Below are 72,089 nucleotides of genomic sequence, written 5' to 3' on the forward strand. Positions count from 1 at the left end.
GGATGTGAGGGAAAAGAGGAAGCCAATAAGGGTATATTAATGAGCAAATCCCCATGGTGGGCAGCTGGGGCTCGGTCCTGCTGGGGACCTCTGGGAAACTGTAGATCACACCTCAGACTCTTCCGACCACAGGATGAGGAAGTGGGGATGTCTATCGCTCGACTTCCATTCCCATTGGTTGAGGCTTGTCCCTAGGGGTGTTTTTTCCTGGCACTTATGGGTTATGTCTCCTGCTTCTGGATGATATGCAGAGCCCCAGTGTAGAGAAAAAGAGAGAGGTGTGAAGCTGACAGTGTACTGGAAGCTGCCTACAGCTACAGAACTCAGGTGGACAAAAGTGATACTGAGAAAGACATTGACCGTCTGCCACACCCCTCCTGGCTTAAATTAGTTCCCTTTGGGTTACTGTGACTTATGACCAACAGAGCCCTGGTTATGCATCTCACCTTAGTTTTTCCCACAGAGGCAGCCACACTCATATTGGGCCAGCCCTGTGTACAAGGCATTTCTGCCAGGAGCAGTTTCCTCAATGTATACACCATCAGTGGCTACTGAGAGGCCACTGGGGCAAAAGGACTGTGGCAAAATGCATGGGCTAACTTCAGCACAAGGGGCCAAAAATGGCTCATTGTTGGTCCATGGAGTGATGCCATCATTTGTCTGGTGAAGAGCTCTGAACACACAGAAGTAGCGAAACACTTGGAGAAATATTAAGGTGCTCACTATATTCTCTTCTCCAGTGTATAAATAACTCACTTTTGGCACCATGTGATCTCAAAGGATGATGTCTAAACTGAATTTTAAAGATACAATTCTTTTGAACAGCACATGAACAGAACTTAATGGTGAACCCCAATCTAAAATGAACCAAAATTATCTGTTGACCTCCTAAACTCCCAGAAAGTTGGTTTTCCTTTTACAGTTCTGAAAAAAGCCAACTACTTCCATCTGGAATGCATTCAGCTACAGGGAACAGAAGCCTGATGTCTAGGGTTCCTACAAATTGGAGCTTTTTTTCCTCATGTAACCAGAAGACTGGTAAGCAATGATTGCTGGTAATATAGTTCAGTGGCTTGACCATACTGTCAAGAACTCAGACATGGAGCTCACTTCCACAGTGGATGGATTTTAAGTCTCTCCACTCTGTTTAATGCTTCTACTGAAGTACAACTCTATGTAAAGGTAATTTCAGAGACTGGAGAGGTTAAAAAAAATTAAAAGTAGTGTTAAAAATAATGAGCATATATCTTAGGATTTGGAAGTTTTCTCTTTAAAAAATGTTTTGCCTTGTACCTGCTCCTGGCCCTTGTCATATTTAAAATAGACATTTCTTCTTTGTTCTGTTGTCTCATGTGCTCTAGGGTCAAAATCTTTGTCACTAGTAGAGGCAGTAGAGCAGAGTGGGCAGGGCTCTGGGCCCTGGAAGCTCACCAGCCTGTCGGTCTTGGACCATTTTTGACCTACAAAAAGGGCAATGTCATATAGTTCAACTTAATAGGATAATTATCATTATTTGGTGACTATTTGTTGAGTACTTATTATTAAGTAACTTTAACAGCTCCCAAGTGACCAAGCTAGGATTCAAGCCCTGTTTAATGTCAGTACCCCTGCTGAGAGGCATGGTGCCATGCTGACACCCCCGCCCCCCCACAATTTTTATTGAATGCTCATCTTCTGGCATCCAGGTAATAAAGCTAAAGATAGACTTTTCCTACTTTTTGAACTTTGCTATACCCCCTCAGAATATATGAGAAAATGCAGCCAGCATCTTCTGGAAGATTAGGAGGGCACGTAAGATACCATAGCCACCTCCTGGCTGACATTTGAGCCCTGCTTTCCGCACGGTCAAGCCTTTTGGAGGCAGCCAGCGTATGGCTTGTATCAAACTCTATATTTAGGAAGAACAACTGTGAGCTATGACAGGAATTCTCTTTAACACTTAGCCTTAACGGTTTAAGTTCCCCTCCAGCCCCGAGCCAGGAACAGCTCTCAATACTGGGAGAGGCACAGAGCACTTGAGCTATTTCAGCCACATGAAAAGCATCGGAATTGAGATCGCAGCTCAGAGGACACCGGGCACCCCTTCCACCTTCCAAGGAGCTTTATATTCTTGCATCTGGCTGCCTGGGACTTTCCTTAGGCAGTAAACAAATACATAAAGCAGGTAAGCAGAAGGACCCAGCTCCCAGCAACTGGGTTTTCTAAAGGAAATTTCCTTGATACCTAACTTGAAGTGACTACTTTTAACTTTGTAGGCTTGTAACCACTGAGTACAGCTTCCTTGTAAATTCATTTTTCATTGGTGGTATTGCTGATTCTGTTTATAAATTGTGAGGGGTGAGGGTGCTGAAAGAATATTGAACTAGGCAAATACTGAAGGGCAGTTTTCATCGATAGTGGCAATAATAAAATGTCCACAGTCTAGAAATTATAACTGTGACCTTGAAGCTGTGCTGGCCAGGATTAGTCGGTCAGCTGCAGATTGATTGAAGCCCCAAGCCAAGAAATCATCAGAATTTGGGCCAGAGAAAAGCTATAATGCTAATTCTTTGATTCACCAAAATGCAAATTATTGCCAGAGTTTTTATACAGTACAAGTTTAAAAGGATTTTCTCCTTTCCCTAAGCACCAGGCTTGGTCTTAATGATAAAGTTCTATCAATGATAGAACCATCTTTTAAAATCTTCACTTCGGTCACAGTATTCCCATACTCAGCAGGGTAGAGGGCAGCACTCACTGTCCCTTTCTATGTGGGCACCAGGTTCTGAAGCATGAGAACACTAAGAGTACCTCTTTCCTCTCAGCATATTTAAAGCAGAGTGAATAAGGAGTTAGTCAGTTCAGACAGCTGAACATCTTTCTACACCCTTCTCAGGAATTATTTTTAGCTACAGGACAGAAGATAATTCCCTTTGAGATGGAGCTTTACCCACTTATTCGACCTTTAAAAAGAACAAACAAAGCTCTTATCTCTGAATAGTGATTGATTTTCCTCTGAATCCCTTCTTATTAAATGAGTGATATTACTATTGACAAATTTTTAGTAAGTCAAAGAGTTCTATTTAGAAGTCAGATATTAGGTGCTACCCAATCAAAGACAAGTAGGGATATATCAGGTGTCTCAGCATACAGACCATTAATGGTCCCCACCGACTTAAAGAACTGCCAGGAAAACTCAGCGGTGCTCAGCTGGCAAGCGTTTTCATTATATTATAGGCTTTGTAAAAGTCAGTATATGCCTTGTCAAACTTTCCATGTTTCAAAACTTTAGCCAGAATCAGGAGACATAGTAATTGAGTGCTGTAAAGAGTACCTCTTTGGATGAAAAGCGGTGGCCCTCATGGGAGTGGAGTGTGTATCTAAGGCATAGTTTTCTTTTCTTGGTCCGGGGACGAAGCATGCAGATGAAGAAGGAACGTGTGTTCCACACTCTACATCCCTGATAGAGGTGACTGCATGGCCAGGGAAACAGGGAACACTGTCTATTTTTATTCATCAGTATGCTTTGCCCTGATTTCTCTGAAAATAATGAGGACAGCAGGAAATGCTGCTGAACTGATTTACACAAATGTTATCCAGCCTGTTTGTGAGGTATGAGAGTTGGGATCTGACCAGCTTTTTATAGATGTCTCTTTCAAAGATTGACATGCATGTTAAGAGATTTGTATGCAAATTAGAATATACCAAAATTGTACAGGAGACAAGGCCCACCCATTCTTGAGGTTCAGAGGTTCACACAAAAGCAGCAATCCAGTAGTAAGTTAAATCAGTCCATTGAAAATATAAAATTGATTTTTTAAAAAAATACAGTATAACATTCACTGACTAATTTTAAAAAATATTTCAACTTGCTATTGTCATAACATAAAGAAATTTTCTAATCCCTGTTTCAAATTGATGTACTATAACTTTTTGGACAAGTTCCCAAGTGATATTAGTTAAACTTAATTGTACACACACAGAGAATACCATATGCTAAGATATTTAAAGTTCTGTGAAAATTATTGCTTTGTATGACTTCTAACAGCTTTTAAGGAATAAAAACATTAAAAATTAAGCCACCAAGCTTTTCTTTTTGGAATTAAGCTGTGTGTCCTAGATCCACAAATTAAAAATCCTTCATTTCTTTATGACGCTGCAGGAAAGACAGCAATCTATTTGAAGCATATCATAGAGAAAAATGTATCCTTGACTGTTCCATTTGTTGTTGCTTTTTAATTTTGTAACCATATTAAAAATAATTCTACCTAGACCCTTATGTGTGGAGGCTAAATCTATATGTTACAAAGACATTCAGGTGAAACTTTTAAAAAAGAGTCCTATTGTTTTCATGTATGTGGCTCCAAAAACTATATATTTGGATACCCTGAGTATAGAGGTTTTTAAAAAATATGGAATTGTTTAACTTCACATAATACAGCCTAAGACTTTGGAGATTTCAAAAAACTTTTTTTCACAGAGTTCTTTTCAGATCTTTTATCTCTACAGGTGTTGGGGAACATACCTATAAAAATTATTACTCTGAACTTAAAGCTGGAGATGAGTACAGCACTCCAAAGTCATTAGCTATGGATGATGGTAATAAACAATAAACATTTGCATCATGCTTTACAGTTCACAAGGCCTTTTCAGGAGCATGTATGTCATATGGATTCTTACCACAACCTGTGAAGCAGGTAAAATTTAAAGAAGAGGAAATGGGCTTAGAAATATTGAGTGACATTGCCCAGGTTACACAAGATGTGTGGCAAATGCCAACACTGCTTTTTGCATTCTTTTACTCACCAGTGAACACATCACTTACACCAGTCGATAGACCTCGATCAACCTGTTTTACAGTTTGGGTTTAAAACACAGCATGCTTTGAATTCAATGAATTTTTAATTTTTCAGTTGGTCCTGCTGACATTTAATAGGCCAAGCTACAAAAACAGGCCAGAGCTGGGCCATTCCCTTCTCCCCTATCTCCAGTAAGTTGCATCCCACATCCCCTAATGTGCTGTAGTCACTGTGCTCTAAATCAGGTCTCACATGCTTAAAGAAAGCAAAAGTCCTTTGGGAAGGAAGCACTTCTACATCTTGAGGATTTGATATGGTCATGTGTAAGTCTTCCTTGCCTCCTAGAAAGAAAAGTTTACAGGTGAGGCTTGCTGTCTGCCTGTTTACAGAGCCTGGGCTCTGTATGAGGCACCTGGTTGAAAGCATAGGGTAGGGGCATACACAGCAGGAGATGGGACCTACGTCCTCAGAGCATCTCCTAGGTTGCTGGGCAGAACAGATACTGCACAGCAAGTAGAGAGCATTGCAGCAGTTAAGGAAGTGGTACAGGCCATTTCTTTTTGGGTGTTCAACAAAGAGGAGGCACTCCCAATGAACTATAGCAGCCCTGGCAATTATGAATTCAGATTAAAAGTTCAGTTTCAAGCCAAGAACTTCAGAGGCCCGGAACAAAGGTGTTTTATTCCCACAATCTCTTTGCTTTGCTGCTCTTGGCAGAAGGTCAGGAGGGCAGGGAAGGAGATGATAGCACCTTTCAAGTTTCTGATTGTATATCATTAGCATCAGGGGCGAGGCGTCTCACCATTTCTCCTCCTGAATGATTTATCCTGGCGCTCTAGTGTTCCCTCACCCGAGGCATTAGGAAGGAGAGTCTCTTAGTAACTTTGGAAACTGAGACTGAAAGAATATATGGCCAGTGAAAGGGGTGACTGCCCAGTTGAATCATGAGTTAAATTCTAATTTATCAAGACTGAGAATCTGAATGCTGCCACCTCTAACAGTTTCTTACTTGTTTTTTTAGGGATAAGACTGCATGAATATGTCGAAACAGCCAGTTTCCAATGTTAGAGCCATCCAGGTAAGTAGGTATATTTGTATTTTAATAACAGCTCTGCAACTTCTTGCCTGATTGCTTAGTAAGTCATATTTCTGGTGATTGTTCACTCCTAGCTCATGATGAACTTCAAGAAGAAAATAAAGTTCTTCATAAGATTTGTACGGTACAATTGAGAAAGGATATAAAACCAGTTAGGTACAACTGAGACAGGAGAAGTAAGCTATTTTTGTTTAATTGTTCTGAATTATAAGACAATCAGTTTATAAGTGAGAATTAAATCTTCTAAAAAATGTAGTGTGTATGTTTTTTGATATGTTTTTGATGTGTTCATTGATAGAGGATATATTCAATTTTATTTTTAATTTCCAATTGATATGTGCACAAACAGATGAGTCACAGTTTGTTGACTCATCTGTTTGAAATATATCTTTCTTTAAATAATATCCTTTTGTAGTTAAGTGTTCTTCCCAGGGCTTGGGTATTTATCTTTTAAAATTCACATGTTATTCATTCTCCACATGCCCTCCCAGCAAACAAATTCCTTGGTTGTTTAAACTGACTTAAGTGTCACCCACAAAAAGGGAAGAAGGAAGCAGGCATTTGGAACAAAAATACAATTATGAAAATAACTTTCAGTATTTGTTTTTACTCAATACTTAATTTGTTATTTCTCTTAAGGGCTCTGTATTTGACTCTCAATGGGCTTCCACCCTGAAACTCTGGGCACAATGCTTTATTGTAAAATTCCATCTTTCCATCAACATGGAGCCTGTCTGTGCTTTCTCCAAAGGAACTTTTTCCTTGGACTTTTCTGAATACTGCAGGTCATGTGGCAGTTCCTGAATATTTTAGGCTTGATGTACTATCACAACAGAAACACAATCATAAATGGTTGACTGTATTGTGGAGGGCTGTGCTTGTGGCCAGGTTGTAAACACGTCATCAAGGGGTTTAGAAATCCTAGCAAACACCACTGATAGAGGTAGGTGGAAGGACAGATCTTTACTTGTCACGATTCATACAGATCCTTAAATTGAAGAGGTTCTTAAGTGGCAGGATGTACAACAACCTCTGGAAACATGTCATTGAACAAACCACCAAGGAAGGGCCTATGCATTTGGCAAGATTCCACTTTGCATTGTCACATCCAGCCCTCTGGTGTCTACCTAGTGAGCCTCTGACTTCCCTGACAGTGGTAGTGGAATTATATTTTGTCTCCCAGACCTGTGGACATCCTTGAGCCTTTGAATCTTCTCTTTTACCCAGTGTAGAAGCAGTTAGTAGCATGGGCTCTGAAACTATATTACTAGGGTCCTTAATCCATCCTGGACTGGTGTAAGATCATGGGAAAATTACTCTCCCTAATTGACCTCTCTGCACCTCTATTTCCACATCTGTAAAATGGAGATAAAATAATAGTATTCACTTCCTAGGGCTACATGTATAAAATGCTTAAAACAGCATAGTAGGCCGGGCGCAGTGGTTCATGCCTGTAATCCCAGCACTTTGGGAGGCTGAGGTGGGCGGATCATGAGGTCAGGAGATCAAGACCATCCTGGCTAACACAGTGAAACCCTGTCTCTACTAAAAATACAAAAAATTAGCCAGGCATTGTGACACACACCTGTAGTCCCAGCTACTCAGGAGGCTGAGGCAGGAGAATCGCTTGAACCTGGGAGGCAGAGGTTGCTGTGAGCCGAGATTGTGCCACTGCACTCCAGCCTGGGCAACAGAGTGAGACTCCATCTAAAAAAGAAAAAAACAAAAAAACAAACAAAAAACAAACAGCATAGTAAGCACACATTGAGTGTCAACCATTATTAGAATTATTATCATCATTCAGGAATACTTTATGTTAAAGTTGTGAGAAGTAATATCTTTTAATCACTGAATTTGAACCTCTGGAAGTGCTAAACATAAAAATTCCTTTTTATTTTTTCAGGACACAAAAACAGTCTTCTCTCGGGCTGCCTTTTTTCCCTCTTACTTTTAAAACGGAAAGTGTGTTGGTTTTTCTTCCTTAATGGTCCCTGGTCTCCCTCAAATCCACACTGAAAATTCACTAGCATTTTATTTACTAATTTTGACCTTGATATATTTTTAGATTTGTAATATTTTAAAAGCTGCGACTGACTGTTCTCAGTAGCCATTATTATATCGCATTACAAAAGATCCATCCATTCTGCCAACAAAGGCAATACAGCGGTTCCTTATAGATGTGGTATTGCCTCTCTCGATATATTTTATGCCACACAAAAGGCCCAATTTAATGCACCTTCAAATGAAATATTATTTCTTGTGGGTAAATAGGATCAGCACTATCTGATATTTTCCTATTATCTTTGCATTAACCTTAAGTAGGGTACATGAAATAAAATATGAACATGGTTACACCATACACAATGGTTTATAGTAGGGACATTATCTAGATTAGTCTTGTCTGGAACAAATAGAAGCCCTGATTAATAAGGGACTCTCCTCACTGTAAATACCATTTAAAGCTCTGAAATGTTCTACTCTATACCTTCTAGTCACTTATTTTTATTAGGATTTTATCTCCAATTCAGTTCATTTGTTATTTCCTGAGTGCATAATATGTGCCAGGCACTGTGCTAAGTGTAGGGTATACACAAAGATGAATTGATCTCTGATCCATGTGTTTGAGGCGCTCAAGGTCTCCAGTACTTACTAGCTGCAAGACTTTGGGAAAGTTATTTAGCCTCTTTGTGCCTCAGTTTCCTCATCTATCAAGAGAAGAATTAGTAACAGTCTTTATCTCATAGGATTACTATGAAGTTTAAATGAATTTAATGCTTGTCAATACTCAGCTCAGTGCCTGGCTCACCGTAATTGCTTAATAAATATTAGCTATTATCATCATTCACCACCATCATCTACTTCAACAGCTCCCAAAGTGTGTTCCTTGGCATACTAGTTTTATGGGATGCTGTTATAGATTAGAGGCTAATATGGTTTAATGTTTGAAAATTTTTCTCAGAGTCCATAACTTGCGAATGGCATCAAGTTATTTCTAAGAGGGCAGAAACATATGCAATGTTTTCTAAACATATGGGACCTTTTCAGTGACTATCTTACAAGATAGTGTTTTGCAGTGCAAACTTCTGGAAACAATTACTTAGATTTCTAGTGTGTCTGGCTTGGGTGAATTTAAGTTACTTTTGACCATAGTTTGAACAGTCAGGCATTTCAGGAGTTGAATTAATGCACCTCCAGACAACATGGAGTCAAATAGTTACAAATCTTTGCAATGTTAGTTCACCTTTAGTCCACCTTTCTGTAAAATGGGGGCAATCATACTACTTAATAGGGTTATTATAATGAATAGACAAAATAATCTATGGCAAGTGCCTGATTTATTGTATACAAATTCCTTCAGAGATGGGCCTTCTAACTATCCAAATAATGCATGGAATGGCCTTGGCTTTGTCTTCAACTTATTCTATCTCCTCCGTACACCAGAATAAGAGGGAGGCCAGAACCAGAACCACCCTTACAGGAGGTAGACAGTAGTCTTTCACATCCACACTGAAGAAGAGATGACTTTTGAATTGTAAAGGGATTCTAAGCCTACACTTCTCTTTAATTGTATTAGTTAAATCTCTGCCAGGGGCATAAAAATATCCTGAAAGAATCAGTTGATTCTTTCTTAGCCTGGAGAGGGCCTTTGTCCCCTAAGCAGCTGATAAAGTTCTATGCCAGAGGTTGACAAATCTTTTACATAAAGGACCAGATAATAAATATTTTAGGCTTTGTGAGTTGTTTGGTCTGTTCCCGCTACTGAGCTCTGCTGTTGTACCACAAAAGCAGCCATAGGCAGTATGTAAATGAATGACTGTGGCTATGTCCCAGTGAAACTTTATTTACAAAATCAGGTGGTGGACTGGATTTGGCCTGTGGGCTCTAGATTGCCAACTCCGGTTCTGGTCTCTCCAGGCTGATTCTTACAACCCCACTGTTGGTGGGAATTGAGCTGCAACCAAGGTAACAACAGCACACTCTGCATATTGGGTCCTCTCCTTCAAATGAAAGAATTTGACATGACAGGTGGTGGGGAAAGCTAGAACTGCTGGAACCTAATCCCATCAGCGATCTGTTTGGTGACTCTCTCTAATGAGACCAAGTGACACCAGCCACTGGCAGCACCTGCCTGTCCTTTCTGCTGAACACACCCACTTTGGGAACCACCACAGGCCTCCTTAGGGCCCCAATTCACACAGAGCCAATCTTCTCTGGATTGTCACTGATCCTTTCTCTCCACCGTTAATGAAAGTAAGCTGAGTATTATTTGTCCTCTTCCATGAGATCTGAGAACTTCATGGCTAACCAGAAAGAGTCCTGTGCCCCAGTCTTAGCTCTACTGTGTAAATTCACACCCCTGGTCCTTGTGATCTTCAAAGGGAGAGGCTTCAGTTAAATGACTTCTAATCTCTGTCCAGCTTGTAAGTCTGTGAACTTCTTGAGAATAACTTCTAAGGTTTATTATCAGGATGACAATAACAGTTTCAGTTTATTCAAGGTTTACCATATACCTGGCCCAGTGCAGTGGGATTTCCATGGATCATAATGTCAGGTCTAGAAAAGGGAAGTAACTCCCCCAGGATTATACAATTTGCAAGTAGGATAGTTAAGCCCTAACATCAATTATTCAGTCTGATCCCAAAGCTTGTGTTTGGAACCACTCTGCAATGCTGTCTTTACTTACTGTCCCCACCATTGCCACAGAGAGTAAGGCTGGAGGAGTGGGTATGGACCATCTTAAGGATAATCATAAGCAGCAAGGCTACTTGAGAGGCAATTACCGTTTTATGGATGCTGGGTGCCTCCCTTTTAAAGAACTCAATATTTAGAAACAGTGTCGGCATATAAGTGAAGAAGATAGTCTATACTGATTAAAGTCACCTTAAGAGTAAGTTGCCTTGGAGTTAAAAGTACAGAGACTCAATGATAAACATGGTCCTGAAATTCAAACAACCATGGCTAAATCAACGTAAGGCATTTGTAAAACTAAATCTAACTTATCATACATTTGAAAAAAATTATATGAGTCCTGCATCATTAGTGAGTGTGTGGCTTCTTTGCATGGGAAGTTTTCTGTTGCTACCCAATCTATGTGTAGAAGAGAAAGAGAATATTCTGACGCTCCATGTTTCAGTACTTCTTTCCTTTCCCCACTAGTTGTCATTGTTCTTCCACTCTCCTTTATCTAGGGCATAATGTGGAAGAAGAAAGCAGTTTCCATGGAAGATGAAAATATTTACAGATAGGCATTAAAGACTCTAAGTGTTTCCTGTGTAGGATTTCCAGTTTAAAAATGATTCCAAATATATGACAATCATTGGTATAGAGGAATAGACTATCACCATCCATTGTTAATCTGATAGATTAAAGCTAAAAATCATAATGATCATACATGCCTTCTTTCAATATTTTATATAAATTTAAAACATTAAAAATTAACTTTCATTTGCCATTTGTTTTAATGTAGAGACACGGCCTTTGATCATAGATCTACTGTTTCTTACATAAACCACTATAATACATTGTTTATGATTTCCAATGCTGGTTTCTTTTAAGTGTATTAAGAACTGGAATGTAGGAGTCTTACTCTCAAGTGGGTTCAGTATTACCTCCAGCTAATGACCATTGCGGCTCTGCCTAGCTCTACATTTGTGATATGAGGCAAAGCAGTCATACACTTGCAAAAAGATGTCATGTTTTTTTATGTTGACATCCAAAAGCACTTCAGAAATACAACCTACCCCCGACCAATTGTGCACATTATCTTAATAGCTGTACAGTATATTCTTGAAATCTGCCTTTCCCTGGATGATGAGATTACAGTTGAGTCATTCAGGAAATTATTGAAGAGAACAAAAAAGTGTTGAGAACAGAGCAAAAATAAAAACATTTTCAATGTGAAACATCATGGGTGAAGAACAATGGCAAAGTAGAAGTTTCTCAAAATTGTGTTGTGTGGGAAAGTTTTCCGTGTTTTGAATCTACTCCACATTTCAAGAATCCCTAAGCAGTTATGCATTCCAGTGATATAGAATTTTATTTTAAAATAAGTTGACTATATTTTAGTAGGTAGATATGTATGTGTCTCTCATTTTCTGTTAATATATCAAACAAGAATCTCATTTTCTAATCCGTTATGAAAAAACAAACCTCTTTCTGAAGTCTTCTGTAAAGATGCTATAAATCTCAAAATGTCATATCTTGCTCCGTTCAGAGAACAACTGAGAATAGGAAAGAGCAGAAAGAAATAATGCAAAATGCAACCCCGTAGAATTTCCTCTGCCCATACTACAGAAGAATGGCATGGGGGAGGCTATAGATTCTGGCAGGAGCTGCTGGAATCCTTTGAAAAGTAAAGATCGAATCAGTATGGGGTCATCTGAAACAAATAATGCATTGGGAGGAAACTCCAGAAGCCTCTGAACTGTTCAGAAAACTCACAGTGGGTTCAGAAAAGGAGAGACAGAGTGGGGACAAAAAGGGAGGGGGAGATAAGAGAACAATGGCTGTGGAAAGCAAAGTTCAATAGGAATTGTCAGTACCCAGCCGGCTGGCAGCTATCAGAATCCAACCCACTGGGGAAAGAAGATGTCATTCCATTGTAAGCTACACAGAAAGGGGTGTGGAGGAAATATTGTTTCCAGAATCCTCTGGGCTTAAAGCCCGGAGCCAAGCAAAGAGAACAATACAAATAATTAAGGGAGTAGTGGAATTAACTTACAGGGAATTCTTTCTACTTTTCTTCACCTAGTGAGATCAAGTGTAGTATTAATTTCACATCAGATAGGTCTTCTATCAGAGAACTGTATCCTATTCTGGCAAAAGATGATCTAGTGGATTTTTTTTTCCATTCCCAACTTGGAGGATGTAACAAATTATATATAGCTTGGGAAAGTGATGCACCAGGTCTGCTGCATCAGGGGCATATTTTTAAATCTCTAAAATGAATAAACCTCAAGGAGGGAAAAGAAATACAAAGGATTGCATTACAAAAGGAAAAAAAGAGACTGCTTCCTTTGCATTTACATAGAATCTGTGGGGAGAAGGAAGCCTAACCTAATATCAACTCTAGGTCATTGATGTTAAACATTTTCTGTTTGTTTATTCTTTCATAAAAGTTTAGCTTGTATTTTAAGCCTATTTTGAGTAGCAAATACCATACTCAATTTGTAGGTAGAAAAATTAGTCGCTGAGAAAGTATTTCATTTGTGTTTAAACACAGAATAAGTCAGTGAAAGAGACAAAATATGACCCAATTTTCTGGCCAATGGAATAAAAACCGAGAGCTACAGATCTACATATTTTTATCAAATTCAAATTATAAGGAATTTTTCTTATGGCTATAATTTATTCTATGACTTGTCACTCAAAGATTACTGCCCTACAATTATACTAATGAAACATCTCTAATCGTCTTGTTAATAGTATAATGCATGCCTCAATTGACAAAGCACGCCTCTTATACTCCCTTATTGGTGCACATTATGATTCAATGTTCGACATATTTTCAGGCTGCTTTGGTTCCTGTCAATATCTGCTGTCAAAAAAAAAAAAAAACTCCATTTAGGTTTTTCTGATTTCTTGAGTGATGCTTTTAAAGAAGAAAAAGTGTCAAGTCGGTGAGTTAATGGCTCATTTTTCAATGTGGCTTTTCTTTGGTATCTATTACGAAATTATCCATTTTATGTGCCCCTTTTCAAAGGCCACTCTCAAAGTGTAAGTCTCCAATATCAGAGCTGCTTTAGAGAATTTTAGAGCTGGTGAGAGCTATTTTTGGCCACGTGAAAAGAGCTCTTTAGAGACGGGTTTGAGAGAGTGAGAAGGTCTGTCCCTAAAGTCAGGCAGCTTCAATTTGGAATCTTGCCTTTTCCTGGAACTATATGTATGACCTTGAGAGAATTAGCCTCTCCGAGGATTCATTTCTTCATCAGTAAAATGAAGATGATAACACTAACCTCAAAAGTTTGTTGTGAGGATGCAGGTATTTAAACCCTCCACCTCTGCCTGCTTTGCACTGTATATATTCCTACAGTACTTCATTTGAAGGAAGGAAGGGTTCCCTGGTTAAGACATTTGAAAACCATTGACACAGCCTAACATTCATATTACAAATGGGGACAATGAGACCCAGAGCAGTTGTTACTTTTTCAAGCACAGATAACTTGTGGCAACTGCTAGCATTAGGCTCTTTTCACTACTGTAAGCCACCCATGAAACATGGAGAGGCCACATGGGGGCGCATCACTAAAATTAATCTCCAAACAGGAAAAGTAGTCATCTCATAACATGCCCTTCACAATATTATATTATTCTGGATGACCTTTACATGTCCCCTTACTAAAAACTACAATCTACTATAGAGCATACATACTTGATTAAATGAGTTAATTTAGCAATCAAGTCTTTCAGAAACAATATGATAACTTGAGCTCACCATTAGGAAGATGCCCCCTGTAGATGCTTAATAAATGGGTTAGGGTAGGGACAATTTAACTAAACTTTTAACTGGTTAACTTTTTCCCCAAATAATCCCTATATTGATTTTTCCCCTCTTTCATCCAAACTGTAGTGATGGAAATAGTCTATTGGTCCAATATGGATTATCTTCTGTATTATTTACACTGTCTTGATCTTCTTTATTCAGGCCCCTATGATATTTCATCCAATCTAAGACGCTGTCAATTGTAAAATACCATTATTTTACATCCTGCCAAAATAAAGCAAATGTGCCAACTAAAATTGTAGGACATTGCTGGTTGTAAGACACATTCTGACCAGAGATATTAAAAGAGATGCATCTTGGAATTCATGAAGTATGGCTCCATATTTGCCACCATATAAGACAAATCTTTCTCCTCTCTTATGCTCCCTTCTCCTCCCACTCTAGGCCACCTGGTATTTCCATTACACGTAAGAATAGCATAGAAAGCTCAGCCTTAGGTTTTTAAAATGCTTTTCTCTAAAGTTGTGCTGGGTTTATATTTTAACATATGTGGTACATACTGATTAAAAATACTCCTTGGCTTGTTGGTACTAGGAATGGCTCCACAATGATGTACCTCTCTGGTTACTTTCCACGAATACTTTGGATCTATTTCTTTCTGTGGTATCAGCATTATTCTAGTAAGGATGGGGTGTTTTAAAGCTCCTGGGTAGGAAAAGTCACCTCCTGCTTTGCTCCTGAAGGGAGCACAACACAGACTTGCCATGTTGCATGAACATGGACACTGGATGCTTCCTGTTTCATAGGGTTAATCATTCCCCTGGCAACAGAGCTTGTACCAGGCAGTTCCAAATGGGACTTACCACACTTCCTAATAACTTCCTTTGGTGTGGTGCCAAAATCATACAATGCATGTCATAAGATAAAAAAATATTTTGCTCCCTTTGTTCAGGCATCATTTACATGCATAACATCAAAACGAAATTTCAACTTTTCAAGCCCACATATCCAATTACTCATAAGGCAACACTTTATCTTCAGTGGAAAAATATTGTATTCTACTTTAAAATGGTATTTGATGGTTGTTTTATGTGAGTGATAATACTGGTTAAAGACATTTTTGATCTGCATTACATATTTTCACCATTTGACATCAAATAAGTATGGGAAAAATTCAAATTTACACATTATCTCACCAAGTTCAAATTACAGTGTCAATATATCCCTACCTAATTTAATGTTTAGAGGATGTCATGAAGGTATTTTATGTTTACCACTGATGGAGATTAGTATGTTATCAACATAAAAGAGAAGAGTCAATGAGTGGTGATACAAAGGGAGCTTGGCCAAGCACCCTCTTTACTCCTTACTGACCCACACAAGTACATGTTGGGAAAAAGATAGAAGAGTGTCAATTTCAGAGACTAAAGCAATAAAGTGCAGGACATTATGGAAAGGAGGAGGTAGCTTAGGACGTGTAAATGTCTCCCCTCCCACGTGGTAAATTTGAAGGGACTGGAAGGAGGGCTAAGGTGTGGGATGACTTATGCAGATGCTCTTTCCTCCTTGCCTGTCATTATATGTTCCCTCCTTATCCCCAAGAGAGAAAAATAATATGCACCTCAGGAGGGCAACAGCCAGAACAAACTGTCTTCCAATTCTTCCATCCAACAAGAAATTGTAAAATCACTGCACAGACCTAAGTATGTATAATAAATGAAATCTGTAATAAATGTAATCTGTAATAAATGGAAGTCAAATTTTCCTTTGCATATTTTTATGCTGTCATTACAGCAATTTTCCTGAGATAAAAAGCTTTGAAGATGTACTTTTCAGATGCATTTTTCTTCACAATGATTACTGTCTCAGAATGTCATTGCAATTTCTTACTTTTCTTGAGCTAAACCTACCCTGTTTTCTCTTTTAGGCAAATATCAATATTCCAATGGGAGCCTTTCGACCAGGAGCAGGTCAACCCCCCAGAAGAAAAGAATGTACTCCTGAAGTGGAGGAGGTGAGGAAACCTCAGCTCTCAGAACATAGCAATGTTTTTCCTTTCTAAAATCTTCACCAGGGGGGGCAGAGGCAAGGCAAGGGCTGGCTCTCCAGGACAAGGGAGGGGGCAAATGACTGTGTGTCAAGGAATCACATACAGTATGTACGTTTCTTTAGTTGTCTTGCTTAGTCCGCCCTGAAACGCACTGCCTCCTCCCTTTCCTTCAGCCAAATTTAAGTACTGTACCTGGCACCATTATTTGAAGGTACTGAGTTTAACTTCCAGTCTGTTGATTGACTGATTATTTGATTGATTGATTGTGTGTATGCGTGTGTGTGTGTGCACATGTGTGTGGTGGGGAGGATAAAGCCTCTGATAAGTTTTTGGTCTAGCAGTAGTCACTAGATTGGCAAGTTTTCACTTGGGATCATTTATCCAACTGAGCAGGATGTAATAATATTTAGTAGAGCTTCTGATAAGTGGGAATGCAGGAAGTAAGCACATTAAATTATTTGAGGATTCAAATAAACAACAAACAAACAAAAACTCAATCTCTAAATGTTTCCTTTGAAAAGGGTACTTTGCAAGGGAGTCTATCAAGCCTCCATTTCTGTATTTTTCCTCTTTCTAATTCTTTACTTCTCCCCCAAATTCAAGTACCCAGTCTGCTAAATTGGAGGCTACAATTAATAACGAATGCCATAAAAAGGGAAGAGTTTCTTCCTCAGATGTTTTTATTTCTTACCCAATTGTAACTTTTCTGCTAAAACCTGGAAGGTCTGATTCTGAAAAAGATAGTGAAGGTTTTGGAACATTTTATCAGCATAAGACATGGAAAATGGAATCAAATAAAGCCACAAGGCACAGCAAACTATATTTCATCTTTTTAAAAAGGTAAAAAGGCTTTTAAACTTTACCAAGTGACATTTTTGGTATTTGTCCCAAAAGAATATCTATTACCATTTCAAAGGTTCCTAATAAAACTTTGTTCTGCCTGTAACCTTTTTTCCTGTGAATATTCCTGATGTGGTCCTAAATTAGTGGTTCCAGTCTCCTATCAGTAGAAAGATAATTTTTGAAAGGAGCAGATGGAGTATTTGAGTGATATCATCAAGTGCTGGAATTGCAGCCACTAAGTCACTCTTGATGAATACAAATTTTGAACATATCAGTTGGAAAGACCTGGCCCTACTCTGCTTTTATAGTTACATAATCTCCAGTTCTGGTGCTGTTAACTTTGCCATCAAGTTTACTCATGATCATGAGGTCTCCATCTGGGACTTGGGCCAAGCATTTCAGAGTCTGCGTCTGCAAAATAGGATCCCCTCCATTCCTCAGAGGGTCACTGTGAGGGAAGAGGCATGATATAATGGACATAGCATAGCCTAGTAGGTATTCCATAAACTATTTTTCATCACTTGATGTAATTATCCAATTTTCATGAAGCACTCCTGGGCCTATTGTTTTTGCATGTTGTAAGGAAAAGGCATGGGGAGGTAGAAGGGATGGCGGTGGAATTCTTCTATACCTTCATTTATCTGTAATTAGATTTTCTTGCTTCCTGTGCTTCCTCTTAAACTGTGTCTGTCACTACCATGGCAATCAGTCGGAAGGTAGTTTGACCCACTTTTCTCACTAAATTGACTGATGTAACAGCTGTTTTGGAGACTCACATTTCATTTTCCACCTGTGGTACAGATGGCCCCTGGTTCTTCTTTGTACAACTGGTACTTTCCTCCACACAAGTGTCTCAGGGGACTGGGGAAGCACTTTGCTCTCTCTTGCCTTGTATCTAATCTGATGGTTGCAGTGCATTCTAAAATAGACAAGAACTGATACAGCTTGGTTTGTGAACACCCACTTTATAATTAACCACATATACAAATGGCCAACTAGTATTTTTCATAGGATGGAGGGAGTGATGTATTCACAAAGATACAAAGACCCCAGGGATGTTTCTTTTTTCTTTTTGTCTTTCTTCCTTTTTTTTTTTTTTTTTGGAGCAACTTATTGCCCAACAGATGGAGTGTTTCTTGAACTGTACCATACCTTTCTCATAGAGCTCATTGGGCAGGAGGGTGGAGCTAGGGATGGTATTTCTTTACCATAAAAGCAGAAATAAACTCTCAGGATTTGTGGAGTCTTGGGGAGGGAGTGGGATCTAATGATTCAGTCTCTGGCCTGGACCTCAGATTAAGTTTCTTAGGAAGACAACATTGTGAGGGGAGTAGTTAGACAGCTTGGCTTGGCCACAGGGTGGGTTAAGCAGGATTTTGTCAATTAGCTTCAGGCCCCAGCCACATTTTAAGGCATAGTTTGAAAGGGAAAATAAAATGTGGATTTGAAATAACATATACATCCACATTTATTATCATTATCTAGTTTGCAAACTTGGAATTGCTTAATTTTGTAGACTTAAAATTCGTTCATTGCCTAGCTTTGCATGAGGATAATTACTGTTTAGAGATCATAACATACCATCTCTGAACAGAACAGATCACCTCTATCACATTCAGTAGGTTCCTCATTTAAACTCAGAAGGATTTTTGATCCTGACACCCTCTCAGATGTGAAGAGGATGTTCCCCAGCAGGAAGCCAGAATGAATCTTTGGCTGTCTGCCAAGGCCTGTGAGCACTGACCCTGTCTTTGGCTCACCTATGGTTCTGGTAAGACATTTGCTCTGCTCACAGAGCTGGAGTACACCTATCTGCTTGGCCCAGCCACAGATGGGCATGTGCCCAACTCTGAGGCCTTACGGCTAAACCTTAATAAACAGGGCTGGTCTTTTGCGTAAGACAATCAGCTGCTTGCTTGAAGTGATTTGAAGGGTATTGACAAGCCTCTACTAAGCTTCCCAAATCTCTCTTTTGACTGAAACACTATCATCATTAAGCCACAAAATAGCATGTTGGGATTTTCTGTTAATTATTTCCCTCTACACCTGGCTCCTTTACAAGATGCAAACATTTAATTCTGGTCTAGCCACTTCCTAGCTGTGTGGCCTTGGGGCAAGTTTCTTAGCCCTTCTCTGCCTGAGTCTCCTCAACTGTAAGACAGGGATGATAATAGTACCAGATTTATATGGTTGAGATGAGGATTAAATGAGTTAGTACATGTAACTTAGAACAGTTAACAGTGTGCCGTTATTATTAAATCTTTGGTGTTTGAGCATGAATGAGCAGGTCAGATTGTATTGTCTCACACAGGAGAGTTTAGGGAAAAACTCAGTAGGATATCTGGCAATAATGAGGGAGATGAATATGGTTCACTATTTTGCCAAGTTTTACAAATACTCTGTGACCCCCAAGGGAAACATTTCCCTTTCACAACAGCCATTCCTGAAACTGAGAATGCTGCTGTAGCTGGTAAGGCTTCTTTTACACTCTCTTTATCTAAGCCAAAGAATGTCTTTCATGTCCCTTCTTCATTCAAATATCCACTTACAAAATTAAAAAAAGACTTATTTATTAGCCAAATGGGGCCATCTGGAACCCTGTTTGTTTATGCCTTAACTTACTATAATTCTTACAATTACAAATCCATAAAATAAATGGAATCTGATTCCTGTTACGTTTTTAAAAGATGAGAGAAGTTTCATTTAAGAACATGCACCATTAACCCCCTTCTTCCTGAGTCAATATCATGTCTAATTACTAAATATATTGAATTATAATTTCTCATTATATGTGACTTTATCAAATCAAGTGGTAAAAGTCTTACGCTGATAAATTAAAAAACACAATGCATTGAAGTTTTAATAACTTGAGAGGAAGGTACCTATTAAATATTATTAATCTGCATATGTTCACTTCAAAATTTTTGCATATAAACATGTAAGTACAGACATTGGCTTTAATGTGTTAAATGTGCCAATATAGAACATTTTGATGTTACAAAGTTAGTAAATGTGAGTTATCCAGGAACTTAACAGAAGGAATTGGAAACATTTTTCTCTTTCATGCTTCTTTATTAAGATCTACTCACCTAACAGCCGTGGGAACATTTATAAGTGAGGAAACATTTTTTATTTCACCACTACACGTATATAAAACACACACACACACACACACACACACAGAGCACTTTATAGCCTTGTTAAAAAATTCTTTCTGAAAGCATAGCAAAGAACATTTTGGAATATCTAGTCCTCCAAGTGGACGCTTTATGGTTTTAATTATTGCTTCTAAATCTACATTTATAAGTGATAAATTTGTATGCATGACAAAACAAAACAAAACAAAAACAAAAACAAAAAACCAGCTGCTTCTAGGGCTCTGTACACTGACCCAGGGAAACAGTATTTTCCAGATATTTACAGCAGGTATAGTCTACATTGAAATACTTTATCATTTTGTTTGGGTGAAACGTTAGCTATTTCATCAGCACTGTACCAGATCTAAAGAAAATGACTGTAGGAAAAGCCATTAGCCCTTAGTAGAAAAATAGCACCTCAATATTTTATGTCTACTCATCCCCTCCGATAAACAATTTTAAAACATTTCTATAAAGGACGTGTCTACTAAGCAATTTGTTAGAGTTTGGGGAAGCTTGAATACTTTCTTCCTTTAGGTTCTAACCAATTTGAGAACTAGACATAGGATCCAGACAGGGATTAACACACACCATCAGCTTTAATACCCAAATGACAGGGCTGCTGGTGGGGGTTGAGGGTAAGGGTGGGGTGGAGGCGGGGCATAGAGCATAGGGCCCACCCTCTCTGGTGAGAGGCAAACATGCAGTTACTTATTTCTTTTCCCGGGAACTGTATTGGTTCACCCAGTTGTTGGCCAAGCAGATGGAGCTCTCCGCCAGTCTGTGTTAGTTTGGGTCCTTCAGGAAACTGACCCAAAGATATTTGCTGGGGAAAACACTTGTAAGGAAAAATGGGAGGGAGCTGCATGAGGCTGGGAGGGAGAGAGGGATAGAGGGTTGGGTGGAAGCATCTCAGACTTCAGTGCTGTAGTGAGGCAAGTTCTCCAGGTGAAGTCGCTCCGCAGACGAGTCCCATGTCTCCCAGGAATGGGCCCGCCTTAGAATTCCTGTAGCAGTCACTCATTGGCTACAAGCAGCCGTGGGAAGTGTGACCTCAGCTTGGTGATGGATGGCTGGATTTCAATGTGAAGCAGCTGGAGCCGTCATTCAATTATCCTCTCTGCAGTAAACTGATCCGAGAGGCGCGTTCTCAAGGCTGCCACGGTGATCAAATGTTCTCCACCACCTTTCCCTGGGGCCACAGAGAACAATCCTCCCCTACCCACCACCTCTAGCAAATAGAAGGAAGGGGCTAATGATCAACCTTTTTTCTGTACACATGAGTTGAAGTTCTCGGAGCCACACACAGCAACTGATCTTGTTTTATAGTTACCATTATATGTGTGTTTGGTGTATGCACATAGAGGCATAGATTTTCATTATGGTACATTCTTGGGATTGATCCAATTAAACAACAATCAACAAGTATGCACGCGCACCTCTGTGCCAGACATTGGAAATGCCACAGAAAAGGATAGGATGTGGGTCCTGCCCTAAAGCTGCAACAAAAATGTAACATTCAATGAAAGGAAATTTAAAATACTTCTCAAAGCAGGAGAGAGCTGGGCTTCCTCTGCCGCTCTCCCTTGTGGTGCCCATATTCAAAAAGGTTTTGCTTACGTTTGTTTCAGTTTGTTTATGCATCCCAAAGATGTTATTTGAACAAAGACTGGCAGCCACTACACCCCAAACAAAACAGGAAGCTCCTGGACTAAATTATTGTTAGAGCTTGCTATGCTCTAACATTGTACAAATCTTTGCTGTCAGGCATATTATAATTGTATGATTACAAATTAAAGTCAATCTTGTAAGATGTTTCTCTTGGAAACACAAATCCTTTGAACTAGTGGTAATTTTTGTTAGTTATCAGATGTTGAATGTACTCTAGTGTTTTCTAAGTTATGTGGAAATTACTTGTTTTCTTCTTCCAACTTTATTCCACACCTCATAACAAACTTTAGGAGATTTTATTGAAACTCTAAGGCTGTCTCAACAACACAAGGGACAGTCACTCTGCTAGAAACACACTTTGACATCATTGTTGCTTTAATTTTTTTTTTTTTTTTTCTGGTTCATGCTCATGGCCCAAAGAGATCAAATGTCTTTTTTGGTGAGTTGGATTTCTTCTCCTTTCTCTTCAGGGTGTTCCTCCCACCTCAGATGAGGAGAAGAAGCCAATTCCAGGAGCAAAGAAACTTCCAGGACCTGCAGTCAATCTATCGGAAATCCAGAATATTAAAAGTGAACTAAAATATGTCCCCAAAGCTGAACAGTAGTTGGAAGAAAAAAGGTGAGTGAGAAACTATCTTCTTTGTCTCAAAAAGGCCTCTGTAAAATGATTTAAGGAAGCCTTCCACTGAAGAAATCTGGAAAATTCTACAAGAGTTCATTAAATACCAGGGGCCTTCAATTTAAGTCAGTATTTCTGGTGCAGTTTTCTGGTAAAGCCAAGTTTTTGGGCCTGTCTTATTCCATCACCAGTCGTGGATCCATTGAGGATGTTAGCCTGCCATTCTCCTTCTGATCATCCTTCTTAGTTGTGGAAGGATGAAGTTGGGAGAGGAAAGATGCTTGGGAAAAGGCCTTGAGGTTTTGATCTTGAGGTCCAGGGAGCCCTCCCTCACTTCATGCTTCAGTTTCCTCACCCAGGTATCACAAAAAGCAACAAGCTATTCATGAGCTAGAGGATCAGAGGATCAAGGAACTGAACAAGTTTGGGAGTATAAAGAGGCAGAGACCCAGGAGTTCAGTCCTTTAATCAAGTAACCCAGGTTTGTGTAAGGCAGACCAAGAGGATGCCATAATGACTCTAGGGTAGGCTCAAAACTTGCATGCTGCCTTACAAGGCACTGCAAGCAGGGCTTGTGATCTTATTTTCATTTTAATTGCATCTGTTCAATAATGATCCCCTGGTGAGGGTTCAGACAACCCTCCACCTGGCTCCTGTGGATTGGTATGGGAATTCTGCCAGCAGGGGAGTGTGGAATTGGCCCAAGTCATCACTCTTTCTCCTAGGAGACCCTGGGAGCAAATCTACCCTTTTCCAACACTACTAAGCCCACAATGTACAATCTATTCCATTTCTTAAGCAGAAATTTAAGTCTAGAGGAGAGGAATCTGTATTGGGAACATAAAACAGGTTTTTATCTGGTTGATTGTCCATTCATTCATTTAGTCACTCACCCATTTATTCAATCAATATTTATTGAGTGTTCACTACATGCTGAACACTAGAAACATTTATTCATCACTTACCATGAGCAAGATACTGTGTGAAGAGCATTATGTCCATTTTTTTTAAGCCTCATGATACCCAATTATTGCTCTCATTCTTGAGATGAGTCTTAGAGAGACTGAGTTTCCCCATCTATCATGTATTCTAAAAATGGAGTCTGCCTTCAAAGTTAGTGCTATCACCTACTTGTTATATTGCTTCAATCCCTTCCTCCCACCACACCTTACAGATGGATTGCATGCTTCCTGTTGGTGTTGGGGTGAAATCTTCTGACTGGATGGCAGAGGCAAGCAGTGGGGCAGATAGGGCCCTGCTGTATCTTCTCCTCTAGACAGAATAAGGAACAGAATGTTCTGTGAGACAGTCCAATGCATTGTGGCAGTGTTATTTGTGTCACTTACACTGACTTACTTGGATGTTTGCAAGTTAGTTCTGCCGAAAAGGTTTCTTTATAGTCAGAGAAAGTGAGGAGCTGTTTTGAGTTAAAATAAAAGAACAGTAACTGGTGTTTTCAGCACAGTTACATAAAAGAACACAGGAGTAAGAGTAAAACAGAGTGGATCTATGACCATAGATTGAATCCCAGGAACCTGGATGGGGACAAATTGATGTGAGCAGGAACTAACCTGACACGTGGCTACATGTACTTGTTACTACTGATGACAGAATGGAACAAATTGATGAGTGAGTATCACATTCAGTCCTGCTTGTGTTGCCAAGTTGAGATGAAATATTTCAGTGTGGTAGGGATGAAGTTTCAGAACTTCCTTGTTAGAAAGCCTGGAGAGGGGAACTTAACTTTTTGTCATATTGATTATCATCACCCAACCAAGGCTGTTCAGTTGGACACATGAATTTTTAATGCAAACTTTAAAGGTTTTTTACTTTTATGAAATCCATGTTGACCTAAATTTAACCTCAGTTCCAGTTTCAGAAGAATTTGGTTTTGAAGACTCAGAGGAATGCTGTTTTAAAATGAGCTTAGAGAGGATCTTGCAGTGTTACTCAGCAGTGGGGTTGATTCAGTAGCCTTGGCTGTGTGATTACAGGGAACAAGGAAGAATAACAACTCAATCAAATATTAAAAATGTACCAGAATATCCAGAACACATTTTTGTTACTTTATTTTCTCAGAGAAGACTTTAATGATTCTTCTCTCCTTAACAAATTCTAATGCAAAACCACTCAGAGAGACCTATTTTTCTTTATTCTTACGGTAAAATCTAAGTTGTCAGGGTAATCGATCTGAATTCCAAATGAGTACAGTCATTGTTTTAAGCCAAGGAATGATCTTTACTTTTTGTAGCAAGCTGTTTTGCTTTTGACTTATTTTTCTCCTGCAGATATGTCAGAGATTTCAAGACTTCAGTAGTCATAGTCTGTGGTTACAGAAGGAGAACATTTCTTAACATTGATTGATTCAGTGAACTCATAAGCAGTAAATGCTCTCGACCAGCCATCACTTAACCCTTCACTGGTTGGATTGATTATTTTTCTTCTTGGGTCACCACTTTGTCACCCACCCTCACCCTGTGTTGTCCAGTTATTTGATCAAACAGATCATTGGTTTGAAGATTGAATAAGTCCATCATGTCCATAGTGTCAAATGCAGTGAAAACCACAAGGCTCAAGGTCCACATAATACTATCACTATTACAGTACTTTAGACATATAGGACAGGTTAGCATCTCATTTTAGCCAAGATGAGTGCCTCCTTTTATGTGGGATTTCAAATTCTTTCCATGCCCTGTGTCATGGATAGAATTGTTAACAGGAATCAATTAAAAACATTACAGAACAAGAATCAGAAAGGCCAGTGACTACCCCGTTGGGCACCAGAAATGGTGGCTTATGGGAAAGGACTTGGGGCCTAGACCCAAACTGGAACCAGACCAGGCAATATAGAGACAGCACATACCAAGTCAAAGCCAAAAGACACAGGAGTGTCCCAAATGGGGCCTCAGTCCAGGCTGGAACTGGCATGGGACAGGGAAGGTAGGATGTTCAGCCATATAAATTTTGGAATCCTCCTGGCTGTGATTTAAGGTAGCCAGATGGTGACTTAAGAAAGTCCAAGAACCAGATGAAGAGGAAGGACCAGTGGCAAAATCTAGAAACCAGGTGTCCTCCAATACTTCCAATCCTGCTTGTTTGCTGCATTATCAGGAATCCCACAGGGCCACTATCAGAAGCCACTGTCAACTTGTTTGCTTACAGTTGTAGCAGATACCACCTCAGGCTTCATGGACAAAGGTCTGGGGAACCTGCAGAACTGCTCTGGGCTGGTGTCCAGACTCTGTGTCCATTTCTGTTTGCTCCCGACCCTTAGATCAGAGCATAGGTACTCAGTAAATAACCCTTGAAACTAGCTTCTATACCATGAGCACTTTCTTCTTTCTGTAGTAAAATGTATAGATATAAAACTTGGTCCCTGCTCTCAGGATACTTAAGTCTTGATGGAAAGATAAAATACTTCAAAAGGTAGCTAACAATTCAAAAATTAGATAGCAGCTTAATTATTAAAGATATCCCAAGGCTGTTTATGACCCACTAACAACTAGGCAGTAGAGATAATGTTATGACTTTTGAGGGGCTAAGGTATGATTTGGGGTCAGGGATAATTTCAAAGAGGCAGTGGGAATGGAATGGTTTAAACAGAGGCTCAGAGATCACCTCTGGACATATGGAGCATTCAGGGTATTGTTAATAATTAGACCAGCCTAGTGAGACCAAAGAGTTCCTCTAGGCACTACATCTTAAACTTTTGGAGCATAACAAAATAAAACCCACAGCCTGCCTACACCATCTCATCTCTTTTTCCAATGGTAAAAGAATTAAGTGATATCAAAGAATTGAAGAGGAACAAAATAAGTATCAAAATGGTAATGATGCATCAATTATAAGAAAAAGAAATGATTAACAAAGGTAAAATCTAAGAATAATTCTACAATGATGCTGATGAGCACCAAGAAAGTTGCAATTGAAAGCCTTGGGACTGATGAAGCTCTAAAAAGAAATTCTCATTCTGAAGTTGCAGGAATCCCTTCTCTCTGTGTTGGACATTTCAGCATGGCCACATGTGTGGCAGTCAGACTTCATGGTTATATACTAAACTAGGGTTTTAGAAAAATGTGAAATTTTAGTGATTCTTGATAGCTCACTTAGCAGGTTTTGGTTGTGTATAGAAGTGAAAATCTATGGAATTAATCCCCATTCGTCATTAGGAACTGAAGAAAGCACTTGTGTTTTTGCCTCGAGAAGTCTTTTGAGGTCAACCAGTGGGCCTTGGACCATACTTTGAGAAACATTGCTGTAGGGCAGTAAATGAGAGTGAGTTGGAATGATCTGCAGCGCCTTTTGTACCCATATACAGCCTCATAATATCAAGTTAGTCTCTATCTCATACCCCATATCAGCTAGCCAGCCCTGATTTTGGATTTTGTAGATTTGAAAAGAATCTTTATAATGCCCTGTTGGGGGAGGTGTGCCCTTATCTTAGTCTGCTCGGGCCGCTATAACAAAATACCATAGACTGTGTGGCTAAAACAACAGACATTTATTTCTCACCGTTCTGGAGCTAAAAGTCAGAGATGAGGATGTCAGTATTGTTACGTTTTGGTGAGAGTTCTCTTCCTGGCTTGCAGATGGCCATATTCTTGCTGTGTCCTTTGATGTCTCTTCCTGTTCTTATAAGGGTGCTAATTCTATCATGGGGACCCCACACTCATGACCTCATCTAAACCTAATTAACTCTCAAAGGTCCCACCTCCTAATATTGTCACATTGGGGATTAAGGCTTCAACATATGAATTTGGGGGAGGGACACAAACATTCAGTCCATAACAGTCCTCTTCCTCCAGCACTCTGCCCCATCCCTAGCATCTTCTGTTTATCCTGTCACAAACTTACCGAATCGTAATGTATTTGTTTTCTTGTTTACATCTTCTTTATGATGCTATTGCATAGCTCCTTTAAAGGCTGCAATTCACATGATACGTATTAGGTACACAGGGCAAGTCTGGAGGATGTTGCCAGTGCCCTGACCACAGCAAGTGTGAGATCACTTAGAAATGTAGACATTCCAAGTCCTTGTAATCTTAGGGAGCTTACCACTTTAAAAGAAAGACTTGCTTCTCTCACAAAGGTCCATAGTTAACATTGTTGACGAAAATCAGTAATGGGCCCAGAAATTTGACTTTAAATTAATTGATTGTATTCCTCTGGGAAACTAAAAAATTAAGGAAAATGTCAAATTTGTCTCATATTCCTCAAAAGAGGAGAAAGACGTGTAAACCAGAAGAAAACTTAGTATTCGAGAATTCTTTGGCTTTATTTTTCAAATAACATCTATGTCTAGATAAGACATATTTACCAACCTGTCATCCAGAGAGTTGTCATCTCTGATAGGGGAGAACATAAGGCGCTCATTACTCTTAAATGTTAAGCATTATCATCATTCCTACTGATTCAAGGGCTAATTCTGAGAGTGTTGGCAGGAAGGCAAATTGATATACCCAGACAATTGATAAAAAGTGTATTTAGTATGTAACAACAGACCTCCAAAACATATGAAGCAAAAAGCGACAGAAATGAAGGGAGAAACAGACAATCTAATGATAATAATTGGGGACTTCAATATCCAATTTTCCATAATGGCTAGAATAACTAGACAAAAGATCAACAAGGAAATATAAGACATGGACAACACCATAAACCAACTAGACCTAACATATATAATATATATAATATATATACACACATGTATGTATATATACATACATATACATTATATATGTATATATACATATACATTATTTATGTATACATTCTATATGTATATATACATATATACATTCTCTATACATGTATGTGTGTATATATATTATATATAGTGTGTGTGGATATGTATATATACACACATATAAAACACTGCCCAACAACAGCAGAGTACATGCATACACATTCTTCTCAAGTGTACATGGAACATTGTCCAGGATGGAACATATGTTAGGCCATGAAATAAGTCTCAAATTTAAAAGGATTGAAATCATACAAAGTATGTTCTATGACCATAATGGAATGAAATCAGAAATCAGTAACAGAAGGAAGTTTGCGAAATTCACAACTTGTGGAACTTAAACAACATGCTTCTAAATAACCAATGAGTCAAAGAAGAAATCACAAGGTAAATTTAAAACTATTAATACTTTGAGGCGAATGAAAACAAAAATACAGCATACCCAAATTTATAAGATGCAATGAAAGCAGTACTTAGAGGAAAGTTTACAGTTATAAATGACTATATTAAAAAAGAAGATCTCAAATCCCATAACCAACCAATCAAATCAATATTAGCACCTATTCCATATTTGGGAAACATGCCCTTTATCATCTTATAGTAAACTTATGATTAAATTGATACGTGAATGGAAATATCATTCCTTTTAAATGGTAAGGCATAATAAATGTAATAAATCTATTTGTATAGACACTATAACAATGTAACAGAGGCTGGGAAATAAAAAATGATTGCCCAGTAGATCACCATTTTAGCAAAATACTGACTTTGGTATTTCCCCTTCTAGTCTTTTCCTCTGGGTTTACATGTGGGATGCAATACAACCAAGTTGCTAACAATATGTTGATTTGGGGTTGTGAAGACTTGGTCTCATTTCCTTCTGTGCTTGCAACTTTGCACTCTATGTCTCTATTTTCTTGTTTGGTAAAAGCAGAAAATGGCACCTCTCTCAGTCAGTAGTTGTGAAGGGTTAGGCAGATGTATTTTTGAAAGTATCTCCAAGCACAGTACCTAGGATGGGTAATTACTCAGTAAATAGGAACTGGTTCTTATATATTTTCTTACATAGCATCATTTATAGCACTTGTATAGTTTTGTATCTTGCTTTTTCCACTTTACATTTTATCACAAGATTATTTTTCATGTTGCTTTTCAGCCTTCAGAATTAAGATGATTTATTTCTCATAGTCTTTGACTTATCATGATTTCATAACCTTTTCCTTTTGCCAGAAGACAGAGGACTGATTTATTGTTTTACATAGAACTAGACTTAAAAACACTTCTCCAAATGTCTTCTGTGTGGTTTGTGGAAATTTTTTGTCCTCATTTTTGAAATGTTCCCTGCTTTGACCCAATTACAGAGCTCTATTCACTTTCTCTGAAGGAAATGGTTTTATGCTGAAATTTTTCATTCTCTAGTGAAGCCACATTTCTTTTGATTTGTGATGCTCTTTTTAAATTTTTCCTGATCTTCACTTGCTTGGATAAAGACAGGTTCTGCAGTGATTCTGAACTGTATCAAGGTCTTGTTCATTTGTTTTCCTGGCTGGCAAAACTCTTGTTTTAGACCCTGGTTACAGCCTTTGTAAAGGTGGGTGTAAAGGACTCTTGAGAGTGAACGCAAGAAGACTTTGAGTTGATTGTTGCAGTTGCTTTAAGAGCCTCTCAACAGTAAACACACAGAAACTACCAGTGTAGTTTCTATTAAAACAGAGGTTTGGAGGGTGTAGTGTGTGAATTATCAGGAAGAAGTTGGAATTGGTGCGAGAGCTTTTAGGAAGTAGACGTGAGACCAGAGAAACACATTTGCTTCAGCCAGCTTGGTGGAAAGCAGAGGTGACTCAGAACCCAATTCTGTTGATCTTCCTATACTGGCACACACATTTCCATGGGCCAAAAGACAGTTACACCTGGCACCTGTTCTACTGTCAATGTAATGGAACTCATTAATCTATCTAATTTGTTCTCAGTGGGCCGGGGGGAGGGTGTGGATTTTTCCTCCCAGGGGACATTTAGCAATGTCTGCATACAGTTTGAATTGTCACAACTAGGGGTGGGCTGCTACTGTCCTCTAGTGAGGAGAGGCCAGGTATGCTATTAAACATCCCACAATGCCAAGGATGGCCTCCTACAACAAAGAATGATCCAGCCTCAAATGTCAGTACTGCTGAGAGTGAGTAACCCTGATTTATCTGCTTGAAAGGTTGATGTCAGGTCCATCTTGCTGCAGACTTTTCTTTCCAAGCAACCAATGCATTGCATTTCACAGAAATTAAGACAGTAATAAAAAGAGTAAAGTAATTAATTGCCCAATATTTATAATCTCTTCACAGTAATCAAGACTTAGGAATGAAGCACTCTTAAATATGATTCTTGTCAATTGGCAGATTAAACATATTTATGGTATATGGTCTATGTGGAATTGCCTCTAACCCAACTATTTTTATAGGTTATCTTTTCATCTCAAATGTATCAGAAAGCAGTAGGTTATCTCAGCAGTTCTTCAAGTCTTCTAAAGTATTAATGTGAAGCATTAGTAGTCACCAGCATCAATATCAATGTCATCATTTTGATTGTCTTCATGAGCATTCCCATTTATTATATGCTTGTGATATGCCTGGTACCATATTTTGTACCTCACATGCATTATTTCATTCATTCCTTGGGCTGATTGCATGAGGTATATACTACAATGCTCATTTTATTTATGGGAGAGTGAAGGCTAAGAAAGTTTATGCAACTTGACCAAGGTCACCCAGATTGTAAGTCACAGAGGTGAGGTGCAAACCATCATCTGTCACACTAAACAGCCAGTCCTTTTAATCACTATCACCCACTGCATTCTTTAAAAATGTTCTTTTAGTTATAGTCTTTGCAAATAATATTTCACCATGTTGGGTCAGAGCAAAGCAAGCAAAGGCTAAAGAGATTACAGAAACTGTCACTGTCACAAAGATGAGCACTGAAACACAACCCTGGCATGTTGGTTGGTGGGTTCCTTTGTTTGCTCATTTGTTTATTCATTCACATATTCATTCTTTTAGTTAGTCAGCATTTACTAAACACAAAAGATGCACCAGGTGCTGAGTATATCAGGCATTAGGGATTCAAATATGCCAGAGCATCTACCCTAGTTCACAGTTTAATGGGCAAAACATTGCATGGCAGCACAAATAATTTGCTGTTTTTAAGGATTTTGACAAAAAGGAAGAGTTAATGCCCATAAATATCAGAGAAAGTATGAGAGAGAAAGAGAGAGAGAGAGAGAGAGAGAGAGGAAGGGAGGGGAGGAGAAAGGAGAGGAGAAGTGACAGAAAAACACTGATTATGGCAGTGCTGGGGATGACATGGACTTTGCCCAGTGCTGACAAAACTGCAGCAGAGGAATACCAGACCGCTGCAGAGCCCACCTGCCTTTGCTCCGGAGATGAGCAAGGGCTTGTCAGGAGTCTCTGTGTCATTCATGGTGCAGCAGTCTCCGACCCATGAGGCCTTTTCGCTCATTCCCTCTCACGCTGTGTGCAGCCCACGCAGAAAACTGGGGAAGTGAATTCCAGGCTGTCTAATCAGGGTTGGCTGCATCGTGACAATGCTGCTCGTTTTAACTCCCTGCACATGCTGTGGCATTTGAGAAGGAGAAGGAATCACGAGGAGCAAATCAAGACTTGCAAATTTAACTTGTACTCCCTTGCCACTGCTCCCTGCCTGTGAACTGATCATTCCACACCCTCTGGTTTAGGACTTTATGCAGATGGCGAGGGGGTGGCTGGTTTAATCGGGGGCAGGGTCAGTCAATTGGCTTCTCACTGAGGGAAATTTCTATTAAGCAGTCGACAGATTGGAGTCTCTTTCGTCTAGGCAGGTGGCACAAAGGTTGCTCAGAACAATTCATCTGGACTGCTGGATAAACAGCAGAAAGCAAGTATGTCCTATTGCCAGAAAGTCATTGGATGCCTTCTGTAGGAAGGACAGTGGCACTTCCTTCCACCCTAGAAGATAGTGGCACTTCCTTCCACCTGTCACATTTAATAGAATCCTTAACAAGTAATACACATTTTACTGCCTAGCTCTTACCTGATCCCCCAATTTTGGATACAGATGATAACAATCATGGCTGCAGTTTAGTTTCAGAGGCAACAATTAATTCCTGAAAACTACCCCAACAGGTTTATTAAATTCTGAGTGTTCAATCATCCATCTATTCAGACTGTTTTCATTGCCTGATCATTTTATACATGGGCTAGTTGGAATTTACCTTGGCCATATTAACCTTCTTCTTCATAATGCAAATTAGCAGCATGAATTGGATTTGAGTGGGAAGGATTAAAGTGCTGGGATAAATTCACTCATTTATGAAGTGAACATCTATTCACTGACTGTTTCAGGCACTACTACATTAGAAATAGGTGATACAAGACAACATCCCTCAAGGGACTCACAGTCTAGTTGAGTAAGGATGTGAGAGGGGATATTAGCACATAATGGTTGCAGCAGGAATGGAGAAGAAATGACAAGGTACAGCCTTTGAACACAGGTGACAAAGAGTCTAGACAGGATGTTGGAAAACAGTTATTCCACTGAAAGAAAGGTGGAAGAGAGGTGATTCAAGTGTAGGTTTATACCCTGGCTTTGCTATTCCCTTGTTTTGTGATTTTATATAATTGCTCTGCCTCGGTTTCTTCATCTGAAAAATGAGAAAAATACCTAACTCCCAGAGGCAATTCTGCTGTCCACCCTGAGGAACATTTAGCAATGTTTGAAGACATTTTTGATTGTCACATCTCAGGGTGGGTACTCTTGGCATTCAGGGGCTTGAGACCAAGGATGGTACTAAACACCCTACAACACACAGAACAGTCCTCACAACAGGCACCGATAGTTCCAGGGCTGAGAAGCACTGAATCACATAGTGTGTATATCTAAAGTTCTGTGTACCACGGGAGCTATTACCATTATTAACTACAAAATGTTACCATTAGAATGAACTTAATTTAAGATCGCCTATCTATTAGCAGTGAGTCCCAGGAGCAATGGAATCAAGGTCAGTACCAGTCTAAAATCCCAGTGTCCTATTTCCCAGTTTTGTGTTCCTACTTTATAGGAAAGGCAAACAGTTTTCATTTTGAGTGTTGTATCTGTTTCATTGGTACTGACTGCTGAGAAGGGTTGGGAGCCTGAGTTCTGCGGGAAGAAGTGGGGCAATCATAGCAGAGTGGGCTGTGGCTGTGTCAGGTGGCATGGACAGGCTTTCTGCAGCACATTTGCTCACCTTACAGCAGCCACTGGACACTGGATGTGCTGGAAAGAGTGGGACACACCTGTCCTTCACTTGCAGCTCTGGCACGTAGTAATTCAGTGACCTTGGGCAACTTCCTGACCACTCTGAGCCACATCTATAAATAGGAATAATAATGTAAGTCTTGAGGGGACCGTAAAGATAGTTAATTGACTTAGATAGGGCTCCTGGTACACAGCAGCTTCCAGGAAGTCTTCATTCCCTTTGCTGTTCTCACAGTCTGCCCATACCTTCTGCCCTGTGCCCCTTGCTTCCAAGGCTAGGAGTTGATTGGTTTTTAAGTGAAATACTGTCTGAAGAGTAGCTCTGCACATTTCCCCAAAGAATATGAAGAAAGCTCACTGAAAATTAAAATCCATTAATTATCTTATCTGTAACTAATATGAGCTCACTGAAGCACTTGCAAACATCTGGGAGGATCTCTTTCTCAATCACCTGAATCCTTTGAGCTTGAGCCAGTTCATGAGATGATTTCTAACCTGCAACTATCCTCTTTCTCCTGGAGGAGGCATTGCAGTTCCAGTTTTCAAAACCTGCAGCAGCTCATGTTTCCAAGGCCTTTGTCTCAAGACAGCAAAATTACAAACATTTCACTTTAGCATTTTCATTTTGTTTTGGAGACTTCAAGGAGTTTCCCTCCTCTCGCCCTAATTTTTAACTAGCAAATGCATCTGGTTTGTAATTTCTGATTTTTCTCTGAAGAGAATCAGTTTAAGAAATACTCGGAGAGTTGAGCTGCCATTGCCCTACTCTCAAGGAAAAGTTAAATAATGGACTTTATACAGCATTTTCCTGAGCATTTTGAATGGGCTTTATGGCCAGAAATAGACATTTCACCTTTTTAGTAATCTTTCATACATAGGCTATGCACTTTTGGAGTCTGGTCCAGAAAATAAAATGAGAGCTATGTCGATCTCAATGTCCAGAAGTGCCCTGGGTGTCTTCTCTATGACACCCTGTCCTGGGTTATGCCCCATTCACATTCAATTTCCAGCTATGATCACCTTACAGAAGTGTTTTCTCCCTCTATCTGACATTACTTAATTTGATAATCAAGTTATGTCTACGTTGCAATAACAGGTAGGCAGTCGCTAGTAAATACAGGTGCCAGAGAACCCGGCAGCCTGGAGACTTTGTGAAATGGCTGCTTAAGGGGCATCACACAGGCCAGGCAATGCGGAAATAGGTTTATTTGGAAGTTTTATAACACATACAAAATCACATCTTTTAACTAGGGGATAATAGTAGCAATAATATTAACAAACTCTTGCACTTGATTTTAAGAATTGCAAAGTACTTCCATGTCCATTCTCTCTTTTGAACTTCATAACAGTTCTGTGAGATAGGTAGGGCAGGAATTGACTTTGCAGTTCATTTTTACATGACTTCCAACTTCACAAAGGGTGGAAGATTGTGGGTTGTATTGTCTTCTCCCTCCAGAGAAGGTTCATTTTAAGACTAATTATTAATTAAGCCTATTGAAGTCCATCTGTAGAAAATGGTTGTAATCCCTTTTAATCAGAAAAGTAGGATCACCGTGTAGTCTGCAACAGGTGCCAAGGAAGGGGATTAGTTACAATCCATTCCATGGGCCAGAATTGAACAGATAATGGCTCTGCTTATACCCAGATGGACTTTTGTCATTGACATGGAAAGATATTCAAGGTTAATCTACCCACCTTTATCTATAGATATATTTCAAAGGAAATTTATTATCTCAATTTCTACCTCTATTTACTATTTTCTTGTTTAATTTAAAAAAGTCATACTGTAATCTTTATACACATACAAACATACCACATACACACACACTTGCACATACATGCTCACATATGGTAGAGGACAGATTTGATCCAGGATTTGGAAATTGGGTTGAAATGTCTTAATTTCAGAAAGACCAGGTGGCAAACAAATGGGTCTGGGGAAAACTTCATTTCAAGATGTCCCCAAACCATTGCCCTAAAGGTCAACTCTTCTGGAAAGCTCGTCATTTTCACTGACAGCTAAGAAATGGTGTCCCAGACACCCTGCGAGGTCATATACAAAGTTTACTGCTTGTTATCCATCAGGAGAGAGAGAGCCTGGGAGTCATTCTGAGCCAAATCCAATCCAATTATGGGCCAATTATAGACCTGCTTTCACTGCCAGGAGCAGGCCACCCCAGCAACCCAGCTGGTGTCAGAGCTCCTGGTTGGCAGGGATTCCCAGCACATAGGAAGACAAGCTCATGCCCCAGATAAGACAAAACAGCTGATAATGCTCTAGACCAGCACAGATGGCAAATGCAAGTGCATTAGAATGGTTCTTGATCCTCCTTACCACCCTCACTGCCATCTCTTCATAACTGAGTCCAGATTCAGTTTTCTCTCCTGTGTGGCACCATTTTTTTTTTTTTTTTTTAAACTATGTGATCGAATTCTGAAATACCAAGAGGTGGTAGGCCAGACTTTGCTCCTGTACTCAGGGCCAACCTTCCATTACTGGTTGGATTTCTGAAGCCTATGCTATGGTGCTAACTGGGGTCACAGTGCCTGGATACCCACAGCAGCACTGACAACCTCACTGAACATGTAGGAGCTAAAATGCCAAGAAACTTGAGTTAGAAACTTGACTTAGGTAAAAATAAAGCTATCTCTATTAAAAATCAAAACAATTTTGGCTGGCACTTCCAACCTACGGAGATCATTTCAGGTCCACATTCTAGCATCAAATAGTGTCATTATTCCTGCAGGCTGGCTTTGCATGGCTGACCTGCCAATTTGAGAAGCCAGCATTTTTGCATCTTTAACTGAGACTTTGAGGATAGTGGGGACAGGGCAGCACCAAGGACAGCATCCTGTGGGTGGCTGCAAAGGACACCCTTTTCAGATTGGCCTAGAGCTGTGGTTCTCAAACTTTCACATGAATCAGAATCATTTAGACGGCTTGCTGAAACTGAGATTGCCAGGCCAAAGCCCTAGGGTTTTCGATTCAGTAGGTCTGGGATGGGTTCCAGAGTATGCATTTCTGACAAGTTCTTAGGGAATGCTGCTGCTGTTGGTGGTGGTTTGGGATCGCACTTTGAGAACCACTGACCTAAAGCCATCAGATTGTTTAGGTCTGGACATTCAGAAATCCCCTAACTATCCCATCACCTCCTCCACAGTTTTCAGGCTAGTTTCCAAAAGTACAGTGAGAAGCTTGGTCAGATTTCTTTGCTGGAATTTATATATACTAAGCATCAATGAAGCAATAATCACAAATGCTTGTAATAGTGCTTCTAATGGTCAGGCACTGTTGCAAGCACTTTACCTTGTGAGACGTCAGTGAGTTAGTACACGTAAGAGCTCCATTTTACAGATGAGAAGACTTAGGCACAGAGATATTAAATGACTTTCCGCAAGGTCATACAACTAGATAGTGGGGCAGCCAGGAGTCAAATCCAGGCTGTCTGACTTTTAATCGTTACCCCAGTCTGACTCTCAATGTGGCAGAGAGGTCCAGGGGGTGAAATGAGCTGGGTAAATTATGAGGGACAATCCTAATGTAAAGGATGAGGAATTCTACATCATCTTACCCACCTGTCACTTAACCTTACTGATACGATGTTCATTTCTGTAGCTGTTTAGTAAGTGCTGACACTGTTACAGTTCAAGGGTTGGAAAACCAGAGCCCACAGGCCAAATCCAGTCCATCACCTGTTTTTTTCTTAACTTTTTGAGATCGTTCTAGATTTACATGCAGTTGTAAGAAATAATAGAGAGAGATGCCTGGATGAAATGACTGGGAATAATGAAGTCATTTTTTCCAATCTCTAATGAAAGTATTTCTAAATAAGGCTTTGCCAAGGTTCAAATATATGCTGAGACAAAAAAGCTGGGTTTGATAACTTTAATTCAAGTATACTTTTGTGGATCTCTAGGTAGTGGAAGTAAAACACAAAAGATTTTCTAAATTTGAACACTTTTCAAGTCCAAGAAAAGACAGGACCAAAGGATCACAGCTACTTGGCAGGCTGATAGGCAGCTTTATCTTAATTTTTTTAGAGACAGGGTCTCACTCTGTTGCCCAGACTGGAGTTCAGTGGTATGATAATGGCTCATGGCAGCCTTGACCTCCTGGGCTTAAGAGATCCTCCCACCTCAGCCTCCTGAGTAGCTGGGACCACAGGTGCACACACCATCACACCTGGCTATTTTTTTTAGTAGAGATGGGGTTTCACTATGTTGCCCAGGCTAGTCTCGAACTCCTGGGTTCAAAAGATCCTCCTGCTTCAGCCTCCCAAAGTGCTGGAATGACAGGTGTGAGCCACCGCACCCAGCCTGATAGGCAGCTTTATAGCTTTTCTCAAATATTATGACAGAAGAACTGAAGCTAGTTTCTGAACAACTCAGTTGTCCAGCCTTGGGCTTTGGGTGAGAACCATTGTTTTTATTCTAGTTTTCTTAGCTACAGAGTCAGGCAGCAGCAAAACGCTGGATACAGTTAGCTCTATGGTCCTCAGCACTGAGTACACATTAGAATCACCTGGACTTGCTGAGTGCCACTTGCTATCAGTTAATTCTTGGAGGTTGGCAGGATAGGCCTGGGAATGGGTATGTTCCACAGAATCTTCAGGTGATCTTTATGTGTGTCTTGGTCTGAGAAGGACTGAGAAGGTGTTTCTCAGAGTGTCCTTTGATGAACTAGACTGAAATCTTTCTTGCTTGGGAAAGTATTTCTTTGGTTGAATGTTGCTGAGATGAAAGTATCCAACGGTGGAAAACAGCCAAGCATTCTTGGAAAGTTCATGCAGCATACATGTGTATTTATTTATAGGGTGAAGCAGTGGTGAGCCATAGCCTTTATTTGGGATAGACATGGGAAAGAGATACTAAGTTCAGGACTGCCAATATGAGTCCAAACAATAGCCATATTAAGCCTAGAAGGGGCTGAGGATACTCTAGCTCCCACTAATAAATGTGCTGCCTTGTCAGGGTTGTGGCTCGTGTCTACCCAGCAATATGTAGAGTCATATTCTCACAGGTTAGGGGACCATCAATGTCACTTAGTCCAACCGAGACCCAGCCTAATGCAGCGATCTCTCTATACTCACTGCTTTCCAGATATGTACCCTACCCTGGAGAACCACGTGGGTTTAACTATGAACTCAGCAATTTTTAACCCTTATCTAATTCATCTCCCTCTAAAGACTGCCAGGGCCACTATTCCCTTCAGATAATCCCACTTGTACCCTTTCGGAATAACTCATTATAGGGAGAACCCAAGTAAGTCCCCATTCCATTGGAGGTTTTTTTTTTTTTTTTTTAACAAGTTCAGTCTCTGCATGTATAAACATAAGTGGGTTATGTTTGTGGTATGACATGCTAAGGACTAATCACTGGGTGCTGAACAGTTGCACTGTAAACTTTGGTTCAAGGTCAGCCAGCTGTGTTGGCCCACTCCCACAAAGCTGAATCCATAAGTTCTCAGGATGCCAGCTCTCTAGAGTCTGGCTACTTATCTTTCTTCCCCATTTCATAAATGCCCAAAGCAATATGGTCCTACCCTGTAGCCAGGATCCAGTTTTTGACATGTCACACTAAACACGAACTTTTCATGATTTCCATCAATTTGCCTATTCCTTGACACATAAAATACAAGAGCTGAGCTTGAGCTAAGGCAGCGTATTAGTTATCTTTGGCTGTGTAACAAATTATTCAAAACTTAAAAGAACAATAAATATTATCTCACAGTTTCTGTGGATCAGGAATTTAGAGTGGCTTAGCTGGGTGGTTCTAGACTAGGGTCCCTCATGAGGTTGTAGTGAGATGTTGACTAAGATTGAAGGATCTACTTCCAGGATGGCTCACTCACATCACTGGCTAATTGGTAATGACTGCTATCAGGAGGAGGCCTTGGTGCCTTCCCATGTGGACCTACCCATTGGGCCTGCTTGAATGCCCTCACAACATGGCAGTCAACTCTCCCTGGAGTGAATAATCCAAGAAAAAGCAGGGCAGAAGCAGCAAAGTCTTTTATGGCCTAGCCTTGGAATTCATACTTTGTCATTTTTGTAACATGCTACTGATTACTCAAGTCAGCCCTATTCTGTGTTGAAGGGGACTACACAAGGATATGAATACCAGGAGGCAAGAATCACTGGGAGCCATCTTGAAGGCTGCCTACCATAGCCACCTACCCCCCTTGTTTTTTAGATGATAAAACTGAGGTCCAAAGAAGTGAGATTCTCAAAGTTACATAGCTGTGACATTTCAGTATTTGCTTTTCTTTCACCCCTCCTGAGCCTTACCACCCAGAATTTCTTATATTTATTTAAAACACCAAACGTTGTTTATCTTTGGGGAGATTAGGAAGATTATTTCCAAATGTGAAGCCAGTTTCTCTGATGCTTCTAACAGAGAAAGCCCTTATAAATCAGACAGTACACAAGCACACTGCATAGTGTGAGCACTGAGGAAAGTCTTTTCTTCATGTCCTTGAGTTATTAGTGGGGAGGGGCTCCAAAAGGAGGGAGAGGAAGGCAGAACCTCTACAGGGAGGCAAACCCAGAAGTGAACTAAAAATCCATTGTTTGAGTGATACATCTTAGCTTTTGCACACTGTTCCCTCTCCTCAGCTTGCTCCCATATGCAACGGTTTTCCTGCTCTCTCTTTTGCTTGCTTGCTTTTCTTTCCCTCCCTCCCTCCCTCCCTCCCTCCCTTCCTTCCTTCCTTCTTCTCTCTCTCTCTCTCTCTCATCTTTGTCTTTGTCTTTATCTTGTCCCTGTCTTGTCTTGTTTGTCTTGTCTCTTTTCTTTTCTTTTTGAGATGGAGTCTTTATTTCCCAGGCTGGAGAGCAGTGACACAACCTCTGCTCACTGCAACCACCCCCTCCCAGGTTCAAGCGAGTCTCGTGCCTCAGTCTCCAGAGGAGCTGGGATTACAGGCATGTGCCACCACACCCAGCTAATTTTTGTATTTTTAGTAGAGATGGGGTTTCAGCATGTTGGCCAGGCTGGTCTCGAACTCCTGGCCTCAGGTGATCTGCCTGCCTTGGATCCCAAAGTGCTGGGATTACAGGCGTGAGCCACTGTGCCCGGCCTCTCTTTTGATTTCTGAGGATCAAAACCAGAACAACAAGAAAAAAGCAGAGGATATTATGAACAATCCAACCAATGGGAGGGAAATCTCTCCTCAGGAGTTGGAGTTCCATTAATCTCAGATGAAAGTGAATGAATCCCAAGTAACTTCCTAGGAGAAGCACAGAATTTTTTTCTGTGAAAACGTATGTTTCTGAAAACACAAACACACACACTCAGGCCAACATACACACATGTTTTAAAGCACAAACCTCAAAATTGTGCTAAATATTATCAAGTTCCTTTTCAGGATCCTCTTTGAAATAGCCATCTTCTATGAAATGAAACAAAAAGAAAGCAACCTCTTGTATATTCTCTATCCTTTTTCAATCAGTTCAAAAACGACAAGGCTTGTCATGTCTGATCAGCTTAACTAGTCAGGAAATGACAACTTTCTCCCCGCCTGACCTATTTTGTCTAATGGGGCCCACTCCTCTGCCCTCTGACAAGCTACCTTCTCTCCTGAGTTCCATTTATAGCAGGGCTTTATTAGTGGTTAAATCGTTAGGAATGGAACTGTCTCCCTCACAAGGCTTATTTCCCCTGTTCAATAAATTAAGCCAAGGGATCCGAGAGACTGCCCATTTCTGCTTTATTTAAGCTCAAATTCCTCACAGCCCACAAAATACTGCAAATTGCCAGAAGAGAGCTCAGTATGAGTTCCCACTGCTTGCCCAACAGTATGTGGTCACTTGCAGGTTGTCTTGGATTTACTGCTCAAAGTAATGTTTGTGTAACCTGTGGGAATTTTCCTCAGCCCTCGATGGAAGTTTGAGATCTGGAACTGAAATGCTTCAGTGAGGAGCCCCTGAGCCTTTGCTAATGGACAAGGGACTCCCTTCTCAATCCTCAGGCATGAGCCATTGGACAAGTGCTGTGATCTTCTCATATGTTTGACCCCTCTCTTCACCTTGAAATAAGGTTTGCAAATTTCATTCATCCACTGTATATTCTTGTTGCTGTCACACAGGTGACCTCGCTGAACAATTGGAGCATTAATGGCCCACAGCTGTCAAAGTGACCCGTGCACTTCAGTACTCAAAGCCTTTTCTCACTTGTTTTCAGTTGCCAGAGCCCTGCAGTCAGCGGATCTTTAAAAAAATACAAAACCAAACCCCACAAAATGGATCGGGTCACTGCCTCGCTGCACGTCCTTCAGCAGCGCCCCATGACCCTTCTGGCCTGTGTTAACTGTCTCAGACTTGGCAGGCTTTTTTCATCTTATATTTCTGCCTGCGCAGGACATTCCTCGCTCCAACCCTAGTGAACTTCTCCCAGCTGATGGAGGTTCCATGCTGATTCCAGGCCTTTACACATGCTCAGAATGTTATTTTTTTATCTTTATTCCCTCCTGTACTCATTATCTGGCTAACTCCTTCCCATCATTCAAGTCTCAGTAAAATACTATTTTTTAAAAACTTTTCTGTTGCCTCATAAATTGGATAAAGCATCCATGGCTCCCTGTGTTTGTCCCAGGATAGCAGCACCCATCACAATGGAGGACTGGATTGCCATTATTTATTCTCTCTGATTTTCCTTCTAGATCTTAAGTTCCATGAAGGGGGTAACTTGTCTGACTTGTCCACTAGTGTATCCACAGTGCCTAATACTTCTTCTAGCATATAATGTAGCCCAAATAAAACTAGGAATTCTGCTTTCCACTTTTAAGACCATTTAAGCATATTTAAGCACAGAGTTGTGTCCAAAAGAAACATACATTGATTTCTAAAAATGGCCCCTGTATTAGTCTGTTCTCACACAGATAATAAAGACATATTTGAGACTGGGTAATTTATAAAGGAAAGAGGTTTAATTGACTCACAGTTCAGCATGGCTGGGATGGCCTCAGGAAACTCAATTATGGTGGAAGGGCAAGCAAACACATCCTTCTTCACATGATGCAGGAAGGAGATGTGTCGAACAGAAAGGGGAAAAGTCCCTTATAAAACTATCAGATCTCGTGAGAACTCACTGTCATGAGAACAGCATGAGGATAACCATTCCCATGATTAAACTACTTCCCACCGGGTCCCTCCCACGACATGTGGGGATTATGGGAGCTACAATTCAAGATGAGATTTAGGTGGGGACACAGCTAAACCATATCAGCCTCCAGAAGGAATGTAAATCTTCACCTGAGAAAGATTTACATTGTAATCAGGTACAGGGTACACTCCTTTGGTGATGGTTACACTAAAAGCACAGACTTCACTTCTATGCAATGTATCCATGTGACAAAATTGCATTTGTACTCCTTAAATTTAAACAAATAAAAGAAAAAAAGAAAAAAAAAAGATTTACATTGTAAAACACATAGTAAAACTACCTAAAAATATTCTCATTGGCCCAAGATTCCCTCATCCTAGAGACGTTTTACCTCAAATCTCTTCTTTGTTTCCAAGAAATCGTATTTTCCACTGAGTCCCCAAGCCCTTTTTCTATATAATTTAGACTCAGTTCACTTTTTTCAGTTCCCTCTCTACACATTTAGATCTCCCCACCCATCAGCACCACAAAGAGCTTGAAGCCAAGATGACAAAGATTGAATCTTGTTTGGAAGATAGAAAAGGAGGAAGGGATGTTTTAATTTATAAGCTCTTTGTAGACCTTTGTCCTTGAATAATAGTAATAGTATATGTTGACTATGTCAGACGCACTCTGCTAAATGCTTTACCATGTTATCCTCCCAACCACCCTGTGAATTTGACACTACTATTTCTCTATCCTTTGAAACACTGGGGTTCATGTTGTTGGGTAAGTTGCCCAAGGTAGCATAGGTGGAAAGCTGGAAAGCTGGGTTTGAAGGCAGAGTGGGCTGTGAAAATGTCTCTACAGTAGGCACTCAGGAAACATTTGTTGACTGCAGAGACAGGGTCCCACTTGGGAACCAGCCTGGAGACTGGCAAGGCAAAGGGTGTAAAAGCAATTTCTCTGATCAATTTATTGGAAACACATGTCAAAGCTTTATTTCAAAGTTGCTTAAAGCGGCTTCAAAAATCCAGTTCTAAAACTTGGAATAGGAAAACATGTGGTTAGATAACACTGTGAGACGAGGTACAAGTGATCAGTAAACTCTGTTACAAGGTGACTTTAGTGAGGCAGGTATATCAGATCTCCCAGAAGGGGCTCTTAATCTTATTGAAGTTGATTAGAAAATTACTAATATGTTTTATCAGCAATGCTTCCCAGAAGGGACCACTTAACACACCAGTGCACAAAGCTCTGTTCTAGCTCAGGTTTGAGATCATTTTCTTTCTTTTCTTTTCTTTTTTTAATTTTTACTCCAGTTTTATTTTTCAAAACAAACTGACAATAACAAAAAAGACCTGAAGCAAATATAAAAATAAGCCAACATATTCTGTTTTGGGACAGTGGATTTTTTTTTTTTATTATTATACTTTAAGTTCTAGGGTATATGTGCATAACGTGCAGGTTTGTTACATATGTATACTTGTGCCATGTTGGCGTGCTGCACCCTTCAACTCGTCAGCACCCATCACCTCGTCATTTACATCAGGTATAACTCCCAGTGCAATCCCTCCCCCTCCCCCCTCCCCATGATAGGCCTCGGTGTGTGATGTCCCCCTTCCCGAGTCCAAGAGATCATTTTCTTTCATCAGAAACAGCTGTCTCTAAACTGTTTTTTTTTTTTTTTCCACCTCAGCACTATTGACAATTGGGCCAGACAACTCTGTCACTGGGGCCGTTCTGGGCATTCTAGGATAGTTAGCTGCATCCCTGGCCTCTACTCACCAAATGCCAGTAGTACCCTCCCCTTCCTGATTGTGATAACAAAAAATGTCTTCACATGGTGCCAAATGCTCACCACGGGGTGGGGGGCAAAAATCATTCTCTCCCTCTATTGAAAACTACTGGTCTAGAACCTTCATTTTCAAGTGGTCCATGGACCAATAGCAACAGCATTCCCTGGGTAGTTACTAGATATGTGTGGTCTCAGGCCTCTCCCCAGACCTCCTGAGTAAGAATCTGCAGTTTAACAGGATCCCCAGGGATTCATATGGATGTTGAAGACTGAGAAGCCCTTCTAGGCTTTGGTTCTCAATCTTGTCTGCATATCAGAGCACCTGGGAGCTTTACAAATTACTGATCGCACTTCCAGAGACTCTGATGTAATTGGTTTAGGGCAGCCTGGGCTTTGGGATGGTGAAAAAAACTCCCTCCAGGAGATTTAATGTGCGGCCATGTTTGAACTCCCATTCTAGGTGGTTTAAACCCCCATCAGCACACGCACGTGTGCATGTACATACATACATACATACATACACACACACACACACACACACAGCAGAGTGAGTTACAACAGCCTATAAACAAGATCTCAAATCTCCAAATCAATTATGCTTTCTTCCTTTCCATAAACATCCTTCTTTATTTGGCCTCATCTCTTTTAAGATTATAAAATTAAGTCATCTGATGATAGCTTCAAAAAGATTTGGATATAAGTAGCTTTTAAAATAATGGTTGGAATGATTTAGAGGAAAAAATGAAGGCATTGATTTAAACTTCCCCGGGTAGCTTTTAAAACAAGAGCCATCAAAATCATCCCTCAAATTCTTGATAATTAAAAAAAAGGTACTTGAAAAAAAAAAACAACCAAACATTAAATAGCAAACTCTATCAAGAAAATTGTTTTGCATGAAATATATAATTATAGAAAGAGCCCGTGTAAATTGGAAAGCAAAATGGTAACACCTTAATAGACAAAGGAAATGAACTCACAATTCACAAAAGTGGATGTATAATTAGTAGAGAAGCCTAAGAAAATGTGCAGCTTCAGTAGAAATCAATGGAGTGCTCAAGAAAACAGTTACTGATTTTCCTTTAAGTAAATCCACAAAGATGAATAAGAAAGTGATCGTGAAAAAGACATATGCACATTCTCAAAAAATATTGAGTATCTTCTGTATAGCAGGCACACAGTAGTATAAATGATGAGGGTTGGGGGGGTTAATAAATGGAGAAATTCCCAGTCATTGTGGATTTATATCTCTTCCAATCCAGTCGTGTCTTGATGGAAGTCCATTCTAAACAAAATGTTCACATGGAAAAGGTTGTGTTCATTTATGGTAGCAAAATTGATTAAGAACCTAAGTGTCCAATAATAGGATTCCAATTAAGCAAACTCTGGTGCAGCCACCTGATGAAATGCTATGAATACTATTTGTGATATAATGAATGATAAATAATTTATACAGTATAAAACTGGAAAAATGCTTCAGTGATTGAGTGAATTTTGAAAATGATACAATGGTATGGTCCCCACACCCAACACACACACTATATATTTGTATATTTAAAGTTCCAAGGAGCCCTTAAACTAAGAAGGTTGTTTATCTTTGCTTAATCCAGTGTTTCTCAATCTATCTGATGATTGATGGTTTCCTTTTTCTCCCTCTTTTCCTCTCCCTTTCTTTTCAAAGGAAAACTTGTTTTATCATCTCTTGAAACTAGTATTTCTCAAATGAACAAAACCTCATGGATTTGCTGGCATATACAGTAGTATTTAAGAGCTATGTAAAAATAAAGGCCTTACATGGGTATATACATGGTAAAAAATTTATCAAGTTCACTTAAGATTTGAGCATTTTACTCTATATAAAGTATTTTTAGAAACACTGCTAGATTCTGAGAAGGCAAGAAATATTTTTAAGTGAAATTTTGGCGTTCATTAGAACAAATGCATGAATATTTGTTAAGTCAACGTTTTGGTACACTACAGATACATTTCTGTGTATCAGTTGTTAATGTGTGCCTCTAATGTACTGTCAATATGTACAGATTACTTATTGATATGGTTTGGTTGTGTCCCTACCCAAATCTTGAATTGTAGCTCCCATAATCTCCATGTGTCACGGGAGGGACCCAGTGGGAGGTAATCGAATCATGGGGGTGGGTCTTTCCCATGCTGTTCTTGTGATAGTGAATAAGTCTCATGAGATCTGATGGTTTGATAAAGGGGAGTTCCCCTGCACATGCTCTCTCTTGCATGCTTGATACCACGTAAGACATGACTTTGCTCCTCCTTTGCCTTCCACCATGATCATGAGGCCTTCCCAGCCACGTGGAACTGTGAGTCCATTAAACCACTTTTTCTTTATAAATTACACAGTCTTGAGTATGCCTTTATTAGCAGTGTGAGAACAGACTAATACATGTATGCTAATTTTTACAAGTTTTGCAAAAGAATTTGGTGTAGCAGAAAGAGCTCCAAAACTCATCCTGGATCAGCCAATAGCTAGCTGTGTGATCCTGGACAAGTGACTCAACCCCTCTGGATCTCAATTTCCTAATTTCTAAAATGAGGAGCAATACCAAAACTCTAGTTCCATTTGTCTTTGAAAAAGTTTTACTATTTTAAAAGATTATAAAGCCTTATAGTTACATCTTTGCCTAATAATACATCAAAGGCCATCTTTTTATCTGACTACTGAGTCTTTGGACCACTCATTACCATCACGGTGACTGTGAAAACAATCAATCAGCTTTAAGGTGATCTCTATGACAATGTGCTTTCCAGGAATGCATTATGGGAAGAAGGCAGGGAGGCCTACATTTGTTTCACATGCTCTGTTAGTTAAATGTCAAAAAAATTAGTTTTCCGTTTGGTTGCTCCAGAACCCCTGGCTGCCACAGATCATTGCTGGACAGTTGTAGGAGGATTCTTGGTACTTCTGATATAATCACCATTGTCTCTAGGCCTTGAATGCCAAGGCATAAACAATATAGAAAGATTTTGTCATCTTTAGAAAAGCTGAGAACCTCTTGGTTAAGACAGCAGTCTCCTTGACTTATTTATCACTTTGTCTACTTCTAGATGTTATTGAACTCTGCCTTGGTAGGGAAATCTTGGGTCAATATTTCTCCAATGAAGTCAGTAGCCCCTTTGAGACAGGGAGGACTATGTTCTGATGGATGAAGAGAAATTTCCCACAAAATCTGGAGCTGCCTATGGTGACTGGTCTTTGATGATGCCCCTTTCTCCACCAAGATCTTACCAAACAAATGTTGTATCTCAGTTGCCAGCCCCTAACTCTGAGTTGATATCCAATATAACAAACTCTCAATACAATAGGATTAATAAAAAATATTTTAATGAGATTCAACCTGGATATGCAATTTGCCTTTTCTTTATGGTCACTTGAATTCTCCAGGTCCTGCACTTAACACTACTTTAATCTGGATTTCAGGTGCAGGATTTGACCAAGGCAAATATTCTGGTCTTTGTGCCTTCCTCTTCTTCCCTGTTTTTATATAGTTATTGTTAGAAGCATTTCAATTTTCACTTTAACCACCAAAGGCTTTATGAGTTGCAAAGGCAACTTTGGTGGATGTTTCACAATTTAGGAAAAAATGTTCCTAATTTTTACTTAGAGTTTTGTTTCTCTGACTTTACGAGTACCTGTTTGGGACAAAAGAAAGAGTTTGGGTTTGGAGTTGTTTGGGTGCAATTCCAGGCTGAGTGCCTCTCTGACCTTGGGTGTGTGTTGTTCCTTACAAGCCTTAGTTGTAGCTTGCACCACCTTCCTTAGGGTGTGGTCCTGATGAGTACAAGGGACAATATGTGTGAATGTGCTCTGTAAACTCTAGAAGACTTTACAAATGCTAGGTGTTTGTCTTATTTCTGATGCACTCTAAGGAACTCCAGAGCTTTAACCAGTTTGCTCTGGGTGCATGGTTGGCCATTGCATATGGAACCAGACCATGAGGCACTGCCTTCTCTCAAGTACTTTTGAGTGTCACTGTGTTTATGGCTCTATGATTTAGCACCATGCACTGCCCCCGAGTGTGTGGTTAAAGGACCAAGTGCAGACAAGTGTTGAGTGGACTCCATTTCCCACATGATGTATGTGGGGCCACGGCGACTATGAGTAACACAGCTATAAATGGGTCACAGCAAGGCGTAAACATCACATGTTCCTCAGTCTGGACTTACGGTGACACAAGGGAGATATTTGGTGTATCATCCCCACACCAGCCAAGATGTACCCTTCCCAAATGTAAACTAGAGGTTGTGCTTCCATGCCATTTTTGGTCTGGGTACAAAAGGTATGTGGGGTAGCTACAGAAGGACTTTTTCAGCTAGTTGCTGTACCTTCCCCATCATTCTCACAAATGTCTCCTACAGGAGAACAGGGCACAGGAGAATAGCTGACAACTGTTGTCTAGGCAGCAAAGCAGCGTGGCCCTGGAGACAGCCCAATACACTTGCATTCCAACACCCTGACAAACAAGAGTGCTTTACAGTGTGGGCAATTTTAGCTCTGGATCCCTTCCCATTGTTTCTCATTTCTAAATTCGAGCCCTGATGCAGAGCAGGGAGCTCAGGTCTCTAGATTCCCGAATTTTTGTATTCTGGTATCATGCCAGCATCCCGAGCACACGCTGAGTCCCACAAAGCCAAGGATGGAGATTCTTGCCCTCTGGGGACTTTGGACTCTGGGATGGACTATATCTGACCTTATCCATCATTGCCGTCCTGTTTCCAGGCTTGTTGGGCCCTCTTGAATTATACTGGGACCCGGTAGTGGGGGAAGCTGAGGGACAGGGTGATCTGCAGGAGGACACCTGCAATGGCTCCTGCTTCATCTGTCACCTCATTCCTTCTGCAAGGAATAATCAGGTTTATTTTGTAGGCTGAACAAGGTAGCTGTGTAGTCAGTTGGTGGAGTGCCTGGCACATAGTAGGTGCTCCAAACTGGCACTGACACCATCAGCTGTTTCTCCACTCCCACGTGAGCACAGGCTGATAGCACTGGCCCAGCTTCCCCCTCTTCACAGTTTTTTTTCAGGTCTCCCTTGGCTCTCAACTGCAGTAAGTAAAGAGGAAGAGCAAAGTTCCCCTGGGGCTAATGTTATATTAAGAATTCCATGCATTTATTTGTCTAAATATAGTCGTCTCACAGTAGTCATGGTGGTCTGGGAAAACTGGATCAAGATTTCTCTATTTTTAAAAAAATGCTTACTTTCATAGCTTTTGGGGCACAAGTGGTTTTTTTTGTAACATAGATGAGTTGTATAGTGATGAATTTTGAGATTTTAGTGTACCCATCACCTGAGTGGTGTCCATGTACCTAATATGCTGTTTTTGTCCCTAGCTCCCCTCCCACCCTTCCCCTTCTGAGGCTCTAAAGTTCATTATATCACTCTGTATGCCTTTGCATACTCATAGTTTAGCTTCACTTATGAGAACATACAATTTTTTGTTTTCCACTCCTATGTTACTTCACTTAGAATAATGCCTCCAGCTCCATCCAAGTTGCTGCAAAAGACATTATTTCATTCCTTTTTATGGATGAGTAATCTTTCATGGGGTATATATACCACATTTTCTTTATCCACTCATTAGCTCTATGTTTACAAAACTGTCTCAAAGTCAGAGAGGGCTATAAGCTGAACCCAGTCGTGAAGGATATCTTACGGCTCTCCAATGCAAATGGCTCCTTCTATGTTTCTCAGTATAGCCATAATTTCACCTATGTATCTGGAACATATAAAGGATTATCAGAGTCCATGTCAAGCCTGCCATATAAATGGTACCTATTTCTGGGTTGCAGATGGTGCTTCTCAGTCTGGACACATCTTGGAGAGAAATCACACCTCATAAAACATGCTTCAGTGACAATTTCCTATGGATCATCACCCATTCCATGCTGCTCAGAGAAGCCCAAGGAATACCTTGGCTTCAAGGGAAGCTTGTCATGGGCCTCTTACTTAGCCAGAGAGACTGGCCATATGTCATCCAGCCCAGTGACCATAGCAGTAAAGTGGCTAGAGCATACCCTGGCCATCATGGGGCCAGAGCTGGAACCTAGGGCAGAACTGGCAGCATAGCAGAAACATAGCACATCAATCCAACACTCCTAGATTTCTGCATCTATGGGCCTTCACTCATTACTGCTGCCTCACATTGAAGAATGTGGGTTTGGCTACAACTGCAACTCCAGTTCTTTTCCTATTTTCATTTCTCCAGTAGTCCAACTCATCAATCACTGGACCCCTGCTATGTGTCAGGTGCCATGATAGGCAATGGGATGTAAAAATGAATAGAACATATTTATATCCTTAAAAGATCCCAGCCTAGTGGCAGGGCAGCTATAGTGGGAGACATGAGAGGAGTGAGATGATGCATATAAGCAAATAATCACAATTCAGCATGTTATATGGAGAGTCATGGGGAGCTGGGATTTTAGTCAAAAGTTATAACCAAAGAGGGAGAGGCCCAAAGGCTCTTGTCATTACAGGAGCAAAACATGGTCTAGTGAACTCAGAGTATAGGGTACCTAAGAGAGAATGACCAGAGATGAGCCTGGATCCTGGTACCCCAGGATGAAGCTGTGAAATTGCTAGTCACTTAGAAACCATGGGCTGGGAAGGAGGTGGTGTCTTACCTCCACTTAGTGACTGGCATGGACTGAAAATTGATAATTTCTTAAAAAAATTAGTAAACAACCTAAATGTCCATTGGTAGATGTATGAATAAAGAAAATGTGATACACACACACTGGAATTTTTATCCTGGAATAAGAAGGAAACTCTGCAATATGTGACAACATGGATAAACTCTGAGGACAGTATGCAAAGTAAAATAAGTCAGTAACACAAGGACAAATATTGCATGATTCCACTTATATGAGGTGGCTAAAATAGTTAAACACGTAGAATCAAAGAGTGAAGTGGTGGTTACCAGCGGGGTAGGGGGAAATGGGGCGTTACTAATCAACAGGCATAAAGTTTCAGTCAAGCAAGATGAGTAAGCTCTAGAGATCTGCTGTACAACATTGTACTTATGGTCAACAATAATGTATTATACACTTAAAAATGTATTAATAGAGTAAATCTCATATTGTGTTCTTTTGATAATAAGATAAAATACTGGGGAAATACAAGAACCTATGCTGACTGCTGTTGATAGCATTTTCAGTTTTGCAATCATTAATAACTTCCTACTTTTTCCTCTGGTTCACAAACCATCCATACCCTGTTAGTGGAGTAGAAACAGCTCCAAAGTCAGGACACCTCTGTTAAAATCCCAGTTTTTCTATCTACCAGCTATGAGACTTTGAGCTACCTACTTTGATTTTTGAACCTCTATGTATTTCATCTCAACAGTGAGTACAACACAACCTGCATCACAGCAATGCTAGAAATGTTCAATGACACTATGGGCTTTGTGATCTCTAAAGAAATATACAAGAAAGGGAAGCTTTCTTAGACAGATCTCTGCTGTAGACTTCTTCGGGCTCAATGGCCAGAACTGGGTCCCATGGCTCCCCCTAGCTGTAAGAGAGACTGAGAAATAGAGTGTAGTATTTCGCTCACCAGCCTTTGTAGTAGAGAAAAACAAGGATTATGGAGGGTGCCAAACCAGAGTTTCTGCCCCACCAGGGGGAAGATCCTTATTTATGGAGTTTTCTTTCTCCAGCCATTGGCAATAAAAAAAGGTGAGCATTCCATTTTTAAGAAAAGATTCAGCTCATTCACATGAGTAAAACACACAAGGAATGACACCAAAGACTAATGGAAAACAAATGTGTAAATAGTGTTCAAGAATCCCTGCATTACAAGAGCTTTGAAAAAAAGTGGCACCATATCAGTTAGCTATTGCTGCATACCAAACCACCCCCCAAATTCAATGTTTAAAACAAGATAATTTCTTATTCTAACTCATGTGTTTTGGCCTCAGTTGATACAGGTTGGGCTCAGCTGATCTTGGCTGGACTCACTGATATGTCTGCAGGTCATCTGGGGGCTCTGTTCTACATGGGGCCTGGTTAGGGTGCTTTAGCAGGGGTGGTTCTGCTCCACGTATTTCTTGTCCTTCTTCTGGGATCAGAAGGCTAACCTGGGCATACCCTTGTTATGGCAGCAGCAGAAATACAAGAGTAAGCAAAAACATGTGATACCTCTTGAGGCATAGGCTCAAAACTGGTACACCATCATTTCTGCCTCATTCTGTTGGCCAAAGCAAGATGTGTGGCCAAACTCAGGCATGAGGAATTATTCCCCACCCACAGTGGTAGAAAACTACAAAGTTACATGGCAGTAGGGAGAGGTGAAGAACTGGAGCCATAAATGCAAATTTACCTCAGGCACCAGTGGTCTTACAAGCCATAATCATAAGACTAACATTATACTCTAATCCTTCAGGAGAAGCTATCCTAATTTAGTTTAGAATTACTTAAATCACTAGAGCCAAAGTTGATGGCCACAGCATCTACCCATAGTTCATTTACATTCATGGAATTGAGAGATGAAGTTTTCAAGTGAAAATGGGGTCTTCAATTTTGACTTGTTCCTATCAAATTGGTTTATAACCTGGAGGACATTATGCTAAGTCAAATAAGCCAGACACAGACAAATATGGCATGATCTTACTTATATGCGGAATCTAAAAACATTGAACTCATAGAGGCAGAGAGTCAAATGGTGGTTGCCAGGGGCTTGAGGGGTGGTGTGAATGGGGAGATGATGGTTAAAGAATACAGAGAATTTCAGATACATAAGGTGAATATATTCTGGAGATCTCATATTAGTCCATTCTCACGCTGCTATGAAGAAATGCCTGAGACTGGGTAATTTATAAAGGAAAGAGTTTTAATTGACTCACAATTCTGCAGGGCTGGGGAGGCCTCAGGAAATTTACAATCATGGCAGAAGGGGAAGCAAACACGTCCTTCTTTACGTGGCAGCAGAAAAGAGAAGTGCAGAGCAAAATGGGGGAAAGCCATTATAAAACCATCAGATCTCATGAGAACTCACTTGCTATCATGAGAATAGTATGGGGGGAACCACCCCCATGATTAAATTATCTCCATCTGGTCCCACCCTTGACATGTGGGGATTATTACAATTCAAGATGAGATTTTGGGTGGGGACACAGCCAAACCATATCAGATCTGTTGTACAGCATCATGACTATAGTTAATAATGTATCCTTGAAAATTGCTAAGAGATCTTAAATGTCCTCCCCACAAAAATAAGTATGTGAGGTGATGGATATGCTAATTATGGTGACTTAAACATTTTACAATGTATGTGTGCATATATCAAAACATTGCATTGTACACTGTAAATATATACCATCTTCATTTGTCAATTATGCCTTAATGACACTGGACGGGAAAAACTCACGGTTCCTTTGGTTTTTCTTTTGCAGGCTTGATGTGAAGAATTAAAGAGGAGGAAGATGGATTCAATAGCTCACTAAAATTTTATATATTTGTATGACTATTACGAACCTCCTGAACGCCTGAGACTCTAGCAGAAATGGCCTGTTTGTACATTTATATCTCTTCCTTCTAGTTGGCTGTATTTCTTACTTTATCTTCATTTTTGGCACCTCACAGAACAAATTAGCCCATAAATTCAACACCTGGAGGGTGTGGTTTTGAGGAGGGATATGATTTTATGCAGAGTGATACGGCAATGTGTCTAATGATTTTGATGAAAAGTTTCCCAAGCTACTTCCTACAGTATTTTGGTCAATATTTGGAATGCGTTTTAGTTCTTCACCTTTTAAATTATATCACTAAACTTTTTATGAGTTCAAATAAATATTTGACTAAATGTAAAATGTGAATCTAGACTAAATTAATTTTTATATTTCAGATAGCCACATATTCCCTAACCTGGAGAGAAATGAGATATGAGTCAGCCCAATCCCATATTGCCTAAGTGAGGGCCTCTCATTCTGAATTATTGAGTACCATGGGTAAAACCATGGCTGACTGATCACTCATATGAAGTTAAATATCACTTGAGGAATTGGATATCATTGATATTCTTCCTCCAAGGATGAAGAGTTTTACAGTGAGTGCATTTTACATCTATAGAGGCTTAGAAACTCCCCTCACCCAGATGGAATAGAGTTCATTATAAGTTAGAAATTCCCCTCACCCAGATGGAATAGAGTTCATTATAAGGCACAACAAAGTAAAGCTGAGCAAACAGAACAAGAGAGGAGAAGAGCCGTCCAAAGATGAAACGTGTCTCCTGCTGCTATAATGGAGAGTCTCTATGTCAACTGAATCAATGTCCAACACTATCATAGACCAAAAAGAATCACCTGTGCTCCTCTAGAGTCTTATGATCTTCTGAAAGGCTTGGGCAACTTCACAGTGTGAAGATTTGAGGGACCAGGTTATCAAGAGCACACTGTTTGAAAAGCAAGCATGTCACCTACCTGGTATGCAGAGACCTCAACGTCGTTTCTCAGGCTGAATGACTTTGATCCTTGCTTCAGAGTCAACCATTGTAAAAAATCAGATGTACTTTGAAATATCCCAAGTGTAAATTACTCTCCCACTTTTCTGTTTCATAGAGCTCAGCTTCGAAAAGCAGGGCTATCATTGCCTACACATGTGACTGGCCACAGAGTCAGCAGTGCCTGATGAGTTTAAGTTTTCCCAAAAAGGTGCCTGTCTGGTCATAGGTCCCATGAGTTTCACCAGACTGTGATTTATCTGGTCATCTATATCTAATATATACATATGGCAGGGGGAATATCAATCAGAACAAAATATGCCAGCCTAATAATCTGTCAGCAGATGAGGTAAACAGGTTCTGAATAGGTGCTAGGTTGCCTCAGACTGTCTCACTCTATACTGATTAGAGTAGTTGGGTAGGGTTACCAAATTTACCTCAGTGTTCACTTTGTTTTAATGTAAATTATCTATGTTCAGTTTCAAAATTAAGTTCTGGTATAAAGTTATAAAAATCGTCTTCATATTTTAATGTCTTCCAAGGCAAATTTGCAGCACAATACATACCAAAGTCATTAGACAAATTCAATGGATTTTTTGAATTTTAAATTTAATATGTATTGTATTTTGTTAAGGCTCAAATTCACTATAGAGGAAAAGACAGTCTTTGCTTTCGATGAAGTTACAATTTTCAAACTTCACACATTCCATGCTAAATGGCTCTTTAAAAACCCATATGTCTCATGGAAACAGCCTTATTTATCTTATAGGTTTATAAACAACCAATCATGCAACTTTTCCATGAAGGAGAAGCAAACTACAAAGAGATGAAGGTTCGTTAGGAGGGAAACAACTCTGGTGTGAATAAGCATAAGGTACCATACCCAGTTGTTAGTGTGCACATTGTAAATGGTATGATAATCATACTCTACTATAAGGAGAGTGTCTTTGAGTACAATACAACTTTCACTCCACCCACATTTCCTGGATGCCTACTATGTGTCAGTCTATATGCTAAGTGCTGGGGGAACACAAAGCATGTTCATCCAGAAAATCACCTTGCTTTAAAAAAAAAAAACAACAAAAAACCATACCTCTCTGTTCCCCCTCCCCCATGTATGGGATTTTCCTATATTGTGCTTGAGGCATGAGTGAAAGAAGGCCCTGCTGGGTCCAGGACCTGCGGGACACTTGGAAAGCTTCTCTGTTTGGAGCAGAAGCCATTAGGAACACATAAGCCTCTCCAGAATTATCTCAAGCACTCATTTTGTATGATCTTTACATTTCAACAGTGCAGACTGAAAGGTAATTAGCTTTGTTTCCAAGGTTACTTACTGAATAGCTGAATGACACAGTAGTTTTCTAAGTTACGCCCAGGGCATGGGAGGTGATAATTATCCAAATGAATCCCTCATTTTTAACTAGAGCAGTTAGAGGATTTACAAAAAGCCTCCCATTATGATCAGGCCCATGTAAGGAACACTACTAATTTTAATGTGCCATCCTGTGAAATCCCCTCTCCTACATTCTTGAGCTGACCTAGAATTAGGGTTCCCCCTTTGGCGATGAGAACAGGGCTTATTTGGATTCCACGACTATGGGTTGATCAATTAAAATTAGTTCCCTTTGAGGGCCTCTGGCATTATCCCATTGCTTTGCAATCTAGCTTGAAATAGAAACTGCATTTAACTTGATAATTGATGCTCTCTTGGGATTTTAACCTGATGCTGAATGTATGCATCTGTGGCCCATCGCTAGTTCTTTGCCCCACATACCATTAATTACATTTCTGTGCTTCTCCAAAGGAGGATATATTACCATAATGTTCATATGCAATCATGTATTCATTCAGCAAGCCATACCAAGAGCACTCACGAAGACAGGAAGCAACCCACCAGGATGTTGCCAGACTAAGAAAATCCTTAGCGGTCATGTATTGAGTTCATTTTTTTTCTCTACGCAAATAACCAAACTTGTTTAGATCTTACACTGAAGGAAAATCACACTGTCAAAAAATATATATATATGCCGATTATTAAAAGAGGGGATTCAGCCGTAAAATAAGATTGCAGCCTTAACAACATCATCACCTTTGTGTTCTTCTGAGAAAGAAAAACAACCTCAATTAAGCAATCATTTTCAGACTGTGGAATGCACTTGGCCTCACATCCTTCACCCCTGTGCTTGTTTATTAAAGGAGGAAATCAATCCCTTAACATTTGACTTCTTAGCAAAACAATTCAGTGACACCACCAACTAGGATAAACCACGCTATCAAATAACAAGGCTCTTTTTTATGACCAGCTCTTTCCCTGGCTCAGTGAGGATATATTACAATGCAGATTCTAGAGGGAAGGAGGCTTTCCCCTTGGGCTTCAAATGTCTGCAGATTAGCTGCAAAGCCAAAGCAGGTCTGCACTCTCAAATTGAATTTTTCAAATCTGATTGTTTGTTGGGAGGGCCATGGTTAGAGGAGGTGTGCCCACAGGTTTTACTCCAGTGTGGGGGTAGCTCATGGTCTCTAGACATACAGAATGGGGGTCTAGACTTCTCTGGAAACTATTCCTGCTGCTTAATATTGTTCACACATCAATGGTGCACTAGAAAAGACAGTATCCTGGAGGAATTTCTTTTCTGAAGTATTCGGAACACACCAACATCCAATCCACCCACGCAAGCCATGCTGCTTTATGTCTGATGGCAAGGTTTAGGAAAAACAAAAACAAAAACAAAAAACAGGGAAGGCTTTGTTCGTGATTTATGATTTTATTTTGCTTTGTTTCATACTGTGTCTTCTGGTCCTGACAACACACAGATTCTTGATCTCAGGCAATCCTTACCCTCCTCACTCTGATGGAGGTGAGTTTTCCTGCATTCAATGGGAGAAGAGGAGCATCAGAAGAAGCCAAAGGACACATCTCAACTTGTAGAAGGCCAGACACCCATGAGGGCATGGGATTTCTGCTTAGTATTGGAAATTAGGCCTTTGCTTAGCATTCTAAAATCATCTGGTGGATCCAACTTTATTATAATTTCCTTAAAATGGCATGTTGCATTTATTTAAATTTGCAGATGAGGAAACAGAAGATAGCATAGCTGCCTCCAGTGATATAATAATACTGCATGGACCAAAACTCAAAACTCCTTATGTCTTTTTTTTTTTTTTTTCCAGATGGAGTCTCACTCTGTCGCCCAGGCTCCCAGGTTGGAGTACAGTGGTGTGATCTCGGCTCACTGAAACCTCTGCCTCCCAGGTTCAAGTGATTCTTGTGCTTCAGCCTCCTGAGTAGCTGGGACTACAGGCACGCACCAGCACACCCAGCTAATTTTTGTATTTTTAGTAGAGACGAGGTTTCCCCACATTGGCCAGATTGGTCTCAAACTCCTGACCTCAAGTGATCCACCCACTTTGACCTCCCAAAGTGCTGGGATTATAGGTGTCAGCCACCACGCCTGGCCAAGACTCTTTAAATCTTGAAAAAACAAACAAACAAAAACTCCAAACTTTTCTTTTTCCCAAATTCTGAATTCACTGCTAGGCATCATGGTTGTGATCGTGATGGCCCAGGAGCAGGAGAGTGGGAGCTCTATTTGGAATCCGGACAAATCACACACATAGGGTAGGGAATTCAGAAGGAAGAATTAACCAGGAGAAATGACCCTTCAAGAGACACCATTGGACTTCAAACTCTGTAGTTAGATCCTGGTCTACTGCAAGAACCCCAACCAATACACCCAACATTTCAATCCTACTTTGCTTATTGCTTATTTCCCCAGACTTTTATTGACATATTTTCTTTCCTAGCTTGGGAGGGGAGCCATCCCCTCTCTGTTGTGTGGCATTAATTTCCTCGGAGAGCATGCTTTCACTAGAGGATTTACCAATATCTGTCACCCTGGAATCATTGGTTCTATTTGGCCCTGCATATAAACAATAATATCTATTGCTGGCTAGAAAATAAACCGTGGGAACTGGAATGTTTTTCAACTTAACAATAACCCACAACACTTGGACCAACTATCTGGCATGTTTTTCAATGAGAGGTCATTGAGAACAGCACTGGCAATGGCCCGTTGTATCCCCCAGACCTTTCTTTTAGAGGCCAAACAGAAGCAATGATCTTTAACAGATGCACCATTAGGTTAGGCAAGACCTACATCTGAAAGCTTTGTTGATTCAGACACTCAAGACACTCAGTAATTAAGTTATGGGCCAGTGAGCACATTATCTGCAATGAAACATGTCCTTGATCAGCGATTAGATGGGTAAACATGTGACCTCATTGTCTCCACCAAAGGATGATTATGTAACAGTCTCTGGTCCTCAAACATCATGGTTATTTGCCAACTTTTGATCCTGGTAAATAAGCTGAAATCACTTGCTATGGTCTGGAAATCAGATTTTTAGGACAACAGACTCTTCCTCGGGAGGCCTGATGCATTCTGTCTGATTACAGATGTACTGGGAACTTTACAGATGCCCAAATACGAGGTGGATGGGTCATAGGGAGGTGGGAGCTGTGAAGAATGACTCAGGGGCAGTCTGGTGTCACAAGACTTTACCAAAACAAAGACATGTAAAAGATCATCTGTTTATTAAGCTTCAGAGCTTGCTTGCTGCATAACACATAGTAAAGAGGAAGACATGTAGGAGGGCTAGGGGGAAAAAAAGGGAGGAAGAGAAACAGAATGAGAGAAAGGGAGAAGGGAGAGTGATTTACTCCTAGAGCCCTTTGGTGGGTCACCGAAGGTTTTGTGGCTTCTTTGCAGTCTAGCTGAGCAGAGGAAACCTATCTGCTTCATGCACAATCGAACACTCATCTTCTATTTTCTTCTGATGTGTAAGGAGTATGTGCAGGAACTTCCAAGTACAGCAAGGATTAGAAGAGAATCTGGCTTGGGGTGACCCGAGACATCTAAATGTCACATAGTCTTGATGCACATGTGACCTGGAACTGCCCTGGGATGACTCGGGCCCCAGCCCTTCCTTAATCCCCATTTGCTCTCCTTCCAGTGACATTAGCATAGCCACAGCCCTCCCACCTGCTTGCAGCTTCTTATGGGCCAGAGCTTGGTCTCTCGCTCAGACTGATCTACATTTTAACCTTGGCTGCCATATTAGAAAGAGCAATAATCACTTTAAATGGCTGCATATGTTTTCAAAACTAAACCCACGGCAAAATCAATAGGCCATGAGCCCTGATCCAGCACACGGCCATGTGCCATTGGAGGAAAGGATACTACGCTTTCTTTTGCCCAGACACTTCCAAAATAGTCTACTGGAGTTTTGATAAGCATTTTTGAGGGCTACATTGAGGACTATACTTGATGAGTATATGGAGGACTATTTTATATTAAAAAAAGACCAACAATGATTTAAAAATTAATCCATACTATATAGTGATTGAAGTCATGATTTAAATCATTTTGACTTAATTTCAGTATCTTCCATAATCCAGATTTCTCTATCTAAATCAGAAGTTACGATTCAGGCCAAAGTCCAGTGTAGTTAGCATACCAATAAACTTTTCTTTTCTTTTTGGCTTCTGTCTTAGTTTGCTTTCCCCAGCACCAGACTCTGAGATGAGGGTTCAAGTGAAGGTAGCTTGTTTAGGCAGGAAAGGAAACACCAGTAGGGAACTGGGGAGGTGAGATGAAGCAGGGAAGGCAACTGGAGGGAGGGGCTGTGAAGTCAGATATGACTATGGGTAACAGGCTTAATCTCACCAGGGAAGCTCTGGGAGTCTGAACAGAACATACACCCTAGAGTGATCTCAGCTGAGGAGTGAGGGAGCTGAGGTACTTGTGTACCAACTCCCATCCTTCTTTTATTGAGGACTACCTGCAACACAGGGCAGGCAAAGTGTGCTTTGTGGGACACGGAAAGCCGTTAACAAGGAATGCAGTGGTTGGCAGTTTGGAAGCTGGGTCATGTGCACTGAAACGTAGTAGCCAGGAGGATATGGGTGAAGTACAGGGCCCATTACAACTTCTACGTATAAATGGCAAAATAAAATACTTATTGTAGCAGATCACAGTACACATTTTCTACTGAAGATGTCACTTGCTAAGCATATGTCATTATTTTAATTCAGGAAGTGAATCAACGTGAATTATTCCTGGTATTTTCCCACTAAAAATTGGTGAGGGGTCTAATACCTGATGGATAGGGAAGTGGCATACTTGTTTTTGCCTAGCAGAGCTCCCATTTTGGAAACAGTATTGATGATGAAAATAATCTAAAAAATAGAAATTTGAAAGAACATCCTATGTCATATAATTCCACAAATATCTCTCCCCTCCTGCATATTTTCCAAACTACATTTTCATCATAATGATGTAGAGATAAAGCCAGGGAAGCATATATTTATCTATCCATGTATCTATATTCACCTAATAACCTTCTGTATAATAACATTACATGGTTGTATTACTAGCTCTTTCACATACTATTAACATATAAGATTACCATTATTACAAAGGCTTGTTTTTATTTTAAAAAATAGATGTGTCCCTAAGAAAACAGTTGATCAGATCCAAATGTCCCTTTGAAAAAGTGGCATGTTTTAATCTATTAGGATTTTTTGAAGGCTTCAATAAAATATCCTTATGGTTAAATCCCACAGTTCAAAAGCATACCAGACTTTCCCTCACTCTTATTTGTGCAAGTCATTACAAAACTGTACACGATTTGGGACTTAAGTATTAGTTCAATGAGAAAGCATCCTTGAATAAACTGATGAAAAGAGCAAAAGAGAAAGAGGACTTGAACAGAACATGTAATCAATATCAATGATTTGGTCGCCTGCTAGGCTCTGCAGTGATAAGGGCAAATGAGGTAATGGCATCGAGAGAGAATTAGGAAATGAAACTATCAGCAATGGAAATGTGGTTGAATAGATTGTCAATGATGTCCTGGGAATCCCTGGGCTTGAAGGGCAGCGAGCAAGTCTTTCCAGTTGAGCAGCTTCCATACCATGGTGGTTTGGAGGTGATGGGGACATAGAAAAGGTAGAAGGCAGTTTCACCACTGTAAAATGTAAAAATATCTTAAAAGTGGCAGAAAGATCTAGGTGTCTCACAGTATGCATTCTCCCCTTCTTCCTCAGTAATAAAACCCCTGAATTTTAACTGACTTCTTACCAAAAGGAACAACTAAACAGAAAGCCAATTCTCACACTCTACTCCCACCTCTAGAGTCAGATCAGCATGTTCTGGGGGCCAATCACCGAGTCTCCACAGAAGAAGACTTACATGCCAAAATTATTGCAGGTTGGTGATTTACAATCTATAAAAATCTCGGAAATATATGTGGAAATGGATTCTGAAGTGCTAGACCGAAAATGAAAAAAACCTACAACTCTATATTGGGATGAATTAATCAATATGGGTCCACTTACTAGATATTCTTGAGCCAGTAGGCTAACTTGAGGCTGAAAGTAGTTCTAATAGTTTACTTGGTTGCTTGGCTAAAACCTGGAGTCAGTTGTGGTTTATTATAAATAAAGTTGAGATGCAAGAAATTCATTTGCAATAACTCTAAAGACTTACGAACATAGTAATGTTTGAGTTGATTCATTTCCACATTTACACTGATAATGTTAGTTGAGAACCCCCAAAAGACAATTCCTTCCCTCATGGCCTTGAGAAATTAATTGGTGAGGGGAGTGCCTCTCCTCTGTCAACCAGAATTACTGACAGGAGATAATATGTAGAAACAGGCTTCATGATGTTAATGTGTTATGAGTATCTTGACATGATGGAGACCAGCAGGCAGTACTTAATTCCAGAAGCAAGATGATCATGGTTCCTAGACTGAAAATTAGAAGAGTCTAAGCCACAGGGATCTGTGGCAGTAATGGATTGATCATGGGATCCCCAGGTGTGAAGATCCTAGATAGTCTATTAAGCCACTAATTTGGATTCTGTAACACCACCACTACCATTCCATATCTGATGAACAGAGGTTAGACATATGCCAAAAAATAAAAATACCAAGTTGGGACCTCTCACTTACTTCTAAAACCTGGTCCCTGAACTTTCAGACCAGGGCTCCTTGAGTGAAAGGGAGGCTGTGTGCTCCAAGAAATAACACTGCAAACACTTCCTCAATTCTTTCTGGATCTCCCTTCTAGCCTTCATCAGTGAGACTCTACTGGGAGACTCATTTTACCTTAGTAAATGTGCACTGGGAAAGGGAAAAGTGTACATCTTTGGGGGATTATTGGATACTGGCTCTGAGATCTCACTAATTCCTAAGGACCAAGAAAGTTACTGTGACCCATTAATCAGATGGACAGAAGTTAAATGGAGTTTGGACAGGAGTCCACCTAATGGTAGGGCCTGTGGGACACTGAACCCATCCCAGGGTTGTTTCCTCAGTTTCTAAATATTACTGAAACATTCTCAGAAACTGTTTATGGCAGATTGTATTTTCCAAAGATGGTGGCAATGATATCTACAATCTTGATGGTGTTCTGAATGTGACTTTAAGACTCCCTCAGAGACTCCCTCCCTCAGTGGAGTCTATTTCTCCACCCTCTTGAATCTGAGAGGGCTCTATGATTGCTTTGATCAATACAGTAGGATAGAAATGACATGGTGTCAGTTCCAGGTGTAACCCTTATCTGGCCAGGCAGTTTCTGTTTCCTGACTCTTGGAAAACCGCCACCCTATAAGAAGTGAAACTGCTCTGAGACCACCATGCTATGAGAAGCCCAAGTCTCAAGGAGAGTCTTAGAATATAAGATGTCACATGACAGAGAGGCAACTCTTATTTGACTAATTGGTTTGACAATGAGGATGAGCTTTTTCAGATTGCAGTATATGGCAGGCATCTTGAATGAGCTAAAGCTGCACTTCCAAGCTTTTAATGAAAATAGAATTAAAGTATGTGTTGAAATGAAAGTTCTTTAGAAATAATAATGTAGTGACAAATACTTAATGAAAAAAACTTGTGCTAACTTCTCTAAGTACATTAGGCTAAACAACCTGCCTGTTGAGAGACCAGGTATGGTGGCTCATGCCTATAATCTCAGCACTTTAGGAGGCTGAGGCAGGAGGATTGCTTGAGGCCAGAAGTTCGAGACCAGCCTGGTCAACATAGTAAGACCCTGTCTCTACCAATAAAAAAGAAGAAAGAAAAATGGTACCTGTTGGAGAAAAAAGATACATCATTAAAAATAATTTTTGGTTGATAGATTATGTAACATTTAGCATATACTCAGCAAGAGTTCAACAAATTGAGTGACATTTGCATAGCAAAACTCCTCCCTTCCTATATACATACTTGTAAAAGCAAGGTTTCTCAGTGCTTATGTCTACAATAATGTGCCAGTAATATCAAAATAGGGCAATATCAAAGTCATATCAAATAAAATATAAATATAAGGCACCTGCCTTCCAAGAGTCTAGAAGCCGGAACTGCCTAGTCATTTAAGGGTTATTCCTGGAACTGGCACGATAAAAATAGGAATAAATTGCTGAATTGTTGCTGAACCCTGCCTCATTCCAGCAATAAGTCCTATTCATCCATGAATACATGAACTAATTTTTAAAAGTCAGCCCATCCATATTACTAAGAAATGTAATTTCAATTCACTTTTTATATTTAATGATTATTTATCAACATTTATACTTGCACACTGTTTTTGACAATTGTGTGCAAATAATAACTGTAGTGATAATTCAGAAGAATGTTTTTAACACTTAGAGATGAAATTTAAAATTCCAGTTAATATGATGGTAATTATGTCAGGTGATGGATATATTAATTAGCTTGATTGTGATGACTATTTCACACTGTTTATCAAAACATGTACACCATATATATACAATTCTTATTTGTCAGCCATACCTCAATAAAGCTGGAAACAAAAAAGAAAAAAATTCCAGCTGATAGTTATATATAAACACACACACTGAGAAGTATGATAGAGTACAAATAAAACTATAAAAATTATATACTTATTAGCATAAAATTCTATGGAAATTCAAGTCCAACAAGAAAAAGATGTAAAACTTTAATACAAAAAGCTTGTTTTAGGCTGAGCATGGTGGCTCACGCCTGTAATCCCAGCACTTTGGGAGGCTGAGGCGGGTGCATCACCTGAGGTCAGGAGTTCGAGGCAAGCCTGGCCAACCATGGCCAACATGGTTAAACCCCGCCTCCACTAAAAATACAAAAATTAGCCAGGCGCGGTGGCGGGTGCCTATAATCCTAGCTACTACAGGCTGAGGCAGTAGAATCGCTTGAACCAGGGAGGTGGACGTTGTTGCAGTGAGCCGAGATGGTGCCACTGTACTCCAGCCTGGGTAACGGAGTGAGACTCCGTCTCCAAAACAAAACAAAACAAAAGCTAGTTTTGGTATTTTTTAAATTAATTAAATCATGATATTTTGTTGATTGTCTAAAGAAAATGATGGAGAAAATGTTAATAATGCAGATTAAACTTAAAACCGCATTCTATCTGTAGCCATTAAATTGTGGATAGCACGAAAATTTGAGAAAATATTCTTTCAATATTTGAAAACTCATCTGATTCTGTAAAGCAGTAACTCATATCATTGATGAACAAATGAAGTTCAGTCATGTATCTTCATTTTTTTAGTTTCTTCTTACTTGTTAATGCAAACAAAATTATCAACCAATATCCTTGTCATAACTATACTCATTAGTTAGCAATATGAGTAACTTTTTGGCCAAATTGGGTAGTAGGCAAGCCTTTATTTGCAGTCTGGTTTTGTCAGATCATTGTCGAATTGCAAACGTGGGTTGGAGAAAAAAAATTAACAAAAGTGATCTTTGACAGTCACTTGGCTCTATGGAATTTATAATATTTATAATAAAGAACATCATAAATGTTTTTTATGATGTAAATTTTGCACTAAATATCCTTTACATTAGTAAAATTTATAATTAATGTAATCTTTTTTTCTAGAGATCTGATAGTTAAACATTTACCAGCATATCACCACAGCCAGCCAAGATGGGACTGAAGGTAACTGCAATGAAATGGGTGAAAAGAAACTAAGTCAGAATGAACTCATTATCAGGAGCAGAAACTAGGACTACAGGCTCTACTCAGATTTTCTTCCTTGCTGTGCCGTGTACATATTTTCACATTTTGAGTGATTTCCCTTTCTTTCATCTTCCTTTACATCACTATTGTATATTAGTGAGCTGGTGGTGGAGAAGGGATCGTGACAGAAATAGTATCCCTCTGACATCTTGGATGAGGAGCTACAAAAAGTGATGAAATATTGGATTATTTTATTTGGGACTAGGGTAGTTTGCATTATTTGAAATGGGAACATTGCATATATGAGAAGATGAATCTTCAGAGATGTTGACCAGCCAAAGGGGTAGAGAGTTCAGTAAACCTTGCACCTTTTTCTATGTCTGGGAACGATCCACAGTGTAAGTTTTGGAGATGAGAAGAGTCCTGCTGCCTACTAGGGAAACTAAAATATGTGATTTTCCCACCCTTTCGGGCCTAGATTTTTTTTTTTTTTCATATTATATAAGCTGAGAAAAATTGCATCCTTTCACTCAGGATTTCAGATCTGGAGAAAGAAATAGGGAACAGTTTAGAATTCTTTGCAGTTTTATCCACAGTAGCTGGCATCCAAAGGTGACAGAGCCAGGGGTAGCATCCATGGCTCAGAGGCAGCTTCTTTAATAGACTCTTTCTATGATGTAATTTTGGCAGTGGATACAACTGCCTGGCTTCCTTTGTTTCCTGCCCATTTTCACAGCTGATTCTCTAACCTTCCTGTTAATTCTGTGAGCTATTCGATACATTGCTATAAATTCATTTTCTCTCTAAGGTAAGTAGAGTTGGTTTCTGTTGTTGGAGCTAATAAAATATGCCCAGAAGGAAGTCTTTGAAAGCATCATGCTGTGATTTCAGAATGCAGGCATTTCCTAACGGGACCCCTGGCTAGCAGCTAGAAATCTGATGCTGGGAAGTTGAGAAGACCATAAAGACTGGGGACATGTCCAGCTGCTTAGCATAATATCCACGGGCACGGAGCAAAATAAATTGCCCCAAAGTTCCTACTGTTCTTGTAGGTTTATTATAGGAGAGAATTATCTTGATGATGGTAAAATCTCTTCTAAATTCATGCATTTCCTTTCAACCTTTTTTTTTTTGTTGCAATAGTCATAGCTTTGTCATGTTTTTAAAACATGGCTAGCCAGACACAATAATTTCTGAAATCCATCAACATTTTCCTTTATAGTGTTTCCGGACCTTTTAGAAAACAACATTATCCAAGTCAGGATAAATGTTCCAGGAGCAAACTGACCTCCAAAACTCGCCAGGTCACTCATCTCTCAGCTTATGGTCTGTGTTTAGCAATCAAAGTCAATATCACTAAAATTGCTTATCCGTGGGGGTAATAGCTCAAAATTGCCTTGGCAGTTATATTCGTTTTCTACTGCTACCTTAAAAATCACCACAAATTTGGGCAGTTTAAAACAAGACAAGTTTATCATCTCATAGTTCTGTAGGTGAGAAGTCTAGGCGGGTGTCACTGTTCTAGGCCCTTACAAAGCTGAAATCCAGGTGGCAGCTGGCTTGAGCTCTTTTTTGGAGGCTTTGGGGAAAATCCACTTCCAAGATCACTCAGGTTATTGGTAGAACTCAGTTTTTTGCTGTTGTAGAGGTGTTTTTTTTTCCCCCGCCCTGGACTCTAATCTAACCTTTCTCATCTCCTTGAGGCTGTCTGCATTCCTCATCATGTTGCCTCCTTCATCTTCATTCTGGTGATAGTGCACAGAGCCATTTTCATGCTTCATGTCTCTCTGACTTCCCTTTTTGTCACATCACATCTTTTCCGACCCCAGCCAGAGAAGTTTCTCTGGTTTTAAGGACTCATGTGATTAGACTGCCACCCCATTCCATCCCCAGATAATCTAGGCTAATCTCTCTATTTTAAGGCTCATAGCCTCAAACACATCTGAGAAGCCCCTTTTGCCACGTAATATAATGTATTCACAGGTTCTAGGGATTAGGGCATGGACATTTTTGGGGAGACATTCTCCTTATCATAGCAATCCTCTGTAATTTTTAGCCAAAGATTCCAAAGATAAGGTTTCCTACCACTTCTAATAATTTCAATTCAGATTCTCAGGACATTGTAGGGTGCCATGGACTGAATGTGCCCTTCCTCCAAATTCATGTATTGAAGCCCTAACCCCCAGTGTGACAGTATTAGCACCTTTGGGAGGTAATTAGGTTTTGATGAGGTCATGAGGGTGGGGCCCTCGTGATGGGATTAGGACCCTTACAAGAAGAAGAGACTCTAGAGTTTCCTCTCTCTGTCATGTGGGGATACAGCAAGAAGATAACCATCTGCAAGCCAGGAAATGGGCCTTCACCAGGAACTGAGTCACTGGCACCTTGATCTCAGACTCCCAGTCTCCAGAACTTTAAAAAATAAATGTCTATTGTTTAAGCCACTTAGTCTTTGGTATTTTGTTATAGCAGCCTGAACTGACTAAGACATATGGGTAGAGTTTTGTCTGCTGCATTGTGAAAGTAGAATCAACAAATTTTTATTTCTTGGCTATAAAATTGGGCATCTTTAATAAAGCTTATGAAAGAAAGAATGAAGTGTCTGTCTTCTAAACTTTGGCACCTTCCTATCTCCCAGATGACCTGCAGCACAGTATCAGCAGTGAAGGCAGCTGCAGCTGAGACCTCCATCCCTAGTTGGAGATATTTGTCTCTGGTCTCTGGATGGCTCTTCCCATATTCTCTATGGAAGTGCTTTGTACTTTGGAGCCTCTGCCCACTAGCTCTGGAGGGTTCGGGCTTCTATAGACATAAAAGCTGACCCCCCTCGGCCCTCAGCAGAACAAATGAGTGGAAGGGAAAGTCCTTAAGGCCATGCCTCAACAACACTGTGCTTTGGAATTACCTGGGCATGTTAAAAAAGTACCCATGCACAGAGGATCTGGTCCAATTGGTGTAGAGTGGGGCCTGAGTATAGGTATTTTTTAAAAAATACTTTCCATCACTTCCCTTTACTCCATAGCCACAGTAACTAGATTGAGCTAGGCTACTCTGAGGTATCCATTACAACTTTGATTGGGAGAAGCAATGCCAAAATGTTAAGGTTATTTCCAGAAGGTGGAAATGTGGGTGGTGGTTATTTTCTTCTTGGTACTTGTTTGTACTTTGAACATTTCTGTAGAAAACTCAAAACAAAATATTCTGTAAAAAAACAGAGACAAAATGTTGCCTTCTCAGAGGGGGTCCCCTCTCATTCCCCATTCCTACATTATTGTCTGTAGCAGCATCTTCTTATTTTCCTTTCTCAGTCTGTATCATATGTTGTACTAATACACATTTCATTCATTTGCCTGTTTATTGTCTCTCTCTCACTAGCTATAAGGTCATGAATTCATATTTATTGTGTTGATCACTATATGCCCAGGTACCCAGGCCTATGTCTGCCAGATGGTAAAGTTTTGATTTATCCAGGTATCCTTCATTATTTGAACTCTCACTCCCTAACTGCTCACTATAACAACTTGCAATTATTTTTATTCCAGATTTAATATTTGAAATAAAAATCTGCCATTGCAAATCAGCAAGTGAATGCCAGAAAATCTGTTTAAGTTGCAAGCGAACCCAGGTAAGAGGATGCAGATTGTGTTGCAGGCCCATCTCAGGTACTGTCTGACAGGGATACATGTTGTCTAGATGTACATCATCACAATCCAGATCAGCATTCCCAATTGTTAAGTGAAAATGTCTTTTCACAAAGTAGAACTCAACTGAGTGCAGTGGCTCATGCCTGTAATCCCAGCACTTTGGGAGGCCAAGGTAGATGGATCACTTGAGGCCAGGAGTTCAAGACCAGCCTGGGCAACATGGTGAAACCCCGTTTCTACAAAAAACAGAAAAAATTATCCGGGTGTGGTGGCACATGCCTGTAGTCCCAGCTACTTGAAAGGCTGAGGTGGGAGGATCGCCTGAGCCTGGGAGGTCGAGGCTACAGTGAGCCGAGATTGCTCCATTGAACTCCAGCCTGGGCCACAGAGCAAAACCCTGTCTCGAAAAAAAGAAATTAGATAAAAAAAGAAAGTAGAACTCATTCAGAAAGTAGAACTCAGTTCATCATCCCTTGGGGGAAAGGGAAGAAGAGAAGCCATGAATACTCAATGCAGAATTTTCAGAAGAAATTGTAGATCATACCCACAAAACCATTGCTATAGCAAGTAAGTATGATCATGACGTTAAAGGAAAAACCACATTCCAGAAATGCAACGACAAGCTGGGTCTTATGCTATCAGTAGCTGTATAACATTAAGCAAAAAGAACACGGACAGATGTCCGTTTTGAGAGCTTTTGTGCTCCTCACGCTGTTTCATCTGTAGCTTCAGATGATGGTTCAGGGCCCCACCACTTCCAGAGTCTTGCATGCCAATAAAGCTGCCTTTCAGTTCTCTGCATTTGGACTTGGAGGATGTGAGACATCTACTGTTCCACTCATTCTCTTACTTACCCTCAAACCCCGACTGTGACTGAAGCTTCCACTGGTCGCCAGATTCTGCTGGGGCAACTCTCCCATTAGTCAATAACCATTATTTGAAAATTGCCGTATTATTTCATTTCATTCTTGTGAGTGTAATTTGCATTCATCCTTTCTAGTACCTTGAATGTATTACTTCCACTATGGTTATTTATGTTTTGTAATACTCACTGAATGTAGAAGAAAGATGAAATTCATATGCTCTACAACAGTCCATCTCTCAGTGTCCTAAACCAGCAGGATTAGCATCAGCAGGAGTGTGTTAGAGATGCTAACTCTTGGTCCTTACTCCACACCTACTTTCTCTGAAACTCTGTGTCCCAGGATCTGTGCTTTAACAAACTCCTCGATGGATTCTGATGCATGCCAAAAATTGAAAATCCCTGTCCCACCATATAATGGCATACTGCACACAAATAATTAGGTACAGGAGTAGGTGTTTTAAATGTTTTCCATTATGTTTAAATCTTTGGTGGATGATTACATATGGGTTTAAGAATATTTTAGTAATATTTGAGAAAATTGGTTGTGGCTTTTGGATGAACTGAGAATACATTATTTTTGCCATTTAAAATAATAGAATATAAGCTTCCTCTATATGAAAATTTGCTATCCAACGTGTTTTCAGGAATGGATTAGATTCAGATAGCATGGATGTTGAGAGATTAAAAGGCAACAGTCAAGCATTTCTTCACAGCATGAACAGCCTGCCTGGTTGAAAAGCTGCTCCATTGGCCAGGCGCGGTGGCTCACGCCAATAATCCTAGCACTTTGGGAGGCCGAGGTGGGCGGATCACCTGAGGTCAGGAGTTTGAGACCAGCCTGACCAACATGGAGAAACCCTGTCTGTACTAAAAAAGTACAAAATTAGTCAGGTGTGGTGGTGCATGCCTGTAATCCCAGCCACTCGGGAGGCTGAGGCAGGAGAATTGCTTGAATCCGAGAGGCGGAGGTTGCGGTGAGCCAAGATCATGCCACTGCACTCCAGCCTGGGCAACAAGAGCAAAACTCCGTCTAAAAAAAAAAAAAAGCTGTCACATCTTTGCCTCATTTGTAACTGCCTCATGACAGAATGTGTACATAGGCCAGATGGGAAAAACTATGCAGTGGTGATATGAAATACTTGGGAAAATTATGTAAAAGTGTTTTAGGATTTTTAAGAAAAAAGGATTGAAGGAAACATGAAGGGAAAACTCAAGGCTGTATGGAATGTTAGCTCAAATTCTCACTCCAAAAGTGTTATATATAGAGAATGGCAGTTTGAAAACAGAAATGATGTGAACCAGATTCTTCAATTAACTCAATTTCTTCAGGTCACCATCAACCACAACCAGTCAAGAGCAGGTCTAACAGAAAACTCTGTTCCTAGTGGAACGCCACTTGTCAACCTTCCAAGAGCAGACACCATTAATCCAACAAGTCTACACTCAAGCCTTGCCATTTCTCAGAACAGTCATGAAACAGTCCACTGATTACATAAAGTTCAAAAAGACTCAAACAGCACGGTGATCCAAGAAGATAATTTCTTGTGGTGACAGGTGATCC

The 72,089-nt window shown here is 40.0% G+C and overlaps 1 protein-coding gene across 1 annotated transcript; it reads left to right on the forward strand.

Moving 5' to 3' along the window:
• The first annotated feature begins 1,803 nt into the window (after positions 1-1,803).
• SMPX (small muscle protein X-linked) lies at positions 1,804-54,376 on the forward strand. Its single transcript, XM_003917488.2, has 5 exons — positions 1,804-2,164; positions 5,800-5,856; positions 16,245-16,331; positions 22,489-22,637; positions 53,954-54,376. The coding sequence occupies exons 2-4, from the start codon at positions 5,812-5,814 to the stop codon at positions 22,621-22,623; spliced, it is 267 nt and encodes an 88-aa protein (XP_003917537.1). The 5' UTR covers positions 1,804-2,164; positions 5,800-5,811; the 3' UTR covers positions 22,624-22,637; positions 53,954-54,376.
• The last annotated feature ends 17,713 nt before the right edge of the window (positions 54,377-72,089 follow it).

This window comes from Papio anubis, chromosome X (genome assembly GCF_008728515.1).
Source record: "Papio anubis isolate 15944 chromosome X, Panubis1.0, whole genome shotgun sequence".
NCBI classification, from domain to species: Eukaryota; Metazoa; Chordata; class Mammalia; order Primates; family Cercopithecidae; genus Papio; species Papio anubis.

Coding starts and splice junctions, on each gene's coding strand:
- SMPX (XM_003917488.2), top strand. CDS start 5,812: ATGAATATGTCGAAACAGCCAGTTTCCAATGTTAGAGCCATCCAG. Junction 5,857..16,244: donor CCAATGTTAGAGCCATCCAG/GTAAGTAGGTAT, acceptor TTTCTCTTTTAG/GCAAATATCAATATTCCAAT. Junction 16,332..22,488: donor GTACTCCTGAAGTGGAGGAG/GTGAGGAAACCT, acceptor CTTTCTCTTCAG/GGTGTTCCTCCCACCTCAGA.